The sequence below is a fragment of the Momordica charantia genome, assembly GCF_013281855.1.
Source record: "Momordica charantia cultivar OHB3-1 chromosome 1 unlocalized genomic scaffold, Mcharantia_2.0 BLBB01000001.1, whole genome shotgun sequence".
In the NCBI taxonomy this organism is placed as follows: Eukaryota; Viridiplantae; Streptophyta; class Magnoliopsida; order Cucurbitales; family Cucurbitaceae; genus Momordica; species Momordica charantia.
In genome coordinates, this window is record NW_028275157.1 from 13,610,975 (window position 1) to 13,671,641 (window position 60,667).

Here is a 60,667-nt window from a genome sequence, read left to right on the forward strand (position 1 = left end):
ATTATTATTAGGTTTACTTCTAGTCCTATATTTTCATTGAATTACAATTTAATATCTAAATTTTAGTTTGTAACAATTTAGTACTTATATTTTTAAATTGATAATAATTTTGTCCCTAGTATGATATAATTTAGTCTGTGTAGTTTAAATTTTGTGACAATTTAGTTTCTACCCTAAAAAAAATTTATTAAAATTAAATATTGATTTTTATTATGTAATAATTTAATTTTTGTAATTTATAAATAAATTTGGTTTATCGTATACTTACTGATCTACATATAAAAGAAATCTCATTAAATTTTATTAAATTGATACAAACTTAAACTTAAAAGTATATAGGTTAAACCGTTACAGGTTGAAATTCTTTATTTCAATAAAATACATGGAGGAAAACAAATTTTAAATTTTTTTATTTTTTATTTTTTATGTAGCGAGTATTTTAGAGAAAAATACAAATGCAAGCATCGAATGAGAAAGCGTGGACGGCCTGCCGGAAGCACGCGCGAACCCCCTTTAATACAAAAATATTAATTAATTAAGTGCCTAATCAATCATTCCCTTTTTTTCTCAAAAAAAGAATAATTTTTTTTTTTAGGTTCCACCTCACTTCTTTATTTTATTTTATTTCCCCCCCACCCTTTTTTTTGTGGAACACTTCATTCCAATCATATCAATTTAAATTTAATTTCTCTATTTTTTAATCACATTTTCCATTTTTGTTAGAATCTTTACTCCTCCATTCCCCTTTCAGCACCTAGCAAGTTCAACTTTCGAAAGGAAATTATATTTTATATGAAAATCTATATTTGACTACCTTATTTTAAAAAAAGAGAATTAATCATTTCTATTCACTATAGTTCGTCAGCAACTATCTCCAACCAAAAAATTATAAATTCGAGTTTCCACCTACCACTCCGACGTATTATATTAAAAAGAATAAACATTCTTAATTTGGTATAGTTTAATTTAAATATGGTAATTTGTAGTTTTAAAAAAAGTTTTTTGATTTGATGTGTTTTGAACTTAGTTTCAATTTTATTTTTATAATTCAATTAATCTCCTAGATTGTCTAAATCCTTATAAGTGCTTATCATGTCAAATATATAACATGTTTTCTATTATATTAAAATGAGTTGATATTTTACAAATAGTTGACTATGTTAATTGATTATACTCGGATTTAGAGATGAGTAAAATTAGGGGAGGGTGGTAATAAATTACTAATTTGACCTAATTTTAAATATTATACTACAATTTTACGATAATTTAGATTAGATGTGAGATATTTGTTTTATGTATTTGAAGAATTGTAGTGAGATAAAAGATAAATATGATTATTTTAAAAATAAACAATTACTATTTTTTTTATAATATATACATTTGGACACGGCTTGATATTTAAAATATTCTTACTTCTTTTAGAATGCGGTAGAATTTAAATTCTCACTTCTATATTTATGTTATGAAATAGTAAGAAGCTTCCATATTTATTTCAGTTTTACAAGTGAGTAAAAACTTTGTGGCAGCTGAATAACCAACAAAATAATAAATAATATAGAATTAGAACTATTTATTGTTCTATATACGTATTATTTAAGAACACCATTTTTGGGATTAAATATTAGTTTAGTCCATGTATTATTAAGTTTGGTCTATTTTAAAATATCTATTTTTATTCTTATACTTTTAACTTTATTTATTTAGTTTTTGTACTTTCAAAATGTTCGTTGTACTTCTAAAAATTAACCAACGTAGAATTTATTTGTGGCTACATAAAAGTCATTAATACAAATTTATGGCTACATTTCAAACTATTTATTAAGTGGAGTGTTACGGTAAAATTGTGATTAAAAAATAAATGACAACTGAATGATAAATCAAAATGGTAATTTTTTAAGAACGTATACAAATGAACATTTTGAAAGTATAGAGGTTCAAATTAACAAAAGTTTAAAACATGTGAATTAAAATAGACGTCGTAAAAGTGTTTGACTAAAATGAAGGAAAAAAATTAAAATAGATATTTTAAAAATATAAATACTAAAATAAATCAAATTATAATTATCAAAATAATATTTAAACCTAATTTTTATCTCGAGTTAACTTAGGATCGTACTACTTTTTGATGTAATGATTTTTTTTTTCTTTTCTTTTTTTAAGCTAAGTATATGCGGATTAGTTGGAGGTGATTCAACGCCAATAAGTCATACGGTCAATGGTCCATTTAAAATAATATATCTAGAAATTTATATGATTCCATTGCCCAATTGGCCAATTGTTTTTATTTCCGTTTGTATTAAAAAACAATTGTGTATTATTATAACAAAAATTAGCAAAATCACTTCTATTGGTCATAAATCATTGAATTAAATTATGGATCATGTTTGCAATATATTGTGAATGTAGGTTGTCAGAAATAAATTAATAAATAATTGTTTTCCTAAAAAGGAAAATTGCATCAAAGTAAATATTGTCGAAACTTTTGGTTATTTAACTAAATAATATTTCATTTATAAAAAAAATATGCTGTAATGTGATTTATTCAAAATGATGTAATAACTGTGAAAAACATTATTTTATAATTCATGACAAATAACTCAATGATTTCTTAGCATTATATTTGTAAAGAAAAAAAAAGTTAGATAATTAAGTTACGTCTCTTAAAAAATATTTATTTAATATAATGTATGATGGTTTTAATATAATGTAGGATGAAAACCATCATGGATGACTCATTTGTCTAAAAGAACTAAAGTAGATTTAGAGAAAATATATTCAAATTCCATGTATTTCCCTGCACCAAATATTATAAGGTCGGACCACTGTCCCGTGAGACATCTATTGCTAAAAGAACAATAATTATATTACGGCGATTCAATTTCAATAGTTTATTTATATCGGTTTAATAATTTATCATCTTGATGGTATGATTATCCATATTTAGCATATTCTCATGTTAAAAGTATTGAAAGTTGTGACAGTTTTTCGTAGATAGCATGCCGTATGGTCAAATTTTCATAATGCAACCACTCAAATTTCCATTTTAAATATTCATGCTTAACATTTAGCAAATACACAAGTGCACGTTTTTAGCACGATAATTAATTTAGTTTTAATTTGACTTATGTTTTAGTGGAGTAAACATTAATATGCTTTTACAATAACTTTGTTATTAGTTGGTCTAATTTCTACATGACACGACATTAAATATAATGAAACGATAATATAGTTAATATAATACGACAAAATGTAAATGTCATTATATTTATGTGAAGACAGAGAGTACATAACAAATAATAAATAATAAAAAAACTATTGATCCTTCTATGATTCAATATTCATTCCCACAATTATTAAATCAGAGTCGGTAATGTAAATACAAGGAAATAAACTAATATTTCAATATAAACTAGCAACGGTTCAAATTCAATAACCAATAATGTATTTTACCATTTTGTTTTTGTTTTATTTTCTATTTTTCTCCCTCCATTTTTCCTTATCTTCTATAAATACACCCTTTTAAATGTTTCCCTTTCTTAATTTTTAATTTTTATTATATATATTTTTTCATAAAGCAAACAGAAATGAGACGCATGGGATGAGGGATGTTAAATATTCACGGAGCAATGATGCAATGCTTGCCTTTTAAGTTTTTTTATTTTTTATTTTTTTTCTTCTTCTTTTTCTAAGTGTTGTCATTCCAATAAATAATACAATATATATAAAATATATGTTAGTATATCAACTCGATCTCTATAACTTGAACTTAATTGGATTCGATTGGGTTATATAGTTTAGAAAATTTTAATATGATATTTCAGTATTAATATGATATATCTGATTCTAATTTGATTTTTATGATTTTGTCAAATATCACAAATTGTTCATATTGTCGTCCTATCAAATAATGTGCCATGTTTACTATTTATGTGGTACTGAACTAGTGTTTTTTTATTTTGGCAGCTTATATTGGTTGATTATGATTTTATAAAGTTCAAGCTTAAGTAAAAAAAAATAGAAAAATTTAGTGGGTAAACAATCATACAGCGAGAAATGATATGTAAGATTCAACCCAATCATTAGTACCAAATTAAGATCTTTAAAAGAAACTTTTAAAATCATAAGAATTAAATTGAAATTAAAAATAAATTTGTGAGAACTCAATTTAAACTTTAAAAAGTATACACAAAAGTTAAAACTCAACCTAAACGATCGGAATGAATTAATAGGTTAAATTATAATATAAATAACATAACATAAAAGAAAACTAATGAGAATAAGGTAAATTAATTTTTTGAACTTGTAATTTGGGAGTATTTTTTTAGCACAATAACGTGAATATGATATATTTTTTTAGGATGAATTTGGCGTAAACCAAAATGAACCAAATTAAGGTGAACAATGGCTGAGAAGAGAGGGAAAAGGTCAATAGTTTGGGCAAATATTACATCCAAAAACTCTAACATTCAACCACTTTTGTGCTTCAATTTGGTAATTTATAGATTTTTCTCCGTATTAGGTTGGATTTTAAAGATATATGAAATTATTAGTTCGTATATTCACCACAAGATTACTTTTTAATACATTGGAAAAAAATAAAGTTCACTATTAAACTGTAATTATTATATCCAACATTAATATATAGAGTTTTACATAACATATTTTTTATGGTCCACATGAGATACCGCGAACGCTAAGTCATTAATATTATTGTATATAAAACTTGATTTGTCTAGACTTATGTATATACAACGTATATTATTATTGGACAATATCTTGATTTGGCATTTATGCATTTTAGATAAATATTTATAAGTATCTTTGGAGATATCACTAAATTAAATTTTCAAACAAAATCGTGATATTGATACATTTAATATCTTCGTATTCAAAATTTCGAATCGACATATCGATTTGATAAGGGGTAAAAAAAAAAAGAGAGAGAGAGGACGAATAGTGAAAGAGAGAGAGTTACCGAGATCGGCGAGTAAATAGTGGCAATAAAAAGGTAAATAATTCATATAAATAAAAAAAGGACTGGGAAGAAAAAAGAAAAGAAAATAATAAATAAAGAAAAAACAAACTCACCAGAAAAAGAGACTCGCTCTCTCTCTTCACTTTGACAAAATCGTAGTGCAAAAGAGCTGAGTTTTTATTTCCGTTGGTGCCGCCACTGTTTTATGCGCCTCCATCCTCTTCCTCACCACCTAGGGTTATCAAAGCGCCACAGAGGGGACTAATCTCTGGGTTTCGTAGGGTTTTACGAGCTGGATTCTCTCTCATTTCTCCGGCGAATCTCCACGCGCCGCTGGTTAAGCGGCTTCGTCGATTAGTTTTCAATTCCTGTTGTTTCTTTGGGCAGTTGGCACGGCTTCTAGCTCGCCTACCTTTTACCGATCCAACGAGCGTCTTCAGAAACCCAATGGTTTTCGTAATCCATTTGGAAGGGGGTATGGTCGTACGATTAGGGCAACGTTGATTGGTTGTTTCGGGATTGGTTTTGTGTGTTCGAGGGTTTTGGATTTGGATGGCATTGGGGGATTTGATGGCCTCTCGGATTTCTCAATCTTCGCTGGCTGTGGTTTCGAATCACTTGGATGACTGTGCTTCTTCCAACCACGAGGAGGATGGGGATTTAGTTTCGCTGAGAAGGGATTCGGAGACTGCGAGTAGTAGTTATGGCAATGCTGCCGTCAGTACTGCCACAACCATGGTCTACTTGCCGCAGACTATAGTGTTATGTGAGCTTCGACACGATGCATTTGAGGCTTGCCTGCCTGCCGGTCCATCTGATAGCGGGTTGGTCTCTAAATGGAGGCCTAAAGACCGAGTAAGCCATCAGTTTCTGTATCAAGCTTTTTTGTTATTTCCATTCTCTTAACTGTTTTTGTCTTTGATGGCTGAATACACGCTCAATAACTTCCATTTTCTTCATGGGGCTGTCACTAGCTAACCATGTTAGGATTCACGCTCCATAGTTCATTTCTGCTACCTCTCATGGATACGATCATTGCTGTAGATAGAGTTTCTAACATTTCTTATGAAAACTCGCTATATATCCTTTTCCTCATTATCTGTCGGGAAAAGGGTATTATATAGGTATATTCGGAATAATAACTGATAATACATGTGAAGTTATTTGAAATTATTAAGATATGTATAGTAGGTAGGATGTTTAGCAATGGGATCCCTGTTTCTAAACTTGTATTTCATTGAATGACCGATCTAAATCATTAGTTGTTCTACAAATGCATTTGGAGATGCATAGTTTAATTGTGTGTAAATGAAGAATTTTCATCACTGGGACATCACCTATCCTCATTGAAGTGTAGTTTTTTTGAATGTGGTGGTTTCTAAGGTGCTTATTGCAGTTCATCATATATTAATTTGTTGAGATTGTTATCTTGTTCGAGAATTCCAATTTAGGATTTTATGGGAATAATTAGACTCCAGAATAATCAAGATGTTTGTAACCACTAAAATGCCTACTGAATCTACCCTATTATTCCAGCATTGAGTTGGATTCGCTAGAACTGAGGTGGTCAACAGTGAACAGTCAACTCCACTTTACCGCACCACCACCCCACACACACCCACACTTTTGGAACATTTTGACAGTGAAGTATTGCTTAAATGGAGCTTCTGCACTTGGAAAGTCTTTACTTCTGCTTCAGTGGCCAGTTATTTTTAACCTTGGTCAAAGCTTTGAGTGTAACGGCACCATATGCAATGTTCAAGATTTGATCGTCTATTGATAGGATGAAATGGAAATTTGAAAGTTCAAATGTAAAAGGTTGATCGAATTAATTTGGAGGATAACACATTACTTAATTGTTAGGGGAGACCGTATATATCTTGGCTGGTTATTCTGGTTGTACGACCTAGTATAAAACAATCAGATAGATACTCTGTTTTACTTTTGGGGCTAACCTCTTGAAGATGAGATATATAGATATAATTGAATATGTACTAAATGTTTAGTTGTATGGCATAGAAGTATAAAGGGATTTTTTTGGATGTCATGCCAAGGAAATAAGGATTTTATCTGGATTTATGGAGTTTAAGTAATTGACTGCCAGCCATTTAGTGGAATTGGATTTTATTATTAGTGGCTCTTTTTTCCTTGAATCAGCATATTTTGATGTACGCAGCAATGTCTTTGAGATGGCTAAGTGGCTTTTATTCCTGACGTAATTGCTTCACAACATAGATTTATAGACTAGTTTCTATCTGGTCTTTCTGGTCTAGTAATCAAGTTTGAAACAATTATCAATAAGTGGCAGGTTAAAGCTTTTATCTCAATAGGAAATTGGAAGTGTTAGTGTATTACTTGAGTCTTGGCAGCATCTGTTTAATATTTCTTTTATTTTTAATTTTCCTTCCTATTCTATGAAGTGCTTGTACAACTTATGAGATTATCCGGATATTTTAACTGATACCCTTTTTATGCAGATGAAGACAGGATGTGTAGCTCTAGTTTTGTGTTTAAACATTAGTGTTGATCCACCAGATGTAATTAAGATTTCTCCTTGTGCCAGAATGGAGTGCTGGATAGGTGCATATTTTACATCATTTTTGCTCTTGTGCTTTAATTACTGCTTCTATTTGAGTAATCTTTTGTTTATTAAATCCATTACCATGTATCATTGCAATTGCTATGATTTGAAATATTGTCAAATAAATGTGGATCCAATTAATAAATTAGTCAACCCAATTAACAAATTACCAGGCTCCCAAGGATGTAATAAAGACGTTCATTAATTGTTTCCATTGCACATATGTTGTATGAAATGTTTGTGAGGTTTATCTCTTATACATAAAGTGTTAAAGCATGATGTAATAATGCAGAATATCTTCTATTTAGTATTTCGACTACTGTATTGCATCAAATAGACAAATATATATTTGTATCCTTGAAACTGACTATTTTATATATATAAATACAAATATAAATACATATTCATTTTTTTTGTACACCTGTAGCTTTATACATCATGTAATTCTGCATTATTTCTGCTATAAATTTATCACCGTAATTACATTTTTTTTTGGCTATTTGATACTTTTTTGCTTGGATTTCTCTTAAATTTATTTTTATTCAAGTATTAAATGTTGATGGCAGTCCGACTTGTTTGAAATCTGCCGCAATCCAATTCTACAGCTTAAAGAAGATAGTAAAAAGTACTTTGGTGTTTAAAACTAACACTATTGCCTGAATCAAACCTTCTGCGGGTGGATCTTGGTTGATGAACATTTGCCTAGTTAGGTCTTCTTGTGCAATTGTCCATCCCATTTTTAACTCAGTCCCATTATTTATTTATTTATTTTTACTATGGTTTTAGGGCTGCCTTGCAATATCTTTCTGTGGATGCTGTTTATGTGTTATTTCTAGTCTATATCAAAGCATTTTTGTTGAATTCTGTCTTAATGCATTTGCTTCCTGAGGAAGTAGAGGACGTGACAGGAATTGGGTTTGACATTTCAGTCTGGTTGCAGTTAAATTACATGCACTCTGTTATCATTTAGGTTTGTTAACATGTATTTTGTTGTGCAGATCCATTTTCTATGGCACCCCAAAAAGCACTTGAAACTATTGGCAAAACATTGAGTGTGCAGTATGAGAGGTGGCAACCCAGGGTGGAGACCATTATGCCCAGCACTTTGTATGATTAGTTTAATTGCTAGTCTGTATTTTTAATTTGATGACTTGTATGCAGGCTCGTTATAAGGTTCAGCTGGATCCCACAGTGGAAGAGGTAAAGAAGCTTTGTAGTACATGTCGCAAGTATGCAAAATCTGAAAGGGTTCTCTTTCATTATAACGGACATGGTGTCCCAAAGCCAACTGCTAGTGGTGAAATTTGGCTTTTCAACAAGGTCTATACGTTGATATATTATAGTTTTCCTGTTAGTAGCTGTTATTGTCTTATTCTCACAGTTTACCATGGTGCAGAGTTATACCCAATATATCCCCTTACCTATTAGTGACCTGGACTCGTGGTTGAAGACACCTTCGATCTATGTGTTTGACTGTTCTGCTGCTGGGATGATAGTCAATGCCTTCACTGAGGTGCTTACTGTCCACTATGCTTTTTTGCCTTATTTATTAATCTGCACTAATTTATCATGATGTCTTTTTTTGGATAAGGTTCATGATGTTGTTCCTACCCTTAACTATTTTGGAATTGTTCTTATTTTGTAGCTTCACGATCCCTCTGGATCAGCAAGGGATTGCATTTTGCTTGCAGCATGTGAATCACATGAAACTCTTCCGCAAAGAGCTGAATTTCCTGCAGATGTTTTTACCTCTTGCCTTACAACACCCATCAAGATGGCCTTGAGATGGTAACTTATCTTCTCATTCATTTATCTCCGACCAACACTCATAATTTTTGTGTACAAGTTTGTTTGCTTAAATTATGCCAATTGATTCCTTTTAGTTTTAACCAAGGCTTTGAATTGTAGATGTCGACTGGATTCTTCTGTTTGCCTATGAAAAACAGAAAAAGGTTCTTTATGACTTGCATTATTGAAGATTAGGTTTAGAATTTATGGATTTTAGAACTGTTAGGTTCCTGATTCAACTACATGACCTATCTAGACTAGGAAGCCTTTTCTTGAATTTGATATAACCACGTGCATAAAGTTACTATGGAAAATAGCTAAAGATTAAATATACATGTGAAAGAAATTTGAGCTGTTTGATGTCAAATTCAGATATGGTTTCTGTTTTTGCAAATACTGTATACAATGAGTATATAGGATACTATTTTTGGATATAATTTTAAAGTGGAAGGATTTTTAAGAATTAGAAGTTTTTTCTTCTATGTTTCTGAGAGGAACCAAATATTGAAATATAAAAGATTGAAGAACTATAATAACTCCTAAGTACTTCGAGGTACTTGGACCTTCCTCACCTACCTTCGTCCCTTCTCCCTCACTCTATTTATAACAAAACGCTTATCTAATTACTCTAATATGCCCTTAATACCCTAATAATATTTTTAATTATATCCTAATAGCATTTCTATAGTTTATATTTCAATATATTTCAGTATTTGGTTCCCATTAGTTTCTACATTCCATTCTCTTTACTTCTCTTTGCTCGTGTAGGAAAAGTTTAATAAAAGTAATGAACCTGATTTATGTATTTGTACTCAGGGATTTTTATTTATGGGTCTGTAATGGGTACTGCTAACCCTGAGTATTATCCATTTTATATATAATATGTATTAAAGAAAATATAGTTATGAATTATTATGTAATACTAAAATTTCATCTAGTTAGATGTTTAAGAATTCAATACATCTCAGTATTTGGTTCCTATCAGTTTCTACATTCCATTTTCTTCACTTCTCTTTCTCATATAGGAAAAGTTTATGAAAAGTAATGAATCTGATCTATACAATCGATTAGTTATCAATTATTATGTAAATATTAAAATGTCATCTAATTTTAGATGCTTAATAATTCAATATATTTCAGTATTTGGTTCCTATCAGTTTCTACATTCCTCACTTGTCTGAACTCATATAGGAAAAGTTTAATAAAAGTGATGAACCTGATCTGTACAATTAATTAGTTATCAAATATTATGTAAATATGTAAATTTCATCTAATTAAATGTTTAAGAATTCAATTTAAAATTTAAAAATTGTTTAAATATCTATTACTTTTGAATGTAATTTGGTAATAGAAGCCACTTATGCTCTCTTATATTTTGAGAATCATTCTTCACGTGTTTCTGGTTTTTGAATAGGTTTTAGATTCGACCCTTTCTGTTTAGTTCAATATTTTTAAAGAATTCCTTTTCTATTTATAATCTATTTTCTTTATGTCTGGTTTGTTTATTGATTTTTAATAGTTTCTTGGATGTTCTTTTACGATGGGATCTTGTTTTTCAGGTTTTGCAAACGTTCTTTACTTCGTGAATCCCTTGATGATTCACTGATAGATAAAATACCTGGTCGGCAAACTGATCGGAAGACACTTCTTGGGGAATTGAATTGGATTTTCACAGCTGTCACTGACACAATTGCCTGGAATGTTCTGCCGCATGGTAGTTCTCAAATTTACTCAACCAATGCTGTCCCTTTTCATTATTGTCATATCTAATATGCTACTTTGGTGCAGATCTATTTCAAAGGTTGTTCAGACAGGATTTGTTAGTTGCCAGTCTATTCAGAAATTTTTTGCTTGCTGAGCGGATTATGCGGTCTGCAAACTGTTCACCAATTTCACATCCAATGTTGCCTCCAACCCATCAGCATCATATGTGGTGGAGTTTCAGAAACACTTGATATTTGGTTCTGGTAACGTCCAATTGGTTTGATGACCTCATTGTGGATGTTCTGCTTCTTTCAGGGATGCCTGGGACATGGCTGCTGAGATCTGTCTTTCTCAACTTCCAGCGTTGGTAGAAGATCCTAATTTGGAGTTTCAGGTCTGTTTTTTAATATTTATGGGTGGTTTACTTATTTGTACTTTTTGGAGCTTGGAATGTAAAAATGATTTTTTCTTAAACAAAAAACCAGCTTTTCATTGATAATTGATTAGTGAAAGGTACAAAGTAAAGTCTAATATACCATGTGTTATACTTGCAAGGTTAACTCTCCAATGGAGCTTACAAAAATCTACACCAATTTATGTTAATTATAAAGCGGGTTAGATGCTAAATTAGCTATCTATATTGCTACCCATACAAATCCAAACAGAGACATGAAAATTTGCTAATTCAAATGCTTCGCTCCAATCTTTTGCCTTTATATCACTTTCTAATCAAATGTTCCATCCCGATTTGATAGCAATTATTCTAAGTTCCTTAAATATCATCTTAAAAGGGTGGCTATGTGGCAATTGAAGTAAATTTCCCATCCAAAAAGTATCCCCCAAAGGTTCATAAATTGGCTGTAGTGAGCTATAAATTGTCCTTCTAAAGGAACAAAGGAAGAAAGTATGGTCCATTTCTTGCTACCAAACAAGGAGAGCACCAAGAAAGATTCAAGGCCAACTTGGGGTATCTATTTTGTAGCCTTTATGTTGTATTGAACCGCACAAAGGTGAACTTTCCAGATGAAAACTTTAACCTTTTCTTGGGTACTTTCGGTTCCAAATTTATTTTGGAAAGTTATTCTGCTAAGCTTTTCCCAACCTCTGTTTGGTTATGAAACAAGGATTGAACTGAAGCAAGCGTGAAGGATGCAAGTTCCAAATCCTCTCATCCTTTCTTATCCCAATATGTTTATTTTCTGGCAGCCTTAATAATAAATAAGTCATTGAGCCCATCAATTTAAAGCCTAGCCAGCCTGTTGTCAACACCTCCCCCCACTACTTTTTAATCAAGTTTGGAAGATCCAATTCATTAAGCAAAAATTTTTGAAATGGACCCAAAATGGGGCCCCTGTTTTCAACATCTAAGGGGTATGGTTTGAAATCATTATCACACGTTTTGAATCTCTTCCATCAATTTCAAAATTTTGTGGTCTGAAAGATCATCCTTTGAATCTTTTATTAAAATGTTTTTCTTCGTAATATTCCAGCCAAGTCCATTTTTCACCGAACAGTTGACGGCTTTTGAGGTATGGCTTGATCATGGATCCGAAAGTAAGAAACCTCCAGAACAGTTACCTATTGTCCTTCAGGTACCAAAAGCCACTATCATTTCTTTGATACTTGTCTTTCTTGGATTATGGTCGTTGACTTTGTTATATTTTTTGAATTGTGTGCATTCATTATTTTAGTTTTTGAGCTGCACTTCCAAAATTTTGCATTTTGTCTAGAGAGCTGGTGTGTTGTCGAATATCAATATCCTTTTCTCTATTCTATCGCTGTAATGACTTCAGTCCTGCTTGAATCCATGGTTGGAACGTTGTTTATGAACAGCGATACGACTTGTCCATGTGAATGGATATGATCGTGGAACTTATAATCAAGCAGTGCCTTGAAGTTTTCCTGTCTTGTCATATTTGATCTTGATAGCACCTTTTTTTTCCCTTGAATAACTGGGAGTTGGAGCTTTGCTCCCCTATTCGATCTTGATAGCACTTGTATGATAAATTTTGTTTTACCATACTTCTCCATGCTTATTGTTGAGTGGGCTCTAGGACTTTCAACTCTACATGTTGGATACTTGATTTTAGCACAAGAGAATGGTTGCCAAGCTTTCTTTAAATTAGTGATCCTTTGTTTCTGCTGGAAGGAGTAGTACTTAAGTCTAGACATCCAAATCTAAACCTGTTATGTTCCTTCTCATGCTAGCCTTCTTGTGTGTGTGTGTGTGTTCAAATAATATGCATTTTTATAGTTTTCTGGGGTTGCTAATGCTGCCATCCATATTGTGTGGAGAGATCAATGTTAATCCCCTGAACGTTTTCAAATTTCTTTGTCATTGTCCACTTGCTTTCCTTAACTTTTCCGTCCTCACTGTATACTATAGCTAAGCATTTCATCCGTCTCCATAGAGTAAACAGTTCTTCTTTCTTTTTAATTTTTTGTGTATAATTACAGCAGAGTGACCTTTGTCATAGGTTTTGCTCAGCCAAGGACATCGATTCAGGGCGCTGGTTCTTCTTGGTAGATTCCTTGATATGGGACCTTGGGCTGTAGATCTGGTAGTTTTACTCAAGACTTTGTCAACCACTACTTTCATTTATTTCTTCTCCTTTTTCATACTCTCTCTCTCTCTCTCGGACAATTATTGTTAGTTGCTTGTGAAACAAATTCATTTTTAGGCCTTGTCCGTTGGAATATTTCCATATGTTCTAAAGCTTCTGCAGACAACAACACCTGAGCTGCGACAAATTCTGGTTTTTATTTGGACAAAGATACTGGCCCTAGATAAGGTAGGTTTTTTTTTTATTATTTATTTATTTTGATTTTTGTTGCAATTGTGGCTTGAAAGAAGGGTGTTCTTTTGATGGGATAACTGAATCTCTTTGCCTTATGGGTTTGTTGTTTTATTGCTTTGTCTCGGAGGTTCTTAGCTAAGGAATTTTGTAACTGTTGTCCTTTGGTGCCAACCAGCAAGTGTATCTGCAATCCTTGTTGGTTTGTTCTTGGGAGGGTACCTTTATCTTATCTTCCCTCTGTGATTTTGTTTACAATCCTTTTTTTATAATGATATGGGTGGTTTTGTTTCTTACTAAAATGGTTTTTACAAATATAAGGATATATGAGATTTGTCCTATCACGTATGTATGTATGTATGTATGTTAGAAAACGTGTAGTTTTGTACGAATCCATGTTTTTTCTGTTCTCTATCCTTAATGGTCTCTTTACTTTCTTTTTCATAATTCATTTTATTGATTCTCAATCTCATATCTCATATTTATATGTTTATATAGAATTACTATCACAATTGGAGACAAACTACCTAACTATTACAAGAATATAAATTAGAGGAGCAAGTAGTAATATTGGACATGTTTGACTCTCAAATTATTTATTTATGGAACAATCACTATGATTTGAAGAATCAATAATCAACAAGGGTATTTTTGATAATTTTTTAGTTGAGGTATTTGTCGTTCAGGCAGCCCAGTTGGTAAGAGCTTGGAGTCTCTTGGTTATACTGGCTTAGAAGTCTCAAGTTCGAAACTTCTGGTGAACTTAATACCAAAAACTCTCGATGTCTCCCGGATCTGGCTTTGGGGCGGGTGTGGGTGCCCCTGGGTATAGTGGAGCAAAGCTCCAAACTCCCAGTTACCAAAAAAAAAACAGGGTGCTGATTGTTAATTTCTTAATACTCTTAAGAGTAGATTTTTGAGAATATGAAAAGTATTATTGTTATTGCCATATTCCTGCTTAGTTCATACCGAGAGGTTGGTCTATTGGGGACATAAGTTTATGTGTTAAAAACTTCTGGCATGCTGTTTTATCACCTTGAATCTCTCTCTATAATTTTTCTCCACGTTTCTTGTGGGCAATTTTAATTATAACTCTTCTGGAATGACAGTCTTGCCAGGTTGATTTAGTAAAGGATGGTGGCCATACATATTTCATCCGCTTTCTTGATAGCTTGGAAGCTTATCCAGAACAGCGTGCAATGGCTGCTTTTGTTTTAGCTGTAATTGTTGATGGACACAGGCGAGGCCAGGAAGCATGCATTGAGGCAAATTTAATCCATGTATGCTTGAAGCATCTTCAGAGTTCAACGCCAAATGATGGACAAACTGAGCCCCTATTTCTTCAATGGCTTTGTCTTTGTCTGGGAAAACTGTGGGAAGACTATATAGATGCTCAAATAATAGGATTGCAGGCTGATGCCCCTGGTGTCTTTACTTCTTTATTGGCTGAGCCGCAACCAGAGGTTCATCATTTAGTTCACTCTGTACTTAATCTTTGATATATAAGTGGATATACACTTGAGCCTAAATTGTATATCTCAAATGTAGATTTCAATTTCAGGTTAGGGCTTCAGCAATTTTTGCACTGGGTACCCTACTTGATGTAGGGAGTGACTCATCTAGAGATGGCGTTGGAGATGATGATTGTGATGATGATGAAAAGATTAGGGCTGAAACCAGTATTGTTGGAAGTCTTTTAAGTGTTGTTTCAGATGGAAGTCCACTTGTTAGGGCAGAGGTTGCCGTTGGTATGCTTTCTTTCCCCCTCATTTTCTGGTTATTTTTTTGCTGCCTCTTGATGGTTGATTAGAATTCTATTTATAGTGCTGTTTGCATTAAAGTTAGGTTGAAAAATTTGGAAGGTCCTTTTGTAATTTCCTTGGCACTGGCCAGCTTTATTCCCCTCTTTTGTAAATTTATCTTGAATGAAATTTGTTCGTACTTAAAAAGAAAGAAAATTGGGTTGAACCTGGTGGTGAATTTTCTGGAAATTGTAACAATCAGCTAGTATCCATTATAGTTTTTTGTACCTTTTGAAGTTTCGACTTGTTGAGTGATTGATATCAGTTTGATTGGATTTAGACACCTTATTTATTTATTATTTATTATTGATAAGAAACAGAAGAAAGTCTCCTAAGAGAGACTGATAGGAAAGCCCTTCCTCTTGGGGTAACTGGTAACTAGGAATATTAGTAGGTCAATAAGGGCGTATTAGTTATTAGACAAGTTATTGGTTATAAATAGAGGTCGTGAGATGAGATGTAGATAGACAATTGTTTAAGTTATTGGTTATAAATAGAGGGCGTGAGATGAGATGAAGATAGACAATTGTTAGTCTGGTTTAGGCTTAAGTAAGAATACTTGAGAGCGGGGAGGGTGACTATGTGAGTCTAAGTAACTCAAATTACTTGAGATTTATTGTAGTTCTTCTCTCTTTTATATTTCAATATTATTCTAGTTCTCTGGTTCCTATCAAAATAAAGTCTCCTAAATGAAGTCTCTTTGGGGAGACTTTTTTCCCTTATTTTTTAATTATTTATTATTATTTTTTAATTTATAACGTTAAGATTATAATACAATCTCATTTTGATGTCTACATCTTTTCAATATGTACAACCTATGTGTTTCTGGTCTGAACTTTTATTTAGGGTGTATGCTGTACTAGAGTACAAACACTGCAACCTTCAAGTTTTGGAATCAAGCCCATGTTATCATTAGTTTTATTCCTTCACCAGTAGGTTTTCTTTCTCCTAATAAACAGTTTTTTCTTAACCATGAACACGATCTGTTCTATAGGTTGTATAGCTACATCCTTAAGTTCTAAATTATCAGTCTCGTTTTTTTAATTCAGTCTGCTAAATATGTGCCGAGTGTTTTGATTCGTAATGATTTCAAAATGCTTATGTTTTTACAGCTCTTGCTCGCTTTGCCTTTGGCCACAACAAGCACCTTAAGTCAATTGCTGCGGCATATTGGAAGCCCCATTGTAATTCTTTATTAAGCTCTCTACCTTCTTTGGCTCATATTAGAAGTTCAGGCACTGCGTATACTAATTCAAATCAACACATGCCACATGCAAGCATTGTTTCCTCTCAAATTGGTCCTTTGTTGAGATTTGGAAATGAAAACTCAACGTTAGGTAGAGATGGAAGGGTCTCAACCAGTAGTCCTCTTGCTAACACCGGAATGATGCATGGATCTCCACTTTCAGATGATTCATCTCAGCATTCGGATTCTGGAGTTTTGCATGAAGATGCAGTGAGTAATGGAGCTGTTAATCATTCCAGGCCTAAACCTCTAAATAATGCGTTGTATTCACAATGTGTTTTGACAATGTGTACTTTAGCCAATGACCCATCACCTCGCATTGCAAGCCTTGGTAGGCGGGTCTTGTCTATTATTGGTATTGAACAAGTTGTAACGAAACCCGTAAAGTCCAGTAGTAGTGGCCTTAAGCCCACTGATGTTACAGCAGCATCTCAGCCTTCTACTTTTGCTGGACTAGCTCGTTCATCTTCATGGTTTGATATGAATGCAGGTATGCTTATTTTGGCTCGCCATGCATTATTTAAACAGTGCTTTGGTTACCTCGAATGTTGGTTACTTGTTCTGTGTTGCTGCTCTCTCTCTGTATCAAAAAATAAATTTAGTGCATGGCGCTTATAATTGTGATTTTATCTCTGCTTTCTTCCCGATTATGAAAATTTGATTCTATGGTCAGGTCATTTGCCCTTAACTTTCCGAACTCCTCCAGTCAGTCCTCCCAGACCAAGTTACTTGACTGGCATGCGAAGAGTTTGCTCATTAGAGTTCAGGCCTCAGATTATGAATTCTCCTGACTCTGGGTTGGCTGATCCACTGTGGGGTTCAGGTGGAACTCCAGGAACATCCGAGCGCAGTTTTCTTCCACAATCAACCATCTATAATTGGAGCTGTGGGCATTTCTCAAAGCCACTTCTCACTGCTGGTGATGATGGTGAAGAAATTTTTACTAGAAGAGAGGAGAGAGAGAAATTTGCACTGGAACGTATAGCCAAATGCCAGCATTCTCGTAAGCCTCGATTTTATATTAATTCATGATATTTTTTCTTCTCAAGATTGAATTTGATAGAGGATCTATCTCTTGTCTTCTTTTCTTTTTTCAAATAAAAAACTCATCAGCTGTAAGTAAGCTGAACAACAACCCAATTGCTAGCTGGGACACAAAGTTTGAAATGGGTACAAAAACAATATTGCTGCAACCATTCTCTCCCATCGTTGTCGCTGCTGATGAGAATGAGCGAATTAGGTATGAGTGCTTTTTAATATTTTTTTCTTGCCGTAGATTTCTAGTAGATTATGTTGTTGCTCAAGATAGAAATAGCTGACTGTTACGTTTGGGTATTTCCCAAGTCAGATGAAACATGTAGTGCTTAGCTGTAGCATTTTTCTATTGTTGTGATTATATCTTTGGAGACTACCGGTTCATTTGGAAAGTCAGTTTTTGGTCACGTTGAGCACAAATTCGAGTATGGTTCATTTGTTGTTTAAAGCTTCTCCATAACCATTTTTCCACTGATTGTTACCCTCGAACTTTTTGGCATGTTTCTCCAGGGTCTGGAATTATGAGGAACCGGCTCTTCTGAACAGTTTTGATAACCATGATTTTCCTGACAAAGGAATTTCAAAACTGTGTCTCGTGAATGAGCTTGATGATAGCTTGCTTTTGGCTGCTTCAAGTAATTCTTTTTACTGCCTTTTTCTTCAAATAATTTTTATGGTGGTCATATTCATATAATTCTAGAGCTTTGTTGGGTGGCTTACTTCAACTTTGCCCATATCCTTTAGGCGATGGAAGTATTCGAATTTGGAAAGATTACACTCTGAAGGGCAAACAGAAGCTTGTAACTGCATTCTCTGCAATCCAAGGGCACAAACCTGGGGTTCGTAGTATAAATGCTGTTGTGGACTGGCAACAACAGTCTGGATATCTGGTATGTAATTAGTTTAGATTCTATCTCCCCTTTCCCCAAAAACATAGAAAGGAATAAAAAAGATCATATTTATTGTTTCTTTTATTATGTGGTTTGCAGTATGCATCCGGTGAGATCTCATCTATTATGCTTTGGGACCTAGATAAGGAGCAACTTGTTAAACCTATTCCTTCATCATCAGATTGCAGCATCTCAGCATTGGTGAGTTTCACCTCTTCATAATACTTTAGTTAGGATGTAGCAGAGCAGGTTACTCCCCCTATTTAAGTCACCTTGAACTGCTTATGCATATAGCTTAACATCTTATTTCCTATGCATTGCTTTGTGAATAATTAGGATTTTTTTTGAGAGTTGACAGTCTAATGTCTGTGTTTATCCTAATACAAATTGATGCTACCTCGTACGCATTGTCTGTGTTTATCCTAGTACCATATTAATGCGATCCGAGGCAAGTTAACGTGCCTATCTTAAAAATTATTGTAGCAATTAATAAGATATTGTTGCCTTTAAATTGTTTTATTGCGAATACAGAAAAAATGTTGTTTTCTTTTTTGTTTCTCTGGTGATCCTTTTTCTCCTCCTTTTTGCCTTTACGTTTTTATACTTGCTAAGCATGTTATGTTTTGTTTAAGCTTTTGAGATTGTCAGTTCTTGTTTTGGATGCTTAGTCTTACGAAATAACAATTGGTATAATGAGATAATTGATTGACAAATCACTTCTCTAATCCGTTGTACTTATCTGAGGAAGGGTACATGGGAGCTACTGGGATATGAGGATATGTATGGGTAATTACAAGGGAGTTAGAAGGATATATGGATATGTACGGGTAGTTACTAAAAGTAAATAGTATATAAGGCTTGGTAGTTAGAAAAGAGGACATCTTCATCTTATGTGTATCGTAGAGAGAACAGACCTCTTGAAAGTCTGTGAATTATGTAAATATCTCCCTCTATGTAAATAAAGGGAAAATTGCTATTGTTTGTCTATTAATAACCTGTATGTTTATTTTTAAAGAATTCTTATGTTCATGCTTTTGCAGTCTGCTTCTCAAGTTCATGGGGGTCAGCTTGCAGCTGGTTTCCTAGATGGTTCTGTTAAACTTTATGATGTTCGCACTCCTGAAATGTAAGGAAAAATATCTCCCTCAATGCTTTTGTTTGAATTAAGTCATCAGTTGGTTAAGCTTCTCGTACTTGCTTGCGGACTAGTTATTTCCTCCAATTTTTATGCGTATGAAACATTAGTATTGTGTTTCAATGAAAAGTCTTTTTGTCCATCAGAATCCCGAGTAACACTTTTAGCATGTTTCTGAAATTATATTTTCTCATTTTATATCTAATTCGTGCCTTCTAAAACCTTTTTATCTTGATTCGTAGGCTTGTTTGCACGATGCGCCCACATGTGCAAAAAGTAGAAAAGGTAGTCGGGATTGGCTTTCAGCCTGGACTCGATTCATCAAAGGTGACAAAATTTACTGGCTGTTGCTTCTATATTGCTACCCTGTTGAAATGTATTTGTTAAAGGTTTCTTTTCTTTCATGTGCTACTCCAGATTGTTAGTGCCTCTCAGGCTGGTGATATTCAGTTTCTGGATATTAGAAATCACCGGGATAGATATCTGACGATCGATGCTCATCGAGGTTCACTTACGGCATTAGCTGTTCATAGGCATGCTCCTATCTTAGCTAGTGGTTCAGCTAAACAGCTTATTAAAGTCTTCAGCCTAGATGGCGATCAACTGGGCACTATTAGATACCATCCTACCTTCATGCCCCAGAAGATTGGTTCTGTAAGCTGCCTCACCTTTCACCCGTACGAGGTGCTGCTCGCTGCTGGTGCTGCGGATGCTTGTGTGTCCATATATGCAGATGACAACTCTCAAGGAAGATGAGATTGATTTCCCCCGAGTGCCAAGTTGGACATTGAAGTGGCATATGCACATCAAACTTTCATCATGGGTCGTCTATGCAGTTCTCATATTGCTTGTTATCGCAAGCACGATTCGACTACAAGTTGAGCTGCCCCCATTCTTTGCTTTTAGCGTGTGGAAACGTCTCTCCATCATCAACAGTGTAAGCTATAAATTTATTGGCCTCTGGTGTACAGGTTCACAGCTGATCAGGAAGAAAAATCGGTCGTATTTATTGGGGCTTTGGAAAATAAAATTCTGTTGTATAGTTTAGATGGGTGTAAATATTTCCATTGTTCATCCTCTCTTTCTGGTGTGTTCATCGTTCAATTTGTAAAAGGCTGTCAAAACTTCTTTTTTCTTTTTCTTTTTTTAATCGGTTTCTTCGTCATCTTAGCATATTGTATATGGACGGAGCGATCATCTCCTGAAATTCTGGAGGTTCTCGATTCGTCCATATTCGATCAGTGTTGAATTATTGGTTTCACTTTGCACCTGCTGCATTAACCATTATGTAACTTGTAATTATGTCGCATAGTTTGACCTGATTTTCTTGTTGATTTTGTGAATATATAATGCTTGATTTTATGCTATTTTCCTTTGAGTTTCTAAGCAGATGGGATTTATTAGGAAAAGATGAAACCATGGGGAAAAATAGGATTAAAAAAAGGAGAAAAAAAGGCTGAAATGGCACATTTCAAAGACCATTCTAGGAAGAGAATCCAATTTTTTCCTTTCACAGCCTCTGGTGTCCATTGTATGACAAAAAAGCTAAGAATATTTCTTATTCTTCTTAATGGCTTAAGGGTTGCTATAAGCTTGTGTTTGGTCTGGGTATGTGAAATATTTTTTAAGAGATTTATGAAATTTCTCTTAAATGAGAATTCGACCATTCAAAATGGATATAGGGAGAATTTACATTTAATTGAAAATTTTCTAAAAAATTAAATAAATGGATCATAACAACTCTAACGAATAACTAATATTTGAAATTAGAGATGTTCATCGGTTGGTTTGGATTAGGTTAGAGGGATTTTATGGACCAACTCAAAATTGGGTTGGTCGGGTCTATTACCCGAAAACCCTGAACAAAGTTTGCAATCTTACCTAAACCAAACCTTATATTTTTGGGTTGGATTTGGATTGGATGGTTGGGTTGCTAAGAAATTTCGTACCCGATTTGGATCCCAAACTCTAGACAACTTCTGCGGCGCTTCTCCCTTTTTTTTTTTTTTTTAATTTGATTATGGGTTCAGTTTGGTTAATGTTGGAAGAAAAACTTCCAATCAGATCAAATCGAAAAATTTTCTGACCAAAACCCAACTATTACAGTTTGCATTGAGTTGTCCAAGTTGCTTAGGTCACCGTGTTTTTTTGAACACTCCAATTTGATCTCTGGTTGGATCTTTATGCATTATCTTATTTTCATTCACTCTTATTTCCTTGCAATAATTTCTCGACGTGCCCAAATTTTCTAGTTTGACAAATAAATCAATAGATAATTTATTTCATGTGTTCTTATCTATTTCAATGTCCAAGGATAATCTTGATGTTATTAAGACTGAGAATCCAAGACAGCTCAGCCTTTTGCTCTCATCGTATTTTAGCTGATCAACTTTCTCTTCTCGATTAGGATTAAGAAAAATCGATCTTCACGAATAAATTACTTTTGAGTCTCCGAATCCCCTTCAACGTTCACCAATCCATTATTCTCTACTATATTAAAAGCTTGCTCTTATCTAAACAAACTAGATGTCATAGAATTAAGTTACAAATCGCTATCTAAAAATTAAGACTCACGACTTTATTTTAGCAATCAACATGACTCTGATATTACTAGTTGGGTTAACGTGTACTCTTTACTCTACAATTGCCCACTTTAAACTTAAACTTGGTATGAATTTATTATTAGATTCTATTCAAAATGTTTCATACCAACGTAACAATCATCTGAGAGTAAGGAGAACGTGAGGGATTAAGTTACTTCGATTAACTAAAAGTTTCATTATGGGAAAATTCATTTGCAAGTTCCAAATGCTGAGGTAAGTTTTCCTTCTTCAATGCCTCTAAAACCCATAATTCACATTGTTTCAATTCAGAGAATATGAAAAAGCAGGAAATTATCTTTTAAAAGTGAAGCCAAAAATCTCTAGAGGAAGAAGTAGGATAAACACCATATATTAATTAATTGTTTCTTCAATTTTCTTCTCAATTGAAACTTCTTTGCCTTGAAATCATAAGATAATTTGCCAAATTGTCAAAAATAGTGTCTCAATGTTCTAATCCTGCACACTCAGCGCATACTGTTCTAATTGCCATCAATTTTGGATCTTTAGGCACGTGCTTGGACTATGTTTCAAGTTACGTCTCGGATTAGAAGTGTTAAGAACTTAAGATCAAGAATTTATTAGTGTGATTAGAGTTGCAACTTAGATTTAGAAGTTTGGTTCAAATCTTATGAAAAAAAGTCAATATCTTTATTGATATGTGAAGTCTTTTAGATAGAACCGAAAATCAAATGTACAAGAAATAGGTAACGGCAACTTTTGATCTCAAATAGGATTTCGAAACCAATTCCTATTAATTTTTCTTTTTTTCAAATAATAATGTACAAGCGAAGGTCAAAAATAAAGAACTTGTCTTTGTCAATTATCACTGTTTTTGAGTCATGGACGAGAGTGAATGAAAGTGACATACACAAAATAGACATGTGTGGTGGTGATGTTGTCTCTTGAGTGGTCATACCAATATTTTCAAAGCACGAGAAAATCAACTAAGACGTCGTTGAATGTGTTTGTCACAATGTGATCGTCACCCTCCAACCATTAGATGCAAGGTCAAAATACAGTCTTATCATAATGTTCTAGCTCCCTCAAATAACTTCTCCCTATTTCTTTGTGTGTCAAAAAAATATTTTTATCGAAGAAATAGAATTGCAAATTCTTGTAGGCCAGTACATTTTTCTTGATGTAGATTAGGTTTATTTTCGAAAAAATAAACATCAATTAATCTATCATACTAAAAAAAAATGATAAAGAATAATAATTTATTAATCTTGTATTTAGATTGATGCCTCTAATGTTTTCGGTAAAGAAAAAAAAAGACATACATATACAATCATAAGCTAATTATTGAGCATTGACCATAATAGAAAATTGAGAGAGATTTTTTAATTATTATATTGTTGAAAGGACAAAAAAAGAAAAAAAAAGTGAGGTTTGGAATTACTTTTTAAAATAGTATTTTGAAGCGAAGGAAAAAACTATAATCAAAATGTTTCTTTTAAAAGTATTATTGACTATATAGCCACCCTGGCCATTAATTTGAAGATTCCTGCGTTTAAATATTATTTTTTTAATTCTACTTTTTACTTTAATTCATTTTATTTTAGTACTTTTAAATATATCTGTATTTTCGATTTTTGTTTATTTTAGTCTTCATATATTTTAGTCTATATAATTCTAAAAGGAGGCAATTTTAGTCCATATTTATAAAATTTTAACCTAATAAAAGCTTTTAATACACAATTTTATGGTTACATTTTGAAGAAATATTGCGAGTGAAGTGTTGTATTAAAATTGTGTAATTAAAATCAATAAGATAAAAATAAAAATGAAATGATCAAAATGATGACTTTCTGTAGGAATAAATCAAATGTTTTGAAACTAGGTAGAGAAAGCGAACAATTATTGAGAACACAAATACCAAAATACACCCTCTGAAAATACATGAACAAAAATACTATCTAAACCTTAAAAAATTCACCAAATTGAGATACAACTCCACCCTTAAAAAGTAAATTTAAATTTAAACCCACTAGAATCTCAGAAGTGGTGTCATAGACTTGTAACTCACCTGCCAAAACATAGGATTAGAAATTATGCGTTCCATAAAAAAAGGACAAAAAAGAGAAAAAAAAAAAGTTAACTCGAGTGTGGAAGATAGAAAGGAAAACCTGAAACTAAATTATATAAAAAATAAAAAAATCTCACTCATTCAGCTCCCAAATATAGTAAAACCAAGAACATAAACTTCGTAAAAACCCACAAAAAAGAAAAAAGAAAAAAGAAAAAACCAAATGTCATAAAATAAGAACAAGAGATGAAAAGATCTGACCTGAAGCAGAAGCAGAAGTAGAAGCAGAAGCAGAAGGAGAGTTATAAATTAAGGTGCAGTGGTCACGATGGCGAAGAGGGGCACATGAAGAACTAACTCAGAAGCAGAAGCAGAATAAAAAACAGGGTTTTTTTTGGTGTAATTATTTTGAGAATCTGGTGTTAAAAAAGAGAAGAAAAAGAAGAGTGAAAATGTGGGATATTATTATAATTTGGAAAAACAGAGTTGAGTTAGTACAGCACGTGCCCTGCTTCTCCATCTTGCTCTTCATACACCTAATTAAATTTCTTCTTTCTGTGATCTGTGTGTGTGTGGAAGCAGAAGCAGAAGCAGATTATGCAGAAATTTGCAAGTTGTTGTTGGTGTTGGTGTGTGTATGTGTATTTGGTGATTTATAACAAAGTTGAAAAGTGGGTGTGTTTAGATTTGAAGCAACAAATTAAAGGGCTTAGTTGGGAGTGGGACCTCATAGGCATAGGGCTACCCTTCTTTTACAACTTCAAAATTAAATTGTAGGACCACTGCTCCTCTCCTCCCCAAGCTACCTTATAATTATTATATATGCCTTTTCTCACCTCAAAATAATCTAACTCTACTACCTACATTTTTGTTCTTCTTTTATTATAGACAAATGTTTTGCCAAGTTCTCGTAAGGAGCTCTTCTCTCTCTCACTTCTCCTTGGCAGCTACTTTTTAGGAAGGGGAAAAATTCATTTCGATGGGGGCTTTGTTGGCTGTGATGGTCCGAAATCAAAACAATCGCTTCTTGGGTCACGGTGGGACTGCGCTGCAGCTTGGCAGTGCCTAGGCGCCCAAGTATAGTGTTTAGGTGCTGTCATCTGGGCTTCTTGGTTGGGTCGTGTGTTGTAGTACTCTTTTGCTCTCTTCGTTAGATGCTGATAATGTTCTTGCGGCTGACAAAATCAAAGCTAACATTATTATTATGTGTGGTCCATGGTTTCATCACCCGGGTGTTTTGAAGAGTTATCAGGCACAAAATTGAACAGGGCTCCCGACTGCGATCTCTTGGGACGACTCTTCATTTTCGTTTCATTCTGGTTCAGAGAACTTCCATGGTTTAGAGCCATGATGGAGCAGAAGGCGGGCGACAACAAATGTGTGGCAACGGTTGACTCAAACACCAATTTGGAATATGTGGAGGGTATCAGTGTTAATTGTATTGAGATCCGTGACTGATTTAGGAAATTTGCCTAATCTTTCTTTACCCGTCATGGTGGAGAATAAGACAACTTTGGAGATAATTATTTTCCCTCAATTAATTGATGAATCTCTCACGAAATCATTAGATGGGGTTGAAAATATTATGATTTTGGAGAAAGTGTTTAGTGAAATTCCTAGTTCTTTGAATATATAATTTGTTTTATTCGCCAAGTGTAATGAATTTTATATTTTTACCAAAAAAAAAGAGTCTACTTTTCCTTCTTCGACTCCAAAAATAAAATTTTTGGTGATTGTTCTTATTTTTATACATGAATCCTGCCTTCCCAATAATCACATTGGTTAGCCGAACTTATATGCCCAATGTTCAACACATTAAGACACCTATACTATTTGAAACCATGTATTTATATGTTATAAATAAGATAATTAGGTAAGAATCAAAATGATTATTTTTTAAACTCTAGGAATTTATAAAAAGAAAAATGAAATTTAAATAATTATATCTCCGCTGAGTATGAGAGTGACAATAATTTTTTAGGCATTAAAATATTGGGCTATATGTATACACAATCCTATGATGAAAGCAACTTAAATTGAAAAATAATGATGGGTTATTGTCAAAATTTCATACAGTATAATTGCTCATGTTGTTTCCTTGGACTGCTTCTCACCACAGAACATGCTCTTCTATATGTCTTAATCTTATGAAATGTTGCTGTCCCAAATCTTGCAACTTTGATTATTTTTTCTTTTACAATAAATATATAATATTATATCAATCAATAATGAAAAATGTCAAATTATTAGCTTTCTATGGTTTTCCCATTTACCCCATCGCTTGAAAATGTGTAACATGAACCAATTATTTCAAGTTAATTTTATTTGTATATGTTATTATACTTTGTACTTTTTTATTTTTGTCTTTTCTATGTTTAGCAATGCCATTTGATGGTGTCACATCTTGTAATTCATGATCACATCAACTTTGGTATTAAAAACAATAACTTTGTGTAGCTGTTTATAAGTTTGGTTGATTATAATCAATTTTGATTTGAATTATGGTCCTCTCCTATAAAATTATGTTGCATAGTGGAGCTAATAATAATAATATAAAAACCATGGTTAGTGAGATATGATACACATTTATCTAAATTAGAAATATATTCTATTATTCATAGCTCAATCTCTCTGTTTTAGTTTTTATTTTTTATTTTGGTCCCTTTAGTTCGTTTCGGTCATGTAGTTTCAACTTTAGTTCTTATTGTACTTTTAAAATGTTCATTTTTGTCTTTATATTTTTAAAAAGTGATCATTTTGATCCCATAATTTTACATTTAATCTCATTTTTTTAATTACAATTTCAACACGACATTACAATCCATATATTTCTTAAAATGTAAACATTATTTTATACTAAAGAGTTTTGTTAGCTATAAAATTTGTGTTAAAATTTTATAAAGGACTAAAATGATCATTTTTCAAAAGTATAGGGAACAAAATAAAATTTTTAAAGTATAAGAATCAAAATGAACCAAAATTAAAAGTATAGGAACCAAAATGAACATTTTCAAAGTACAAGACTAAAACAAACCAAGGCCGAAGTACAAGCACCAAAATGGTTAGGAGGTGGGGATTGAACTCATAATCTCTTGATTGGAGATATATGTCAATTACCGCTGAGCTATGCTCACTTTGGAAAATAGTATTTTAACCATTAAAGTATTTATTATGGATTCAAATATAAATTGATAGGCTTGTATTTGGAGGGAGAAAGTGCACATGTATATTAATGACAATTGGTAAATATATTAGAGACAAAAAATAAGTGAAGAGAGATAAAATAAACAAATAATAATAATTATATATAATTGTTACAAACGGATACAAACCTACAAACCCTACTTTTCAAATAAAATAAACCATGAGATGTTAACGCCTAAATGAATTACCAATCTTGATGAAACTATATAGTAAAATCAAATGCAAAATATTATCATTTTTCCAAAAAAGAAAGAATATAAAAATATTCATATCAAACATATATGGTCCCATAATATCTTATTCATAATCACGATCAAATAACAAAAGGTGGAAGAAATTAATCTCGTGTTAAATAACATTTTCTTTTTTATCTTCTGTTTTAAAAAATCACGCCTATTTCTTTTTAATTTCTATAAATTTCACTTTTCTTATAAATACATAATTTTTAGTCATATATTTTTTAAGTTGAACTTAAATTAAAATTAAAAGTAAGGCCTAAGATAAATTTGTGAGTGCCACAAAATGGAATGGTGTGGTGGGGCAAGAGAAGCACAAAGAAGAAGGGTGGGTTCATGATTGGTGCGGGTTTTCCATTTTATTATGGCCTTTATTTATTTGGGGAATTAAATTTGAATTCTTTAGCTTTATATTTTTATAATTATTATATATATTTTTAAATTTCGAGAGAGAGAGAGGGTTGCACATGATCATGCTAGCACCAATATTGGGTGTTGTACAAATTGTCCTTTCTTTTTAATGGAGTCCCCTTCAACTCTCCCACTCCCACTCTCTCAAATGCCTTAAAAAAACATTTCCCTTCCTACCAATCACTAAATAAATAAATAAATAAAAAAGTTGGATTATAAATTTGATCTGAAGTATGAGATTGATCATGATGAGGTTTGAATTCATTCTCTTTAAATTTTTTTTAATTTATCTTCGTTCATTTTGGACCAATAAGCTAATTCACGAGGATTGGGATTTGTATAAATTTTAAAAAGTGATTTATTAATAAATTTCTACACTTTAAATATTAGGTCTATTATGTTTCTAAAATTTAAAAGAATGTCCAGTAAGTCGTTAAAATTTCAATTTTATGTCTATCGAATACCTAAACTTAAAGAAGTGTCTCATAAGTTAAAGATCTAAATATTAGACAAAATCGAAGTTGAGGGAGATATTAAGAATGTGTTTGGGAATGATGGGAGAAAGAGTGATTTTGAAATTTTTTTTTAAGTATAATTGATTTCCCAAATTCACCCTTAAAAGTAATACATTAAAAATCAATTTAAAGTGATTTTAAATCTTCCTAAAATCAGTTTTTAATTTGCGATCACTAGAAAAGAAAATAATTTTGACAATAACAAAACTGATTTTGACCATGTTAAAATCACTCCCAAACATACCCTAAATACAACATTAAAAGTTTGGAGACATATTTTAGACACTTTTAAAGTTCAAAAAATCTATTACACGTAGCATTGAAAATTCATACACTTACTAGACAGTTAACCTTAAAAGTTTAGCTACTATTATGTCTAAAATTTAATGGCCAAAAAGGTATTAGGCAAGTTTTATAACATAGTTATGCACATAATAGAGTAATATTTTTTCTCTTTTTGATATCTGTGAGTGTTCAGGCCAGCTTACAAGTACCTCGACAAATCTCACGGGATAATCACTTGATCCTACAACATTTGGTGCCGGGAAACATAAAAAAATTACTAATTTAGTAATATATTTATCTTTTTATGTCAACTAGCAATATCAAATCAGTTTAGGTATATTTTGTCTAATTTCACATAACCACCCCTAACTTTATAATATTTTATTGTTAAAAATGACCTCATGGTTTGTGGCTTTCACGGGGTTTTTGAACATAATCGAAAGAACCTTATTTCTACCGAAAGAATAAGTATAAAATAACTAAGAAATTTAATTAAAACAAGAAAATAAAGAAACATAAGAACTAACGTGAAAAATTCCAAACCAAAGAAAAAATCCATTATGTGAAAATTATTACAATTATACAGATTTCTTTTTCTCAGTTCAAATATTATACAAAACACACTCTCAAAGCAAATACTATTTCAATTGAGAGGAATACAATCAAGGCCATGAGCTCCTTTTATATTACTTTGAGAACACTCCTCATTGTATCGTTTCGACGTGGGACAAACTTCACTTCTAATATTTTGCCGAAACTCAACAATTCTCTAAAATTCTCTTTTCACTTTTTCACATATTTGAAATTCACGAGTTAGATTTATATACCTCATAGTTAAGTAGTCAAATCCTCTAATTTAATACTTAACTATAAATTTATTAATCTGAACTCAGATTAAATAGACCCAATTTCTTATAACTCATCCTTTTATACAATTTAAACATATATTACACAAACTCAAGCTTCCCGACTTCAAACTCTCATTGACCAACTCTAGCTTATTAAAATTACGAGCCAAACATTTTCCATCTCGAGTAGCTTTTGAACTCTTGGGTCCAAAGTGTAGAGGAGAGGAGATGTACAATTTAAAAGGGAGGAGAAAGAAAAAGCTAGTCACTAACAGCTAATCTAAGGTCAATCAAAGCATGGCCCATAAGGCAAAAAACGAAATAAATTGGGCAGTTCCATCCAAGGCAAACCCATACCCATTCCCCCTTTGCCTTTTTAAGGGTCCCCCCATTATTAAAGGGTAACATTTCCTCGTGACTTTGGGTACAATTTTCAGCTTAAAAAGCTTCAAGATCATTCATAAGATTACATAATCTTTTAGTGGCATTCATTAATTAGATGTCTACAACGTGTCGTGAATTCACTCGCTAGATATTAATTGAGTCAGAAATTATTTAATGTCTTTATATCTATTAAATGCATGATCAAAGAATATATTTTTTAAAAATTATTTTATCTTTCGTCGTGTGGCACAAATTTTTGGTCGAGTTGTATCTACAAATATTAAATATCCAATTTTATCGCACCATTAACTAAAGCTTGTTTTTGGTTGAAATATATAAGAGAGAGTGAATAAATTTCACCTATCCAAAATCAAAACCAAAGGATACTAAAAGTAAAGTAAAAGGCAAAAATCCTTAGTTCACGGGCCTAAAAAACGTTGAATTAGATTAAATAAATATAAGCAACTATAGGGAATTAATTATTGTACTATGAATTTGAAGTTATTTATTAAGATTTGACATGATTGACTCTCATCACAGTCCAGCACATCTAGGAAATATATCAAGATGGTTCTTCATGTAAAATGTAATAATAAAGTAAATTTTGGTATATATCAAAGACGCGTCGGAAAGTCAAGGAAGTTGGTGACCTGATGATAGGAGAGCTGGTGACCGAAGTTCCGGTGAACGGTGGGGAACAAACACTTCGCCCAAACGAGCATAGTTCAGCGATAATTGATATGTACCTCAACCAAGAGGTTGTGTGTTCGAATCCCTACCCCCACATGTTATAACAAGTAACAAGAAATAATTATCAAAACTAAACTTATTTAAAAATGGTACAAAACTTACTATTTAATTTATATATTTTTATAATTTTTTTTATCTTTAATGATTTTTTAGAAATATTAATGGATATTGATAAAAGCTATTTAGTTTAAATATTTTTATATTTTTTATATTTTTAATACTTTGTTTTATAAATATTGATGGATACTTGATATTTTATCAATATTTCAATCTATATTTGTATGAAATTATACTTCAACCGATAAAAAAAAATACCCCAATTTAATTTAAAAATGGGGAAGAAGAAGAATATTATTGTTTAGCATTTTTGGGCCAACCATGTCTTTTACTTTATGGCTGGACAACATTGTTTGGACGTAGCCTATTGACCTGGAATTCCACTATAACAAGCCAACGAAAGAGATATTAGTAATATAGCAGACAAAAAAGAAAAAAAAAACAAGGAAAAAATGAATAATTTTCTTTTGTTACGTGTCACCCGCATTTCAGCTAATCTCACGAGACATAATTTGTTTAATCTTACAATTTTAAACATCATATATAGATTATAGATGACTCACCTTAGATTTATTTTAATACCTACTCGATCAATCTATGATGATTCAAAAATGTGTAATCTTGACTCAAATTTTAATGATGTAATTCAAAGTTCATCATTTTTTTAATAAAAATATCTTAATACTAATATTGATACTTTTATAATAGTAATGCGGTAAAAGTTACATTTTTTTTATAAGTAATCCTTCTCCGTGATCTTTTCTACACTTTTTTCTCTCTTTAGTTTTTATCTTTGTCCGTGCTTAAAGAAAAAAAAGTACATAGAGACGAACTTGACACAAGCATAAACGTACGTAAATGAAAGGCGTTATTTAACCTATTTTGAAAGAAATAGTTTTTAAATACTTTGGGAGAAAAAATTGAAGGTTGGATGATGTAATTTTATAAAGTGTGTTATTTGTGTAATTCCAACTAGGGACTGTGGCAATTGGACATAGTTGTATTAATTAGCACTAGCAAACCCAAAAAGTTCAATAAGTTGAGCAATAATAAAGTTAACCTAATATTATGCATTATTATGATGCTTTTTTTAATCATTAAATTATTTACTTAAATAATCACTGTGAGTTGTTGCATTGTCCTAAATTTGTTATTATATTTTAAAGGTAGTTGACTTTGTTGTATTCCTTTTATTTCTCATCACATAGCGAAGAATATTATTATTTTTATGGCAAAATCTTATATATCATGATTAATTAGCTTCTAGATTGTGAATAATAAATAATAATAATTCTACATTCAAAAACTGATTTTTGATTGGCCTAATTTATAAATTATATTAAAGAAGCCTTTTTTAGTATAACAATTTGTAAATGAAAGTTTTAACCTCCGATCATTTACCATTAAACTAAGCTCATGTTGACATATTAAAGAAGTATTTTGAGAGTTCAAGTTATTTCTTTTTTTGAATCAGCAAAAAATATGTATGAACAAATTGAATTTCTTTAAAAAATAACGACCTCGTGTATAACGGTTTAAAAGACACCTTCCTAGTTCTTAATAATTTTTTGCAAAATAAGTTATCAAACCAGTTCAGTTTCTAAACATAATAATCAATTTAAATATGTATCAAGCATATATTAAATATTTAATTATTTATCTTGGTGGACATGTCAACATTCAACTTAGGAACATTATAGTACTAGATTTAATGTTTGAGCAAATATACCTTTGCACTAATCTTTTCCACTATACTTTAGAATATTGTATATTGTGACAAAAGTAATTATATATTAGGACTATAATGATAATCACATTCCCAAATCACATTTTTAGTAACATAATTTAAAATTTGTACACATAGGATGACCTCATTCTTGGAAATAAAATAAATAAAAAGTATTTCACGTTGATACTTTTTGTTAGATTACTATCTCTTTTATTTATAAAGAGTTGTCATCAACTAATAATTTAATATTTAAAAAAATTTAGGTTAAATTACATACTTATACTTTTTGAGTATTTTTAGGAAAAATGAATTGTCTTTGGAAATTTTGAGTTATGTTTATCTTTTATCTCCAAAATATTAATTTAATACTTTATTTTTTAGTCAAACAAAGTTCAAAGTTAAGACATCTTCGACAATTAGATGAGATGGTGAAACAATGACTATCAACTTAATTAGTATATGTTGGAAGAAAAAAGTTTGAGACGGTTTTTTTGGGGTATTTTCATACTTTAATCTTGATTATCTTTTACAAATTAAATAAATTTATTTTCTTATAAATGTGAAATAAAATTCTACTTCAAATTCATACTTAAAACAGCCTTTGAAATTTTAGATGATGAACTTCATTAAAGTTGGGACAAATTTAGGTAAGTGGGAGACATGACAACCAATTTTTATGTCTAATCAAATCAGAAAAAAAGTAGGAAATATTGCCTCTCAGCTCACTTTTTCTTGTCTATCATTTGATGGGTTTTTGCAGTTCTAAGTTCAAAATTTGCCAAATATGATCAAGAAATTTGTGGGTATGAAGAGTATTTTCAACAAAATTTGATGTGCAATAATGTGTATGTTGATTTAACTATTACTTTATTTGGATATCAGTTTCATTCAAATTTTAATCCCTTTAATTTCATTAAATGTTGGAATATATATATATTACTCCAATACTTACTTTAGAAGTCCATTTTTACCTTAGATTTTTAATTTCAATAAATTTAATCATAAACTTAATTAAGGGATGAAATTGATATCTCATTAAACCTAAGTTAGGAAAGTGTCTACCAACCAATAATAGATCACTAAATATAATAATAAAAAAAATAGTGTAATCCGATTATACGAATGCTCATAGTTGAGCCACAAATATTTAAAATGACAGAATTTAGATCTCATTCCATAACAATTTTGTTTTTAATTTTTAGTTTTGAAATTTAAGCTCACAATGTGTACTTCAACCTATTTATTCCTATCAACTTTTTTATTATTTTAAGATTCACGAAATCAAATGAATCAAGTGAATATCTGTTTGCCAGATTTATTTTTTAAAATAGTTTTTTGATTTATGAAATGTTTTTTTATTTTAAATTTGAAACTTTAAATTGTATATTTATTTTTAAAAAATGAAATTTTAAAAAATATATTATTTCATATTATAAATTCATTCCATTTTTGTTAAATTAAAACCTGTAAAATATAATATATTATAAATTATATAATATTGTAAAATAATAATTATACAACATTTATAATATATATGTTCATAAATTAGTAATAATATTTTAGCTTGAAATAAATATTTAGTTGGTAACTTCACTAGTTTACAAATATATTACTAAACATACTTTGAACAATTTTTTTAAAATTGAGATTCAATTTCTAAATCTAATATCATAACAAATGTTTGAAAACATTGAAAACATGGATTACAACTTTGTTTTTCTTATTGAACTGTTTGTTTTTAAATTTTTTTTTTCAGACCACCGCCACCAAAAAATTGTTTTTATTTTTAAAATTTGACTAAGAATTTAAATGTATTATGAAAATTTTGAAAAACATACCAAAGGAATGACGAGAAAACAAGCATACTTTTAAAAAACTGAAAACTAAAAATTAAATCGTTCTTAAACGTGACCTTAACTATTCCATTAGATATAATTAAAAAGAATTAAGTCAATAAGTTAAAAGAGCATCCTCAAAAGATGATGAAATTTCCCTAAAATATTTTATAACTTGAGTTGTCAATTAATTTATATGTTATTTGTGGGTAATGTTTAACGTTTTTCTTCTTCTTAGTTCCCAAATTTGCCACATCCATAAAGCACATATGGAGGTGGGAACTTCTTGAGATAGAGAGACAATTTCAGTCTCTCGTTTTTCATCCATTTCTAAATTACTCGGATGAGTTTGGGCCAAGTAAAGTAAGGAAGAATTCAATCCAATCTATTGAGACATCATTCCAGACGAGGTGATATGTATGAAACAGACATTTGGTAAGTTAAATATCTTACATAAAACTTTGTAACCGCAGTGCTCAACAATATAGACTCTTAAATTTAAGTTAGAACCTAGTTCGAACTAGTGTCGAGCCGATCGCGTACTTTCGAAAATGAGGGGCTCCTTTATGTAGTGAAACTTTGGGAAACCTTACCCACTCCGACCCGTATTTGATGTTAACGGATTTTCGTGGCATCCGTCTTTTTTACGTCGAAGTCGAGTTGCACTCTCTTAGGATGAACGATATGTGATTCTGCCAGTCCCATTTTTGTCTTTCGGCCTATTCGAGCTAAAGTTGAGATGGCGAGTGGTCAACGTGTCAGCCCAGAACTGGCCTATAACACAATCCAGACCACGATCCCATCTAAGCCCATGATTAAATCCATCAGTTTTCATCAATGGGCTCATCTCAGCCCACTGGAAAGAATAAAGAAAAGAAATGGAATTTTGAAAAAGTTCCCACCATGGCAATGGCATTTTGAAGGTAGCTCTTTTGCAAAAGGGGTAAAAGGAAAAGAGAAGGAAAAGAGACATATGGACAAAATATGATTCCTAATTCCTAATCCCTAGTCCTGGCTGCTTCTGTTGACAAATGGCCAGCATTTGGGGTGGAATTTAGCCACCTTTTCTTTGATGAGCAGCTCGAACTGCAACTTTGGTACCATTTCTCAATTCCCTTTTAATGAAGTTCTCTTTATACTTGAATGGTTACTTTTTGAGTTTGCTTCTCTGGGTCTGCTGTAATATTTGTAAGTTCTGCTTCAACTTTCTTTAATCTGTGAATGGGTGTGGAGGGTGTTAATATATGGGCTTCTCTTGAAGGAAATTGCTGCCCTGTGTCTTCTTTTTCCTTACCCAAATGGGGTTTAGAATCTGAACTTTTTGGTGTTTATGGGTTCAAACACAATTATAGATTCAAATTTGAAAGAAAAAAGTTTGCTGTTAAAGATCTGTAGGTGTTTGTGTTTATTCCCAACTCAATTATTGCTTGCTTCTGCATCCACATGAACATCTGATCACAAAATATGAAATAACACTGATATTAATCATGAGTGTTTTGAATGATTAGAAGGGCTGGTTAAAGTTAAACTATACATTTCGTAAATGCTCTTAAAGGTGGAGACTAAATATAAGAATAATTCAAAGTTTTGGGAGGTAACTAAAGTTTCTAATGTTGAGGAAGTAAATAGCCACAATACCCTAAATATATCAACTAAGTTTATAATTTAACTAAAAAGTTTTAGCTTTTTGAAATTTGAATATGGTTGTCCATGAGTTTTTTACAAGATTATATGCAATATGCCAATAGTTAGTAGTTTAATGCAATTTGAAATGTTTGTCATGTAGGAGCCAAGAACTCAGCTTGTTTTGCATCTTGTGCTTGTAAATGGATTCAAGAGAAGCTTCAATTTCAAATGCTCCATATTATATCCATGATTTCAAAGATGAAGATGATCTTCACGATTCGATATACAAAAGGAAACTACTTGGGGGTGAGAATTCAAAGATTGGCTCTGCAAATGTGCCCTCCCCATCTGCCAAGTTTTTGCAAATAGCAGAGAGAAGGGATGGGATTTCACGGTCTGTTACTTCTTCAGGAGGGATTCTTAGATCGAAAATCAAGTTGAGATCTTCCGTAGGATTTTGTAAAGAGTGGATCAAAAACCCTTTGAACATTGCCCTTCTTTTGTGGATGATGTGCGTCACAGTTTCGGGAGCGGTACTCTTTCTTGTAATGACTGGAATGTTGAACAATCTCTTGCCAAGTAAACCACAGAGAGATGTTTGGTTTGAGGCTAATAACCAAATCCTGACTGCTCTCTTCACTCTCATGTGTTTGTACCATCATCCTAAGCGGATTCACCACTCGATACTTCTGTGTAGGTGGAAACCGAACGATATTCGTACACTGCGAGAAATATACTGCACAAATGGAACTTACAAGCCTCATGAATGGAGACACATGATGGTACTCCTTGTGTTGCTTAACATAAACTGCATTGCCCAATATGCTTTATCTGGCCTTAATTTGAGCTACAAAAAACCTGAGAGGTCAGTTTTTGGAGTTTCAGTCTGCCTTGCTGTTGCAATCTCAGCTGCTGCAGGTGCTGGTTTATACTCCACTTTTGGCCCACTTGGAAAGGAATACGACTGCGATGACAATGTCGAAGAGAGCGTCTCGGTTGCACCAAGAATTGTTGAGAAGCCACAATGGAGAGGGGGGCTGTTCCATTTCTTGGATGACATTAGAACAGCCTGCCTTTCCATCTTCTGCAGCTTCTGTTTATTTGGATGGAACATGGAAAGGCTCAGATTCGGGAACAAATACGTGCATGTCGCGACATTCGTAATCTTCTGCACCGCCCCGCTTTGTTTGTTTGGTTTGGCAGCTAACATTGTTGATCCTTGGTCTGTCAAAGTAGCTCTCAGTTTAATTGGAATTCTGCTTTCCATGTTTGGGCTGCTCTATGGTGGATACTGGAGGATTCAAATGAGGAAACGGTTCGACTTGCCAAAGAACGACTCGTGTTGCGGGAAACCAAATGTTGCAGACTGTTCACAGTGGCTTTTCTGCTGTTGCTGCTCTCTTGCTCAGGAGGTTAGGACAGCTGATTACTATGAAACAATGGAAGACAACCTATGCAAAAACCGAACTAACGACAACGTAAAGAACAAGATCTTGTCCCCGTTACCTCGGGAAGGTGGAGTTGCTCATGAGTTTAGATCAAACCTGGCTTCTCCAATCTGGGATAATGCAAAATTAACCGAGATGAGAGCCAAAAAATATCAGTATCCAAACAAGTTCTTAGGTGAAACTTATGGAGAAGATCATATTATGAAGCCCCCTGCTCCATCATCAATGCAAAGAGAGGGTGATGAATCTTTGAGAAATTGAATTTTGTTATAAATTCAGTTTTGTTTTGGCCATTTTTGAACTAATGTACTGTTTTATGTGTATTATAATGTAAATTCATAGAGTAATGTATGTTCATTTTGTACTACTTTGTTTCCTATGAAATATTCAAGAAAACACATACCTTTAACAGTTACGTCTTCTGTTTTAGTTAAAAGGTTTTCGGAATCCCAAGGGACAAAAGGAATAGAGTTGCAAAAAACAACTTTATTGATACTCTTATATTATTTCGAGTTTTCTCGATCTGACACGTCAAGAACTTTCTCTAATTCAAGTCAACACCTCTTTTATGGAACGTACCTCAATCCAATAGAGCTCAACGAGGGATCACATTGTAGAATAACAAACTCCGACCACTCTTTTGTCATTCTCTTATAACAATCCTCTCCTCAAACCACATTTGTTAGATATTTGAGCATTCGTCCACAATTCAACACCCGAGAATCCCATCAATAGCTACCCTTCGGTAACACTATAGATCTCTTCAATGTTTCTACTGTGATATGAATGACCTCTGGATGTCAAACGGAACAAAAAAATCTTTTCTTTGATATCACTGGTTCAGGACAAACGAATCATTTTAGTTGAGACAACGAAAGAAAATTAAAGCAATCTCTCCTCCCAAGGGCAGTATTGGCAATGATATTAGGTACCGAAGAAATTAGAGGCATTAGAGAGGGAAGTTCTCCATCTCTTTCCTAGAGTTATTATATATGTCCTTACAATCATGGCCGACTAGAGAGGAATCAAAGGGCAGGCTCCCACACATCCCACCAATCATTTCAGCAAGTAGAGAGAGATGAAGTCACACGTGTGGTGGCGACGGGTAAGAAAGCGACTGTTTGGATTTAGACAAATCATCGGATGATAGGAAATTTTTTTTGATACTACGAGAGCATGGATGCTCCTTTAATTCACTACTTGCAACGTTATTATCGTATACAAAATGATGTGGGGTTTATCAACATTAAAAAAATATTTGTAAAGATAAAATTATATTGTAAACAAATGGAGTATGGTACTCTTGTAGTACATGAGTGAAAGCAGACACGACTGTGAGACCTATCTCTCATCATCTCACGTTGATTTTTAATGGCAATTTTTTTTTTTTGGGAAAGAAATGATCTTTTTCTTTTTTCTTCTTATATGGTGACTACTTTTTAATGGGGTTTTGCTTGATTAGAGTTTAGAATTTAGGGTTTAATTGAAGTTAGGTTTTTGAAGAATCTGATGAGGGATATGACAAAGAAAGAGAATTAGAGAAGTGAAAGAATCTTTTGAAAGATGTGTGGCCACCAACACCATGCCTAAAATCTAATCATCAAGAAGGTTTCTTTCAAGTCAGTCTAAAATCTGGTTGAAAATCCCATTTTGAGATTGCAGCTGAAAAAAAAAAGTTGTAGAAGTAGAAAAACCCATGAATTTAGAGGGACAATCACAATATCACTATTATGAATTAGGGGGTGGTTTAATAATGTATCAAAAGTAGAAAGTTATATATTCTCTTGGTAAGCTTCATATTTTTTTAGAGGGAACTCAACTCTTAATACTGTCACACTTAAAAAAAAAGTTTAAATTCTATTTTGGTTCCTGAATTTTCAAGTTTATTTCATCGAACTTCAAATATTCATCTTGATAACATGACCCTAGGCTCAATTGTTTCTAACTATCATGAGTTCAAATCTCTATCCACCACATGTTGTAAAAAAAAAAAATATTCATCTTGATATCCTTTCAAGTATGTCCCATGTAAATCTAAACAAAGCTCCCTATCTATTATATATGTTGATGAAGTAAAAAGTTTGTCTGATTATAGTTCTTGAATTTTCAAGATGTCAAGTTTTAATCATTAAACTTTTAAAGATAACCATTTTAGTCATGAGTATCTTATCTTGTCACTTGCCCAATGCTCATCTTCAACCCTATGTGGCCAAAATACATACTTAATTAACATGCCGATATACACCTAGTTTACTACATCATTAATTTATAAAAACAAAATAAATGTGAGAACAAAAGTTATTATTTTAACTAAAATAGAGATTTTGAAAATTAAAAATAAGAATAGAACAAATGCCAAAGTTCAATAATTAAAATGAAACAAATTTGACACTTCGGTGATCTAAATGATATTTGAACCAAAAATGAATTAGTCCACCTTAAATCAAATTCTATAAGTTAAATTACATTCTAGTTGATAGGTTTTAGTTGATTATTCATAATTATTCTAAAATCAATTTAGAAACAACTAGTCAACTAATTGAAAGGTATAAAATTTAAGTGCTTATCAGTTAGCATTTATCCTTAGTTGGCCACTGTTAAGTATTTCAAAAAGATGATTTGTTCTATGCAACATCTCGGAATATATATAGTGAAAAGTAAATTATTGCACATTTATGTTGTTCCCTAATATATATAGTGAAAAGTAAATTATTGTACATTTATGTTGTTCCCTTTTTATATATTTCAATTTCAATTTACATTTAAGGCTTATCCATAATTCCATACAACACAATTTCCTCAAATATTCCCATAGATTACTTAATATTTTAGAATATAACTCCATTTTACAAAATACAAAGTTGTTCTACATTTTTATAGCGCCAGCACAAGGCCCGGCAGCGAGCGGCGGAACATGTCCCGGGGGTGGCTCCGCCACACCGTCAGCCCATCGTGGCGGATGGCCGCCTCCCACCCCGGCGGCCGGAGATCGGTAACCACCAGCCACGTGTTGAAATACTCTCTGAACTGAGTAATCAGCCCGTCCTTCAACCGCCACACGTGCACCCAATAAACGTGGGCCCCCTCCCACCCCTCCGCGATCACGCAATCGCCGATCCCCGTAATGCTCCTCGGCTCGAACCGGAACTCGCCGTGCCCCGACTCGCCGGTAAGCACCCGCATCATGTACTGGCATTGCGGCGGCCCGTGGAACCACCACTCCAGGTCGCCGGCGAGGAACTTGGCCGCTGCCTCAGTCCGGCCGCCGGCCAGCGATTTGTACAGGGCCTCGGCGATTGCTCTGTTTTGGTCCTCTGCGTCGCTGCACTCGACGATTTCGGATTCTGCCATGTGGGTGGAAGTGGAATCCATTTTTGAGAAATGGGGTTTGTTTTGGTGAGGGATTTGAGCTCAAAGCTCTGAAATTGGTTGGGGATTTTGGCGATTTGTGCATGGAGAAGAATGGGGTGTGGCAGGGCTATTTATAGATAGCAGAGAGCAAAAATTTATTCATTGTGTCTAATTAAGTTAGTTAAGGTTGAATGCTTTGGAAAGTGTCTAAATAAGTTTGTAAAATTTGAATTTTGTCATTTGATGGGTGAGCAAGAGATTTCTACTCATCAGTCAAGGATAAGTGTTATTGTCCATACATATCTAAATTTTCAATTTTGAATTGCGGCATGACTCGAGGTGGATTTTCAATTTGATCGATGTAATTTAAAATTTTCAATTTAATTCTTATAATTATTTATCAAATCTTGCAATGATCGTTGTTGTAATAAGTGACACGTTTTCTATTTACACGATACTGAGCCTGTATCTTTTATTTGATTAATTGTGTTTGTTGGATATATTAGGACTCGTTTGATAACATCCTTGTTGTTAGATTCAAGGACGATAAAACAAAATCTTTATTTACGTTAAAATAAATTATAAACGGGAACAAGAAACAAAATATTTGCTTTTATTGTTCCCAAAATTTCTATACCATTTTAAAAATATTTCTAAAAGATGAGAAATAAGAAATCTACATAGTTGTAAAATACTTAGATTTCTTAATAAAATTGAAAACAATAAACAAAAATCAGGAAACGTTACCAAATGTCCCTTAGAATTTATAATCGGAGTAAAAAATAAGTAAATTTTTCAAGCGAAGAAAAACAGTTCAAAGATGATTTGTGAGGTCGAGCCGAAGTGTGAAATGAATCGTGGTTCTAAAGAGGGGATTGATGATCCATCCAAACGTTGATAGCTGAACCTGTCGAAGACAAATAAAAATGGGTGCCACAAAGATACAAAGTAAATAGAAAAGAATCCTCTACTGTTTGATTGATTGAAAATGCAACCATCTAATCTCTCCTCTAAAAAGGGTTTTTTTCCCTCTTTCCCAAAAAGAAAACTTTTTGGCAGCTGTCTAGATCAAGTTGAATGATTTAGACTATAAATGGTTCCAGTTTTGAGAATGGATGAAAAGATTGGAATTAATTTTCTATGTATTTTTTTTTGACAAATAAATAAAGTTAGATGATTATCTTCTGAGATAGTAGAGGTGAATATAAGAAGAAAAAATAATAATTATTATAATCCTTATCATAAAAATAATTCAACATTGTAACCGCGAGAGTTATGATGTTTAGTCACTAATGTCAAAGTTTAGCCTTCTAGAAGCTTAGGGTGGGATAATAGTCTATTTTAAAGTGATTTTAATGTGAATAAACGTTCTTACTTATTGGTTGATTGTAATGTATTTGATTTTTCGTCACTAAATGTTTAATGTCATGTAGTGTAATATTATTTCATACATCATAGAGTAAATATAGTTTGCCTCCTCGTTTGAAAGAAATAAAATTTGAAAATTTTTAAAATGATATGAAATTACGAATTAGAGTAAGGTTTTGAGTTTTCTCACCGTTTGATTAAGAATTTGACAAAGGTATGTGAAGGTTGGCAATGAATGAGCTAACTATTCAAACGAGCTGAAGTTACATAAATATGAGACCTGCAAAATAGAGTAAGCACTCTGACGCTGAAGTCAGTAGTTGGTTATCTATGCTCTAGAGATAATATAGTTTTGCGTACCTAAAATTAGGCGGGAGGTTTCTGTTTATAGGTAGGACTTTTGATAGGACTTCCAACAAGCCTCGACAGCTCAAAAATCGCTGCATGTTTTCGTGGATTCTATTGGCGGTTTGTACATGCATAAGTGTAGGTCGATTCGGCTGATAACTCAAGTGATCAAAGTATGAGTTTATCATCGGCTCAGTTGATATCTCAAGCTATTGATATGTGAGTTTTTGGTCCGCTTGCTCTAGAACATAGGTCGTGACTGTCTCCAGTACGTAGTTTGGCTTAGTCTTTACAAAGGTCCGAGCTACAGTTTCGTATGAATCACTGTGCTGACTCATCACCGTTGAACATTTCATATGTAGATACGTGGTTGGCTGAGAAATAATCTCCAAACTCACCATAGGGGAGAGGTTATTTGATAGAGAAGCTATGATAATTATGAAGGTAAACTTTTTTGGACAGGGAAACCAAACAAAAGCTCTTTCCTTTGACTTTATGAATTTGCCTTAGACTCCATGTTGTAGATGGTGGACGATATTCTCATTACAAAATCCAAAGACTCTAAAGTTGTAATCTTCCTGACTTATATAGAAATATATTCTAAACCTAACTTATTTAACATCTATCTATTCATTAAGTGCTGTGTCTAGCTCTGCAACGTCAATTTATGTGAATTTTTACTATTATAAATTAGAGTCGTCACCGTTTATATGTTGATACAGGATTTAGATTAGAGCTCTAACATTGAATGCTCCAACAAATTCCTGTACACATAAGAGGTTACATATCGATATGATGTCAAGCTCAGAGTTTGATGTCTAATTAAGTTAACAAAATATTTAATTGACAATAACAAAAGATAGGATTGTAGCTAAAAACTGATCATGTTTCAGGTCTCTCTTTTTACTTATAACGAGAGTCTTTAAGTTAGTTCAGATAAATTGGCTCAATTGAATGATGTCACATTGTTTTCTTGGCTAACCAAACCAAATAAGGAAAGAACAAAATTAGAATTTGTAAAAATTAACATAGAAAGAAGACAAACAAAAATGAAATAGGGTAGAGAGAGTAGGTTTTGTTTGATTCATTCCATCCAATTTCAAACCCAAAATTAGCATCATGGCCAAGTTAAAAAGTGACATCTCCACCTCGAGGGAAATTAAAAAGTGACAAAATTTTTGTTCTTTAGGTACAATAATCCTTTCTATTGCAAATATATTTTTGGATGTTCTTTCCAATCACTGCCCTTTTGATACATTAAGAATATCCACCTCGCACCTTACCTTTAGATTTGGCATTTTTTTGCTACTTTATCATATTTTTATTAAATCTCTTTTTTATTTTAAGTTCTTACAATTGGGTGAATTTTTGAAAGATAATTAGTACATTATTATTAAGTTAGGCTCAATTTTTTTTTTATATTTTGATCCATAAACTTTTAAACTATATATTTTATTCTCTTATCCTTAAAAAGAAACTATTTTTGTCATTCTCAATTATTTTGTCATCAATTTAAATGTTGATATATATATATATATTTTTTCAAAACTAGGAAATTCAAATCTCTATTATTTTATAAGATAAATAATATGTCTACAATTAGATCAGTGCGTGTGTCAAATGGCACAAGTAGAAATCATAATAAATGAGGGTTGATGGATTGGGTAAATTTAATTCATATATTGGATATCTAACACATAATTCAATGATAATTGACAAATACTCATCCTCTCAAGGTCGGAGGTTCAATTCTCCATATCCTCAAATTGTCGTATTAAAAAAATTAAGTGTAAGTTGTGTAGAAATTTTTTTTAGAATTTAGAGACTAAAATATCATATTAGAAAGTTGAGATGCCAATTCAAAATAAACCAAAAGTTTTCCAACATTTTTTAGGTTTCTACCCCTTCAAAACACGATAAAATAAAAAATTCAATTTCCCAATTGGCTTCCATTTTCTCAAGATACAGTAAAAGAAACAAGGAAAATGAAAAGGGCAAATTTGGGAGAGATGATACACGTCATTTTACGGCGTAAGCTGATCCGACGGCGGCCGGGAGAAGATGACGTGGACGAGAGGAGTTGACTGTTTGACCGCTCCCGTCATTTTCGTAGCCAACCAGCGGTAGGCCCACGACGTCGTTTTCGGGTGCATGTAATATGTATTATTGAAAAGCTCCCAGTTGTCCTTGTGCAGATACACAGGTCCTAGACTTCTCAACATTTTCCTTTACCTTTCTTTGCCCCCACCGAAAAGAAATAAATCATAATTTAATTTAAATTTTGTAAGGACTCAGTTTCGTAGCATTCCTATTTCCTATTTTTTATTTATATTTTCTACTTTTTGATAAATAGACATGTTTGATAACCAATCATGTTTCTCTTTTCTAAGATTTGAGAAATATTTAAAAAAAAAAGATCAATTTTTGGAAACTACAAAAAGTAGTTTCGTTCTTGCCATTCTTAATGTTAGGATTTGGTTTATATTATTAATATTAATTAGTTCCGTCTCAAAACCAATTGACAATGAGAGGAGTAGTCCATGTCTATTATAAACTTATGTAAGGTCCATTCATTTATCAACGTGGGATCCATAACATATATTTGACATTAATAATAAAGACTAAATAGAAGGGAACACGATGCTTGAAAGTCAAATTAATTCATTTATTCATGTTTAAATAAAAGAAATAAATATATTATTTTGTTCTTAAGATTTGAGTTTCATTTCAATTCGGTCTTGATTTTAAAATCTTTCCCTTCTACTTCTCATCAGGCTTCTATTATTTTGATCCATGAGATAACAAAACCATGTGCAACCCTAACAACACGTTGATTGAGTTTATTTAAAATTCGTTCATATTATTTGTATGTTAATGTGCTAAAGGTTATTTATTTTGAATAATTTTTTTGGGTGTGATGGCAAAAAAGATATATATTAATATCTCTCTTTTTTTACGCGTGGAGAGAGAGAAGAGAACGTCGAGAGGAATTATTGAGGAAGGAAAGGTAGCAATGACAATGTGGCTGACTATTTCTATAATGACATGATATTGTGTCCACTTTAGACATAAGTTCGTCCGATTTTACTTTTAGTTTCATTCAAAATAACTCATTTATGAGAGAAGTGTTGTCACTCACTTTTGTACACATGATTTCTTCTTATCTAGCAAACCTAAAAATTTGGTCCATTATCATTGAACGATCTCTCTATTTATATGCTAAAAATGACAATGAGACTCAAACTACTTCATATGGACCACAAAAAGAGTGCTTTTACCTCTAAATGTAGGCAACTTTTCCCCCACATCTTGTACCTCTTTCCCTCACATTTTATCCTACTCTTTTCACTTTTTCCCATTTACCACATTTTTCTTTTGTCTTCTAATGAGTTTTTTTTTAACCACCAATATTGTTGTAAGTAGTTTTTCTAAATATAGAAAGTACTCAGTTACAAATGTTAGAACAACTTCAAAATTAAGAAGGTAGTATATTCTCATCCTCAAATTAGTCTCAATCCAATCTATTATGTCTGAAGATAAAAAAAAAAAAAGATTTCACGCATGAAATTTACCTTCGTATTTATAAGCGTTTCGAGCGAGTCCCACTTGTGATCAACTTTGTATGGTCACGCATCCTGACATGAATTCAACGATAGTAGCAACAGTTGGAAGAACGATTCTACTCTCTTGATCCTTCTTAGGTCGGACACTAACACAAAAAGTATACATAGTTATAATTTACAAAACTTCAAAGTTCAAACCGTCTTTTCCTACTAAATGGTGTGTAATTTTACCTAGGACGATTTTGATTCAAATAATATATATTATAGAATAGACCTAAATTATAATACGCCGACATCGAAATATTGGATTTCTTTTGGTCGATTGTCTTTATATCCAAGTTCCAACAGCCAAACGTTGATTTAGAGATCTAAGCCTCATGGGGTATTTCATTTCTTTTTAATTTTATAAATATTACGTATTGAAAATTTATTTTGACAATTAGTTGGTATTAAAGTCCAATTTGAAGGTTATTTTATTCTATTTTATTTCTATAAAGTCTATTTAATACTTAGTCTATAATCTGCGAAATATATATTTCGAAGAAATACTTGTTTTTTGAAAATATTATTCTTTTCTTTTAGTGTGATATTACTAATATTAAACAAAATAACTATGAATATTACAAAACTTTTCAACCCTTTCTTTCAATACAATTATTCATATTGCACCGCTCTTTTCAATTCTTTCATCTTATTGGAAAATTAACGGCACTAAATAACTTCTCCTTAACTTCTCCTTCCATAGGAGTATCCAAACACACATATACAAATAAGGAACAAACTGTAAAATACAAGAATACGACACAGAAAATTATACCGGTTCACCAACTAAGGGCTACGCTTACATGTGAGTAATTCACTAATATTGTCAAAGATTGTATTACAATAAACTCTCCTCAATATTATCTCCTAGAGGTTTCAACAAAAGTCCTCTAGTTTCTAAGTGTTCTAAACCTAATACTTAGCTATAGGAGTGAGAACACTCACAATATGATCAAGATACAATTACCACAATAAAGACGATCTTGATTCGTCCCAATACCTCTGCCAAACCCTCGAGCCTCTACCTCGAACCGCCACAAAACTACTCTGAAATCGGCTCCAAACTGCTCTAATTTCGGCTGGATATCCCTAAAACCTAAAACTGCAAATTTATAGACATCAACACAGTGTCATGGTGCTACGGACGAAACTTCCGTCCGCGCGTGCACAACCAGACAGAACCGTGGTGCCCTGCAGCAACGCCGTGGCGCTACCTCATCGGCCCTTCTAGCAGCACCCCGCTTCACCTATTTTCATTCCGACGCGTCTTGACTTGATCCCGACTCATCCCTAGCTCGTTCTGACGTCGACTTGGCTCCACCAATCCCAGCATATCTGATTTTACCAAATAAATTAGGTTATTATTGATCCCAAAAAACCATTTGTCAACTATGTCCTATCACAAATAAATTGAGGAGTTAATTTTACAAATGAGACAAATATAGATATTTAAAAATATTTTCAACTCTCTCTCAATAAATTGAGTTATCAATTGTACTATCCTCATGTGTTGTTGGAAGATTATATTATTTTGAAGAATTTTGAATTGATTAAAAGAAATTAACTTTTAACACCATATTATTTCAAATAATAAAGATGCATACAAATAATCAAGGTCCTTCCAAAAGAAGAGAGTGCATAAATATATTTTTGGACGAAGAAGATACGTAATTATTTGTACCATTTTTCTGTAAAAATAAAGATTAAATTAAAATAAATAAATAACCTGAAAAAAAAACGTAATTTATTTATAAACTGAAAGAAAGTAGGTTTCAAATATTTGTCCTGTCAAAAAAACGTTAGTTATGACTTTTTTTTTTTCTAATGTTTTGAAAAATTAGCTAAAATATTAAATACTGTTTTGAAAAACCAATACTCTTAAAAATAAAATAAGTAATATCATTTAAACCACTAAATAATAATAGGTAGCCCTTAATTTAATCCTCCAAAAATAATCAGTAAAGATATTAAGCCCCTGACCCTTTAAATTGTAATATAGTTTTTACAGTTTTTTAATGTAATTTATTACTAATTTGCAATTTTACCCTTTCTTGAACACATTATTTAGGAGCATTTTTGTCTTTTTGGTATGATTGATGTTGTGGCTTTTAGGGTTTGGTTGGGAGATTATCTAAAGCCTTGTCATTAGGTTGTTTGAGATCAGTTTTTCCGAATGAATTCTAGCTGTGTTTAGCGTGATTACTAAGTTTAAGAGTACGTCGTTCTGCAATTCTTTATCTTGGTTGCAAAGCCCAAACATTCAAGTTAGGTTTGATCAACTTTCTTGTGGAGTGTTGAATCTTGGGTAGGAAATCAATTCTCTTTACTTCTTTGTCTGCAATCAACAAGGTAATCCTTCGTCCAATCCTTCTCTTGTGATTGTGTTATTTTGATTTGGGATTTTAAATATGGACAGTTAGGGATCCTCTTTTGGTGGAAGTACTTTTATTGCAATTTTGATAAGATTTTCTATCTAAAATGGTCATAATTTTGAAATTACTAAGACTAAAATGAACGATAATTGATAATATAGAACGTTTTAAAATTACAGAAACTAAAATCTATTCAAAATAGAGGGTATGTAACTCAGAAAAACTCATTTCTATTGTATGATAAATTCTAAAATGCACAGAAAATAGCTATAATTCGTATTTTTATTTACACCAAAAACAAAAAGCGCAATAACAAATTGAATAAATTATTATGCAATGTATAAATCAAAAGCACTTTGTATCTCAATCTCACTATCGAATGATAATGAAGATTGGACTGGAAAAACATCTTTTCAGATAAGTATAAAAAAGTATTAAATGCAAAATTGATTATTGAGGTCTTTGGGACATTCTTTGGAAATCAAAAGTGAAGCCCACAAATCTGAAATTATTGGACTGAATTGTACAATGAACTGAAAACTCAAAAATAAAAATAAAAAATAAAAAATAAAAAATAAAAGAGAAAAAAATTGGATGGATGGAAAGCATCACAGTTTTTTGTATATTGCATTTCAATTGATTTCATATTTAAGTAATTAATATATGGGGCCTATGCTACCTGCTGCTCTTTTTAATTTGGTCTAACAACTTTAACAAATTATATTTTAGTCCCTCGAGTTTTAATACCTACAAAATATATTTATATGTTTTTTTTCCGATGATCAACACAATCATGTATTATAATTCTAATAGAGATGACACCGTATTAAAAATTAAAAAATGTAAGATTGGTGCAGGAAAATTTGGAGTATTCAATATCATAAATGTCAAATAAATATAATACTCAAAATAATAATAATGATAAAATTGGTTATAGGTTGGCCTAGTGGCATGTGGAAATAAAAAATAAAGAAAATTTTAGAAAATTGGATTGTTCAAATCCCTATGGCGGAACCTACTTAGCTAGGACGATATTAAAATCTTACAAGTTTCTTGAATAATGACAACCAAGTGTTGTAAAGAAAGATGATAATAATCCCCAATAGGTGCGACAAATAGTAAAAAGATCGAAATGTCAAATATTAAATAAGAAAAAATGTGGTGTCACTTTTTCATTGGAGGCCTAATAATTAACAAAGAGATAAGAATGGCTTAACTTTTATTACTTCCCATTCGACTTCAATAACTTGATCATGAAAAGTCCAAGATTTGATCCAATAACTTAATTTCAACTTAGATTATCATATATATAGTTATTAAGAGTTAATGTATTAAACAGCATAGAAAAATAGTATATATGTATATATGAAAATTAAAGTTATTTATTATAAACCTAATTATAAACTCAAATGGAATTCAAAATTAGTGAGAAATGTTGATTAGGAGGGTTGGCTATTTGGCCAAAAATTAAATACAAACAACAATATCCAAACAAGGGAACTTGTGGCCACATAAAAGAGCTACACTATATATCACCTAAATCTTATAACATCAATGCCTGTCACACATTTAATTTATTTACCATATAGTTGACTTCCACCTCTCATTAATATTCAATTAGGTGGGTTTGAACATATGTGTGAGAAAACTGTTTCTTGAAAATTATTTTCTCATGTTCTTTTAATTTGTTATTAAAAAGTCTTCTAAGAAATAATCCCGAATTTATAAATAGTAGTTCCAAGCGTAATAGTAGTCAAATATATATTAGTTCTTAAGAACGATTTGAAAAATAAGAACAAAATGGTGTTTCTCAAAACATGCATGATTGATTGAAATTCTCTTTTTCGCTCAAATAATGCTTGGTTTTAAAAAGTGTATGTAAATCATATCAAAAGTTAGAAAAAGACTACACATAAGATATAGCACTGGATCCAAAACTCAAAATTGGATATCGACAAAATATTTTACTGTCAATCTAAACATAGCTAAGTAGTACGGCTATGACATCTCTTTCTTTTCTAAAGAGTTGTGAGTTCAATATTGATGGACCATTGTATTTGAGATGTGATATACAAAAAATAAAATTCATTTAGAACTCATCTGGTAACATTTCTGTTTCTTCATTTTTAATATTAAAAAAAAAAATTGTATGACACCAACATCCATGAACTTAATGATGAGAAAACAATATTTTTATTTATGCTTTAGAACAAATTGAAAATGAGAACGAGAAAGAAGAAGCTTGTTTGATTGTTTCTAAAATTTTTATACAATCTCGAGAATGTTCCCAAAAAAAAGAAAAACAAGAAACAAGAAACATAGGTCGATTTCTTAAGAAAATTGGACACGAGACACAAGAAACAGTATCTACCTTAATTTTCTTTTTCCATGGTTATGATTTAGAGAGAGAGTGAAAGAAAGATGATACAAGGGAGTGTTTGGTATAGGGTATCTATCCATTATTCAAAGCTCAAAAGACAGTCCATTAATGAAGGATTTGGCAGCCAGCTCATCTGCTGACTGGTCTAAGGCCTCTCTCTCTCTCTCTAAGATTCCTTATGAAGTTCAGTTGGTTCATGTTTGTGACAAGACATAGAAAGTGACTAGTGAAGCAAAATTATGGAAATATTAATTACAACTTTGAATCAGATTAACAATCCATATACTTTAATATCAACTTACATTACATTCTTCATTCTTTTATTTCCTTTTATTTTGTTGTAGTTTGGAAGAAGTGACTGTCAAAATCTATGATACATATAGTAATCATGTCAGGTCAATATATAGACTACTTTGCAAAATGGAAAAGCTCTTTCAATTTTCTATTTTAATTTGAATTGGTGTGTCGCATTGCATCGCTGGTCATTTGTTTTAGTATAATAAATGTGAGGATGAGAATTTAAACTTTCGACTTCAAGAAAAGGAGCAGATACCTTAACTACTGACCATTTATTTGTACATTTTACCTTAAATTTAATACTCAGAGAAACTTAATTTTGGCTAAATAAAACAATCAAAACTTTGACAAAACCACACTTTCTGAAATATAATGGCCCAACACTTAAAAGCTTACTTTGAGCCCAATTATTGACTCCGTATTGGGCACCTTGGTTCTCAAGCCCATGTGTTCTAACACTATAGGTTTGACATAACAATAATGGGGTAGTTATTTCTTAAAAATATTTGCATGATTTCTATTCCCTAATATTTTGATTTCTTTTGGAAAACTCAGGATTACTTAGGGTGGATTTGGGCACTACTGGAGGGAGAAGAAAGAGAATTGATGCCAATATTGATGCGAAAGATTTGAAAAACAAGAAATCAAACTACTCAGCCAAGAGTCTATCTAAAGACATGCTATAGGAGTAACCCATTACCTTCGGGGTGGAATTGCCACAACATGGACATTCTTCTCCGCAAGAATTATTGCAATCTAATAATGAGTAGGAAGATTTGAAAGGCATTATGGTATTAAGATTTCCAAGGTTTAGAGATCCGCTCAAATTGTCTGCAAAGCTCTCCTAAAGAAATTTCACTTAGCATCAAATTTTGAAAAGTCTTATCCATAATTTGGTAGAATCTTGCTCAAACCTGTAGGGATTGAAAATTTTACTACCTCACTAGTCAATATCTCTCATTGTGTGTATTGTATGCCAACATCTTTTTTTTTTTTCTCTTTTTTTATGGGCAGTAACTTAACAAGTTGAAAAAAAGGGATGTTGAAAATGCCTTTTGGGTAAATTATAGTCTTCAACTAAAAAGTAGCATGAGTGTTCATTTTTAAGTTGGTTTTTTTTTTTTTTTATGTTTGGTTTGATGGGTCCAACTACCCCCAATTTACAGTCCAACAAATACCCTCCACAATGCCTTTAGTGGGCCATATCTAGATTTCACACATTTTTTTCTTTCTATACCTACATCCACTACCACCCAAAAGAAAAAAAAAATGAATAGACATTGGATTTGATGAGGGTCAATAGTACTTTAATGTTTAAATCATAGTACTTTATACGGTGGCATTGATTGTACATAAGATTACACCAAATTGTGATACTTGCAAATAACTTACATGGACCAGTAAGGTAAGTTTGAGAAGATGTTTAAAGATTATTGGCCTCCAACTTAACTAATGAACGAATAAAATCAATTTCCTATAGTGATAAGTCACTATTTATGATGGACTAAGTATTTAGTGATAATGTAATAGAATAAGACTCAAATCTTTCCTATAAATAAGAAGTTTAAGATGACAATTGAAGTAAATCTAACCTTCTACTTCTATTTCTACCCCTGAACCCTGAATAAGTATAAAATAACTAAGAAATTAAAAGAAATAATAACAATAAAAAAATGAAGAAAATAACAATGGCCCACAAGGAGAACTCTACTAATTTGGATGAATAAAATCTTAGATTTGAGCTATTTTTATACTCGTTGGAACATACTCCCTTCTTGTACTTTTACGACGTGGGACAATTTTTAGGAGTACATTTCTTCCTTGTATCTTTTTGATGTTGGACAAACTTCAATTATAATATTTTGTCAAACCCAACACTCAATTCGTCCATTGCATATATTTTTCGGTCCTCTTTTCGTTCATTCACGAAAGTCGAACAATACTAACTTGATCGAGTAGATAAGCTAGGTTCGAGTTGCTTTTTTGAATCCGAATGTAAAAAATTAGTTTATGAAAGCAACATCCTTGTATAAACTTTGATTTAAAACATAGTGTTATTATTTGGTCCAAGAATGGGCAAAAGTGGAAACGGTTTGGATTGCTACAACTAAAAATCTTGAGTTGATGGCTTTCTTCACACCTTTCTAACCCAACTCTTTAAAGCTACGTTTATATGATGCCTTCCCTTCCCCACTCCTTTTTCTCATTCAATTTCTTCTGCCGCATCACATTCAACGACGCCGTATTTCTTTAAATAAAAATAATAATATATAAATAACCTATTTATATGCTCATGACTTCTCATCTACTTCTAAAAAGTTATAAATAACTAAAACTTTAATCATATTCACTCATGCAATATAACAACTCAAATAAATCAATTCCAAACACAAATCTAACTTTGTAGTATTATTTATTAAATTATAGTTGGGTATCTCCATTGATGCACGATTCTGCTGAGCTATCCAAGGTGGGTCATGTGGCAACAAAGACGAGCTGCAAAGTATGACCTCAAACAATAGGGACCTGAAAAAGAACAAACACTTTGACGCTCAAGTTAGAAAAGACACAACTACGATAAGTCGTTCTCGGAGCAAAATTGCGTACCTGAGCAAAAAGGCGGAGTGTCTCCTTTTATAGGCAGTGGGGGATAAGGTCGTTGGAGCCGCTCCGACCAGGGTTTTGACTGTTGATCTCCTAAGTCGGCTATCGAACCTGAGGTCAAAGTCTCAGGTCGGTTTGGATGACTTGAATGGGTCTCCTGTCAGATTCTGGACTCGGCTCGATCCTAGATTCAAGTTGGTTTTCACTGTTGGTCTAGTTGGCCGTTCTTGACGATTGGAGTTGATTGGTTTACGTGTCACTTTGTATTTTCCTTCCAATAATTTTTATTTGTTTTTGGCATAAAATGTTATGGTTTCTAATCTTGTCAAACTTTTTAATGTTATTATTATTATTTATTAAGAAAGAAAACTAGTAAATGTTGTTAACAAATAGATGATATGCCATATGCGAGCATACCACTAGAAATTAATAAATTGAATAATTTTTTATGAGTCATTTTTTTGGGTTTTGTCATTTGAGTGACTTGATTATATTCATTTATTTATTTACATCGTTATATATATATGAAAGAAATATTTGTAAACTCTTAATACAAAGATAATAGATTTCAAAAAGAATGAGTAAACTCCATATTTAACCTTTGATATAAAATGAATTTCATAAAATAAGCCTAAACCCAATTTTTAAAATAACTAAAATACTGATAAAATAAATAATAATAGATAGAACGAGAGTTGCCTTTAAAAAATTAGGGATTAAGGTTTAAATAAAATTATAGAATGTTTCAAAAGAAAAATTATAGAAAATAAAATAAAATAATTTGGGCCCACGGCCCTCCACGTTTTCAGAGTAGACGCGCTTTGTCTTCTTGTCCTCCCCGTTCACGGGTTCCAGTTTCTACAGGGTGCTAAATTACATTTATGACCCTGCTTTGTGTACATACCAAATAACGCCACGTATACAAATATTGCTACAGAATAAATTGTTACGTTGGAGCGTGGGAGAGCACAACGGGGGGATGGCCCAAAAATAATAAATATAATAACATTATTAAATAAAGGCTCTTATTCTTTGTTCGAATTTTGCTTAATAAATAAATTATCATAATTACTTTCATTCTCTTATAAATTATAACTATTACTAATCTTCCATCTTCTTCAAGTTTGCTTTTAATTGGTTAAATATAATGTTTGGTCCTAAAAGTATATTCAATTTTTTTAAATTTCGTTTTTTAAAATTTGTCAAATAAATCCATAAATTTAAGAAATATTTAATAGAATTTGTGGTTTTAATAGATCAATTAACTTTAAAAACTATTTTAACTCATCTTTAAATGTGTAGAGTGATTCATCATCAAACTTTTAATTTTATATCTTAGATGCCTCTCACCTCCAATTTTATATATAATATATTCATGTATTCAATTCTTTTTCAAAACTTTCTAGGTAAAATAATCTTCAAAGTTTCGTACCAAAATTATAGTGTAATGTATTTTTAGATTTGATTGAATATTCGCAAAAATAAATGTAGAACTAAACCTTTAAAAACATATATGAGAAAAGTTCATACCGCTCTCAACTATATTTCATATATAGCAAGTTAGAATTGATCCTGCTAGTTTCAAGGTTCGTGGGAATGAACTCTTACACCTTGAACTATTCTTTTAATGCATTTTTCCTCTTATGCAAGAGTATGTCACTCGTTTTGCGATACCTTTTTTTTTTTTATGAACACTGACTATTAATGACTAATTCGAAGACCATAAACAATCTGATTGTTTTTACCTTGATAATTATCTAACGAGATGAAGTCAACGTCAAAGCTACCTACTAATTTTACTGTACTGACGATAGTAAACTTCGATTTATAAACTAAATGATATATTTAGCATCTTATAGTTCAGTAGAAATGAACCACATGTATTTCTCAATAAAGGCTAAATTAATTTCCATGTACTATATGATAGGGACTCGTTAGTAATATTTGCTGTGCTCCACGTGGGATCAAGGAACTTGACGGTTAGAGTAGGTAGCAATAGCACCCAATGTCATTTTGCATTTAATCTTTTTGTTATTAATTTATAAAGTTGGCTTTCTACCTATTTGTATAGAGAGCTTTTTTTTCCCTCATGGAAAGAGAAAAAAAAAAAAAGTGCATTAACTCGAAGGAGATGACCGATTTGGCAAGTGGACAGCTCTGAAGAGCTTGTTTGGAATTTACTTTCTATTGAAAATGGAGAAAAAAAAAATACACTTTTGGTGACTATTTTTCTAAAAGAAGTATGTTTACAGCCACATATTTGTAAATAATGATTTTAATGTATACACTGATTTAAAATTTTTAAGTTAGAATTACTAATTTGAGTATTAGATAACTATTTTATTTTTACTTTTCTGTTTTTTAAAATTATATTTGTTTCTCTAATGTGTTTTTAAAATATATTTAAATTTTTAGATAAATTTTCAAGAAAAAAATTACTTAAATTTTAAAAATATATATTTTTAAAAGATAGGTAACCAGAAAAAAAAAACAAACACACACACCCCTATAGAATAGTGTTTGTAAAGTTTAATTTTTAAAAATATAAAACAACAAACAAAATTTGTCATATTTGTCATATTTCTTATTCAATCATAAATCCTAATTAAAATAGTTACCTAACAATAGTTCATTGCCACTAAATAGAAACAATGGTAACAATTTATAAACGTAACGATGATCTATGAGGTTTGACCAAACCGTAGGGACCAAATTATAACTTCTAAAATCACAGAGATTTACTGAACGGAACTAAGCTGAAACCTCATATGCCAATGAAATTGGTAAATTTACCCTAACTTATATGAGTTTTTTAGTCACAATTTTTTGTGGTGCTTTAAAGCTCTACGAACAAACTTGCAAACCATCCCCTATATTCCTAGGGATTTTTACTTTCTTTTAACCATGATATAAATCTTGATATCAACATTGGCATGACTAATTATTGGAATAATGTTCATCATCACCATTTTTCTTTTGATTTCTTTTTCAATGATCTTGGATTCAAACTTTGTTTCATACTCTAATTTGAAGGTTACCTTGCTGAAAATGTAGTCTCCTAATCATGAGAGAGAGCATCAAAATAAATGGAAAAAAAAAAGGGGGAGAGAGAAAAATGGTCTCCAAAGTGTGTGATTGAAATTCTGAGACAATAAATATATATTTTTTTTCATTATTTAGATATAAGAGAATTACTTATTAAGCATAATGGTTGTCTTTCCTGTAATCAATAGGTTTTTTCTTAATTTAGGATGCAAGAAAAGGCAAGTGACATGATTGAAAAGTCAGTAGAAAGGACGGTGGTGATGAGAGAGGAACACGAAGATACGGTGGGGTTGGGAACACTGGATAACGAACGAAAAAAAGATATATATATATAATATATTTTTGACGATGCAAAGAAGATATTATTATTAAACATACCATGATCCAATGCAAACCAGCACAAATTAAGCGCCACGATATGCTCCGCCTACCTCTTTGCTAGCCTTGTCGCAGCCAAGTTGTAAATGCTCCTACCAATATTTATTTTTTTATTTGAATTATAAAATGATAAATTACATATTTCATCATGTTTGAATTTAATTTTTTTTTAAATTATCATTTATGGTCTTTGAAACTTGAACTTTATTTCTAAGTGGTCGTTAAATTTGAAAAATAATACGTTAGTTATTAACGTTTGGATGTAATTTCTAGTTAGTCACTGAGTTGAGTTAACTATTCGTTAACCTAATGAAATGATGATGTGGTAGTTGACATATGTTGACTACATATCGAGAGCTCTCAAATGACTTAATATGAATGTCGATGAATCTGATTAGTTGTCGAGAAACTTGATGATTCACCTGTAAATTGTAACCTAATCAATTTAAATGTTAAACTGGAGATGAATGAAGAGGAAAAATCAGGTGTAGTCAGAAGAGAGGGAGGAAATGAGAAAAAAATGTCAGTTGGGTAAAAGAGAATAAAAGAATAATAAATTTTTCCAATTCATTTAGAAACATATACCTCACCAAAATTAAATAAACATAGGTTAAGCTATCATATCATCATATTTTTATCAAGTCAACTAATGATCCATTCAACTTAGGAACCAAAATAGAAAACAAATTTAAATTTTAGAAGCAATTAAAAATTAAATTTAAACTTAAGTTATAAAAGATTAACTTTTGAAACTGGATCGAATTGAAACTAAATTTAATTTTCAAACACAACAAATTATGACTTTTTAAACTTGTATATTTTACCAATTATAAATGTAGTAAACTTTCAAGTTTCAACCTACATTTATTTATGTCAATGTGAGCAGCTGGATAGATAAGATACCTATTATGCAAGATTTTAGCTAAGGTGACATGTTAGCAGGTGATCCGAGGTGGACTTCGACGTGGGCTAACGAGCTACCTACAAACACAATCTTGCATCCAAGTCCACGTACACTATAAAGCTTAAGTTAGAACTTAGTATGGGTTGGTGTCGAGTTGAGCTTAGTTGGATGCAATAAATTGTGTACTTTTGAAAATGTGGGGCTTCACCTTTTATAAAAGGGGAGTATTGAAAAGTGGTGCTCTATTGTGGTAGTATCTGTACTTGTCCTTAACAGATATTCGGTCAATTATCAAGAGATCCTCTGTCAACGAAACTGACTTTTCGTCGACTGTCAGCAAATCTAATTATGTTGACAGTCTTGCTCCCAGATCAGAGTTGAGCTAAGCTATTCTTTCTATACTTTGGCTTGTTCCTCATTGCCAAATTGAGGTCGAGACACATATTGCGAGGCAGGAGGATCACGTTTGTGATTTGATTTTCATTCCTAACAATGACCCTTCAATCCTTAATCTTAATAATCTGTAACATGCTTACTATATTATCAATAAATTATGTGGTTAAGATGTGTCAATAATTGGCAAACGAATTATTCTAGGTGGTGTGTTGGGTAAATATATACGCTGTATATATTAACTGTGTAATACTGACAAACAGATTACAACGTAACTGGCTACAAACGATATAAATTTGAACAACTTGATGAACACCAAAACTTGATCAAAATAGTCGAGGCATGCTTCAATAGCGCTGACCTGAAGACAATTATTCGCCCTGCACAAGTTGCTAGCAGACTACAACGATTGTCTCAACATGATACAACGACTAACTCCGATAGAACTACAACTTCGAACTACTCGGATCTGGCAGAACTCTTAGACACTTGCTCTCAACATAAACAAGAACAAGAACTCAAAAAGAAGAGAGAATTCTTGTGAGAGGAGGAGAATACTCAATTGTGGTATGCTTGGATATCTCAAAATGAACAAAACCACGACTATATATAGTTGTCCAAACATGTTACTTATTACACAAAATTAAACTCATATGTAACCTTTTTGCATATGTTACCTAGGTAACTTTAACATGTTACAAATTAACAAAATAAAGAAACACCTTTTCCATTTAAATAAATAACTCCAAAATTAAAAGAAACAAAACCACAAACATATTCACAATGTATATGTGAATAAATTTCTTTAAATTACACTTTCTTTCGCACCTTTAACTTATTTTGAGAGCTAATAGAGTTTAGAAAACTAGGGCGAAGTTTTAATCTAAGATGTAGTTAAAAATATCTCCGCCTAAAATTAGTTCATTTTGCATGCTTCAGTTTTCGATAGTAAAACTTTGACCTTGTAATTTCAAATAATAGTCAGTGTGCTAGCAAAGTTAATAATATAAATATTTAGGGAAAGTTTTTTAATAATTATTTATTTCATTATTTATTTATTTTAAGTTAAAAAGATTTCTTTATCAACTTAGATATTTGTATATTAAAAAAAAACACACACACACAAAGCTCTTCTCAAATGTAATATTATTAAAAAATATATGGATAATTATTTGACATTCAGGTTAATACAAAAAATGGTCATCTGCAAAAGTATCAATTTTTTAGGGAAAAAAAAGACACATTGGAATCTTTAAAAGAACCCACTACATTTGAATGGTTATTTTCAAAATAATATCATTCGAGCACAAAACTCTAATTTTTTATAAATTGAAAACTAAGTTTTGTTTGCGAATATAAATGTAATATTATAAATACAAGCGATGATTCAAAACTCCTATTTATAAAAGAAAAATATATTAATATTTTAATTAGTTAAACCATAAGACATATATACTTTATAAAGAAACATAAATTTGGATACATAAAATTTTTTTATTAACATTTTCAAAGTATAACAATATGGTTTTAATTTTCGAAATATCTGGATTGTTAGCTAATATGACCTTAGTTCAGTGAATTGACATCTATTTCAGATCATGAGGTTTTGAGTTCGAATCCTTCGCTTCATTTATTGTACTTAAAGAAAATTTGATTGCAGGAATGAAAAAAGTATTAACGATTCAAATACTCTTCTAGTCCCTTTAGTTTATCC

General features: G+C 31.8%; 3 protein-coding genes and 1 long non-coding RNA gene across 5 annotated transcripts; 2 read left to right on the forward strand and 2 right to left on the reverse strand.

Moving 5' to 3' along the window:
• Positions 1–5,095: 5,095 nt before the first annotated feature.
• LOC111013788 (regulatory-associated protein of TOR 1) lies at positions 5,096–21,318 on the forward strand. The gene is made up of 23 exons (XM_022288311.2): positions 5,096–5,830; positions 7,453–7,555; positions 8,555–8,637; positions 8,718–8,876; positions 8,953–9,069; positions 9,202–9,344; positions 10,904–11,058; positions 11,133–11,277; positions 11,364–11,442; positions 12,539–12,640; positions 13,526–13,609; positions 13,730–13,840; positions 14,953–15,306; positions 15,405–15,591; positions 16,758–17,381; positions 17,565–17,894; positions 18,005–18,131; positions 18,437–18,561; positions 18,671–18,816; positions 18,916–19,017; positions 19,857–19,942; positions 20,194–20,278; positions 20,369–21,318. The coding sequence occupies exons 1-23, from the start codon at positions 5,528–5,530 to the stop codon at positions 20,705–20,707; spliced, it is 4,089 nt and encodes a 1,362-aa protein (XP_022144003.1). The 5' UTR covers positions 5,096–5,527; the 3' UTR covers positions 20,708–21,318.
• Positions 21,319–24,343: 3,025 nt separating this feature from the next.
• On the reverse strand, positions 24,344–26,396 carry LOC111013863 (uncharacterized). Its single transcript, XR_002601759.2, has 2 exons — positions 24,842–26,396; positions 24,344–24,580 (listed from the first exon to the last, which is right to left on the reverse strand). It is a non-coding gene; the product is annotated as an uncharacterized LOC111013863 (long non-coding RNA).
• A 9,346-nt stretch (positions 26,397–35,742) lies between these two features.
• LOC111013784 (uncharacterized) lies at positions 35,743–38,323 on the forward strand. Of its 2 annotated transcripts, none has more exons than XM_022288305.2 (2): positions 35,743–36,022; positions 36,621–38,323. In XM_022288305.2, exon 2 carries the CDS (start codon positions 36,661–36,663, stop codon positions 38,167–38,169), a length of 1,509 nt encoding a protein of 502 aa, XP_022143997.2. In that variant the 5' UTR covers positions 35,743–36,022; positions 36,621–36,660; the 3' UTR covers positions 38,170–38,323. The 2 variants fall into 2 exon arrangements, with proteins under 2 accessions (XP_022143997.2, XP_022143996.2); XM_022288304.2 differs by having other exon boundaries at positions 35,744–35,931.
• A 2,278-nt stretch (positions 38,324–40,601) lies between these two features.
• Positions 40,602–41,482, reverse strand: LOC148213301 (Nuclear transport factor 2 (NTF2) family protein). Its single transcript, XM_088125081.1, has one exon. It carries the CDS (start codon positions 41,278–41,280, stop codon positions 40,783–40,785), a length of 498 nt encoding a protein of 165 aa, XP_087981207.1. The 5' UTR covers positions 41,281–41,482; the 3' UTR covers positions 40,602–40,782.
• Between the last annotated feature and the right edge of the window lie 19,185 nt (positions 41,483–60,667).

What these genes read in the sequence shown, in the direction of transcription:
- LOC111013784 (XM_022288305.2), top strand. Translation starts at nt 36,661, where the DNA reads ATGGATTCAAGAGAAGCTTCAATTTCAAATGCTCCATATTATATCCAT.
- LOC148213301 (XM_088125081.1), bottom strand. Translation starts at nt 41,280, where the DNA reads ATGGATTCCACTTCCACCCACATGGCAGAATCCGAAATCGTCGAGTGC.
- LOC111013788 (XM_022288311.2), top strand. Translation starts at nt 5,528, where the DNA reads ATGGCATTGGGGGATTTGATGGCCTCTCGGATTTCTCAATCTTCGCTG. An exon ending in TAGTCAATGCCTTCACTGAG is followed by an intron (nt 9,070 to 9,201) that starts GTGCTTACTGTC and finishes CTTATTTTGTAG; the next exon opens with CTTCACGATCCCTCTGGATC. An exon ending in AGTTACCTATTGTCCTTCAG is followed by an intron (nt 12,641 to 13,525) that starts GTACCAAAAGCC and finishes CCTTTGTCATAG; the next exon opens with GTTTTGCTCAGCCAAGGACA.